This window comes from Schistocerca americana, chromosome 5 (genome assembly GCF_021461395.2).
Source record: "Schistocerca americana isolate TAMUIC-IGC-003095 chromosome 5, iqSchAmer2.1, whole genome shotgun sequence".
Lineage (NCBI taxonomy): Eukaryota > Metazoa > Arthropoda > Insecta > Orthoptera > Acrididae > Schistocerca > Schistocerca americana.
The window spans coordinates 64,913,842-64,985,930 of record NC_060123.1 but is presented as its reverse complement, the minus strand read 5'-3'; the positions used below and the strand labels follow the sequence as shown (position 1 = coordinate 64,985,930).

Here is a 72,089-nt window from a genome sequence, read left to right as displayed (position 1 = left end):
TCAGGAGTTGGGTTTGGGCCAGGTACCACAACAGGATCTCATACCATCGGCTGACACCGTCCACCATCGTCGACGATGTTGATGATGATGACCTACAGCAGATTCCTGTCTAAGGGACCCCATTCTCTGGAGCGAGCTCATGTGGAATGGTACCTGCTGTTGCACATGAGCAGCAGTAATTCCAATCATCTTGTAACATTCACACATTCACAAGCAGTTGCATTACTAACATTATGTGTTCTTGTCTGCTTGTAGGTTCCCTCGATAATGAGTCACAAGCGGATGTATTGATCCTTTTCTCCAGTATTAGCTCATGGGGCATGACGCCAGTCATCGACGAGCGAATAAGTGAGTAATAGTATTCCTCCTTCTTCTAGCACTGTTGCATGCACAGATTTACTAATATGACCTTATTTGCCCGTTTATAGATGCAGTCGATGTGCAGATCGAGCTAGATTAGGTTTTGCTGGAGTTTGTGGCCAATAAGATTTAATGACTCATTCAGAAGAGAATGATTCTGAACATTATTGGGAACGCTATCTATACCTACAATTACGTTCTTTTGTTATGCGTGGTACTTAATATTACTCCTCCTTCTGTCTGTGCAGGTGATATAGCGGGCCTAATATCTCACGAAATAAGCGTCAAACGAAAAAAACTACAACGAACGAAACTCATCTAGCTTGAGGGGGGAAACTAGATGGCGCTATGGTTGGCCCGCAAGATGGCGCTGCCATAGGTCAAACGAATATCAACTGCGTTTTTTTTTTTAATAGGAACCCCCATTTTTATTACATATTCGTGAGCCGGCCGGAATGGTCGAGCGGCTCTAGGCGCTACAGTCTGGAACCGCGCGATCGCTAAGGTCGCAGGTTCGAATCCTGCCTCGAGCATGGATGTGTGTGGTGTCCTTAGGTTAGTTAGGTTTAAGTAGTTCTAACTTCTAGGGGACTGTTGACCTCAGAAGTTAAGTCCCATAGCGCTTAGAGCCATTTTTGAACATATTCGTGTAGTATGTAAAGAAATATGAATGTTTTAGTTGGACCACTTTTCTCGCTTTGTGATGGTGCTGTAATAGTCACAAACATAGGGCTCACAATTTTAGACGAACAGCTGGTAACAGATAGATTTTTAAATTAAAATAGAGAACGTAGGTACATTTGAACATTTTATTTCGGTTGTTCCAATGTGATACATGTACCTTTGTGAACTTATCATTTCTGAGAACGCATGCTGATACAGCGTGATTACCTGTAAATACCACATTTATGCAATAAAAGCTCAAAATGATGTCCGTCAGCCTCAATGGATTTGGCAATACCTGTAACGACATTCCTCTCAACAGCGAGTAGTTCGCCATCCGTAATGTTTGCAGATGCATTGTCGGTGGATCACGATAGCAAATATCCTTCAACTTTCCCGAGAGAAAGAAATCCAGGGACGTCAGATCCGGTGAACGTGAGGGCCTTGGTATGCTTCGACGATCAATCCACCTGTCATGAAATATGCTTTCCAATACCACTTCAACCGCACGCGAGCTGTGTGCCGGACCTCCATCATGTTGGAAGTACATCGCCATTCTGTCATGCAGTGGCACATCTTGTAGTAACATCGGTAGAACATTAAGTAGAAAATCAGCATACATTGCACCATTTAGATTGCCATCGATAAAATGGGGGCCAATTATTCTTCCTCCCATAATGCTGCACCATACATTAAACCCGCCAAGGTCACTGATGTTCCACTAGTCGCAGCCATCGTGGATTTTCCGTTGCCCAATAGCGCATATCATGCCGGTTTACGTTACCGCTGTTGGTGAATGACGCTTCGTAGCTAAATAGAATGCGTGCAAAAAATCAGTCATCGTTCCGTAATTTCTCTTGTGCCCAGTGGCAGTACTGTACACGACGTTCAAATTCGTCGCCATGCAATTCCTGGTGCATAGAAATGTGGTACGGATGCAATCGATGTTGATGTAGCATTCTCAACACTGACGTTTTTGAGATTCCCGATTCTCGCGCAATTTGTCTGCTACTGATGTGCGGATTAGCCGCGACAGCAGCTAAAACACCTACTTGGGCATCATCATTTGTTGCGGGTCGTTGTTGACGTTTCACATGTGGCCGAACACTTCCTGTTTGCTTAAATAACGTAACTATCCGGCGAATGGTCCGGACGCTTGGATGATGTCGTCCAGGATACCGAGCAGCATACATAGCAGACGCCCGTTGTGCATTTTGATCACAATAGCCACACATCAACATGATATCGACCTTTTCCGCAATTGGTAAACGGTCCATTTTAACCGGGTAATGTATCACGAAGCAAATACCGTCCGGACTGGCAGCATGTTACGTGATACAACGTACTTATACGTTTGCGACTATTACGGCGCCATCTATCACAAAGAGAAAAAAGTGGTCCAACTAAAACATTCATATTTCTTTACGTACTACAAGAATATGTGATAAAAATGGGAGTTCCTATTTAAAAAAAGGCAGTTGATATCCGTTTGACCTATGGCAGCGCCATCTAGCGGGCCAACCATACCGCCATCTGGTTTCCTCCTTCAAGCTAGTCGAGTTTCGTACTGTGTAGGTTTTTCGCTTGACGCTTATTTCGTGAGATATTTGGCCCCAGTCACTGTCAATGGACCAGCCTGTAGAGGCGACGCTGGTTGGCAACCCTGTGCACCACCAGTGTTCCTGCAGCTGGCTCAGCCAATCGTGTTGCAGCTCTGCGCAGTATCCGCGTACCTGCAGCCTACTCGGCCGTCCACGATGATGCAGCCCAATCTGTTAACTCATTTTGAAAATAACATGCACGCAACTACATTTTGTTCCTGCTCCTGCCTATACAGGTGAGGTGATTCTGAGCAGCAGACTAGCGCCTCCAACAACAGACGAACCACCCATAATGTTCCCACTGCCGATGTACTTGCTGCAGCAGCAGGCAGCTAGCCCCACTGAAGTCTGCGCCAAAGTACCCACAGCAGCAGCAGCAGCCCAGTACATCAACATTTACGATGCAGTACAGACTGTCGAGATCTCAGGCCAGCCTGTGGCACAGCATTACAACTCTGGCCCATTTGCTGTGGGCTGGGCAGCACTCTACGTCTCCTGGCCCATCTCGTGAGTGCCGCATCAGGTCGCCATGACCCAGCATTGGGCGTAGCAGCAGCAGCAGCACCCCCACCCAATTTGTTAAAAATCATCATCTGAAGCCTACAACTGCATTTGGGAACCGAATTTCACTTGCACGAGTCGATAACTTGAATACAGGATACCGAGATCCCGCCACCTTTCTCAGTGCTTGTGAAGCTATTTTGGAAAGGGAGCTATCTGGATATGTCAGCGACCTGTGGTATCCCGCCATTAAGTCAAGGAAGTTTTATAATGTGAACTGACACACCTCCCGAAAGAGGACGGTGGAGTTGAGGAGAGGAGCATCGTCCAAATTTGGGGGAGTAGTGTGATATCCGGGGCAGGTCAATCGCTGAGTGGTTCGGAACTTTTAATGAGAGCCATATACTGGGCCATTTTTCCGAGATGCAGGAAAGAGGTCCGGTAAGGCTCTCAACTATATGCTCCACCTTGAAGTTTACTCTCATGTGCATTGCGATGCAAGCATTAATATCCAGAACCTTGAGGATAAATATTGCTTTACATGGTCGCTTCTGGCTAGCGATACGAATTACTCCAAGAATGTAGTTGATCCAAGAACATATCAAACTGCAGATGTCTGCAGGTATTATAATTTCCAAGGCATCCAATTCCCAATGAAACTCCAGGATTCTCCAAAAGTCGAGGGGCAAACCCCTATTGTTCAATTCGTGTACACACCCAGGCAGGTGATGAGCCAGAAGATGATGCTGACGCCCTTGAGCACACAGTGCAGAATAACAAAGAAGTCAAGCATAAAGTAGTCGGACACCTCGTGTTATCCAAGTTAGCCAGTAAACGTCCCAAACATGTAGATGTGTTGCTAGTCTCTGAGGGCGAGGTGCAACACTACCTTTGGATTAAAAACATATCCTGCCTACTTCCCTGCCAGTTGAGTAAAAAAGAACATAAACAACAGTTTTACTGTAGATGTCTCAGTTGTTTTACCCTGAGAGAGTACCTTGAAAGACTCCTAATTGACTGCTCAAACCAGGAACCAGTATCCGTGGAAATACCTTCAGACAATAAAAAATTCTTGAATTTTAAGAATGGCCACCACCAGGAGCGATATTCCCTCATCGTGTATGCACATTTCGATTGCCTCCTAGTTCCTGCAGCGAGTTGTGAAGGCGACCTCAATTCTTCCCATACCACCTTCACAGAACCACACATACTGTATACAACTGCCTATCAGGTCGCGTGCACATTTGATTCTAGTCAGACCAGATTTGCATCTTATGTCGAGGATGATGCTGAGAGATAGTTGTTCACTGAGCTTGAATAACTTGCGAGGGAAGTTGACTGAGTTTATCGTGACAGCACCCCTATGATCGACTCGAAGGAGGATGATTCACTGTAAAAGCAGGCAGTCGATTGTCATACTTGCGGGATACTGTTGGACAGAGATACGGAAACATCCTGTGGGACTATTGTCATGTAACAGGAAATTCTGTGGTTCAGCTCACAACACATGCAACTTGAAGTACCAACTACCACGGCACATACCCAACCTCTTCCACAATTTGAGCGGGTATGATGCCCACTTGGGCGATTTGGGGCTGAAGGATGATAAGGTCTGTGTCATTCCTGATACCATTGATAAGTACATCTCATTCTCAAAAAGAATCACGCCAAGGATAGCGCCCCATTTCCTGTATTCGCTTTGCTTCGTGTATGCATCTCTTCAGAAGCTTGCTGAGACAATGCGTCTAGAGGATATGCATATCGCCACAGACACGTATCCTGACGACACAAAGCTCCAGCTTGTGATGAAGAAGGGGCGGGGGTGGGGAAGGGGGAGGATTTTTGTATATGAATAACTGGATTCAGTGAAGAGATCCAACGAAACCACAATGCCTGACATATCAACATTTTCCGCTAAACTAGCAGGCACTGCCACAATGAATGTGAATTATGAACACATAACAGCAACTTAGACGAATATTCCAGATTACACACCTGAGCCTTCTATTTTACCATGTCCGGACTTTCGTGGAACACAGTGCTAAGGAAGATGTGTTGTCACCATTAAAATTTCGACCAGTGTTGACATGCTGCTCTTCTTCAAACACATCATTCATGAGTGAGTGAGGAGGAGTACAAGTCTTCCAATGATTTTTGTTACATCTTCTACTAAAACACCTCTATGGGCAAGCCATGTAACAAAGTCTATCATTTGGAGTGTTCCAATGGCTGTCCAAAAAGGAGCTCGATAGACTGAAGAAAGGTGACATCTTTAATACAGCTGAGGATGCTGGTGGGGGATATATTATGCAGGTACAGCTGAAATATCCCACCCATTTGCATGAGAGGACAGTAACTTGCCTCTACAGAGTAATTTTTCCACCGTGCACAAACTCTAGGGATTGATTGATGAGAGGATACGGAGCGAAAAAGGTCTAATGAACTTATGTCTCGAAATGCATGGTTTTCGTGGCACAGTTGATTTATTCAGCCATACATTGTTACAGAGATTACAGCCTGATACGAGCTGTACCATGCAGCCACAGTTACAGCATGCATGGTTTCTTCTTACAAGGGAACCTCCCCATCGCACCCCCCTCAGGTTTAGTTATAAGTTGGCACAGTGGATAGGCCTTGAAAAACTGAACACAGATCAATCGAAAAAACAGGAAGAAGGTGTGTGGAGCTATGAAAAAATAAGCAAAATATACAAACTGGGTCGTCCATGAGTAACATAGGCAATATTAAGGCAGTATGAGACGAGGAGCGCCGTGGTCCCGTGGTTAGTGTGTACAGCTGCGGACCGAGAGGTCTTTAGTTCAGATCTTTCCCCGACGGCTAATTTTAACTTTTTATTTTCAGTTTATGTGACAAACTCTTATGTTTTCATCACTTTTTTTGGAGTGATTATTACATCCACAAGAAAACCTAAATCGGGCAAGGTAGAAGAATCTTTTTACCCATTCGCCAAGTGTACAAGTTAGGTGGGTCGACAACATATTCCTGTCACGTGACGCACATGCTGTCACCAGTGTCGTATAGAATATATCAGACGTGTTTTCCTGTGGAGGAATCGGTTGACCTATAACCTTGCGATCAAATGTTTTCGGTTCCCATTGGAGAGGCACGTCCTTTCGTCAACTAATCGCACGGTTTTGCGGTGCAGTCGCAAAACACAGACACTAAACTTATTACAGTGAACAGAGACGTCAATGAACGAACGGACAGATCATAACTTTGCGAAAATAAAGAAAGCAAAATTTTCAGTCGAGGGCAGATTTGAACTAAAGACCTCTCGGTCCGCAGCTGTTCACGCTAACCACGAGACCACGGCACTCCTCGCCTCATATTGCCCTTAATATTGCCTATCTTACATATGGACGACCCAGTTCGTATATTTTGCTTATTGTTCCATAGTTCCACACAACTTCTTCCTGTTTTCTCGATTGATCTGTGTTCAGTTTTTCAAGGCCTATCCACTGTGCCAACTTATAACTAAATCTGAGGGGGGTGCGATGGGGATGTTCCCTTGTTAGAAGGTGGTACTGTTTCTCATATGTCATGTTCTAGCACCCTCTCCTGCCATAGTAAGTGGTAATGTTCTGTCCGATTTACTTCTATTGATGACTCACTTTGTAGTGGATGTGATACAGCATTCAACACAATGGTCCCATAATCGAACCAAGAGCTTACCGACATGGTGTTTACTTATAGAAAAGCAAAGGGCAACGGGCGGCGTGCAGCAAAGTTGTATCAGGTGACGTATCGATCAATCCCTAGAGTTTGTACGTGGTGGAAGAAAGTCACCCTGTGTATCTGGAGCGCCTAGTCCTACGAAACGGTTCCATCCCGAAGCTGCTGCCAACGCTTGGGTACGAACGTTGCTGTATTATCCACTATAGAAACCTCCAGCATTGTCTCAGGGTGAGGGTGAAACTTGTTAGTATCACCTGCAGAACCTCCTTAAAGTAGTGTCACTGGTCGAAGGAGTGCATTGATTTGAATACGAAACAGAGGGCTCTCGCGACCTATTATTTAGAAAATGACTTTTACGACTTGTTGAATAATTCAGTTTTCGAAAAAGCGTGGCGAACGTTAGAGAATACTGCGAAGTTCATTTAGTTTATCGGTGGGATTGGCGTTATGACGCAAGAGATTTCGTCGCCTGGCCAAATTTCAAGCGGGCCACCATATTTAATGAAGGACTAGTCACTGTGCAGATGAATAAGGTTTCACTGCAGTTCACGATACCTTTCTATACCAGTATGTGTGTTCTCGACCTCTGCAAACTCCACATGTACCGCTTTCTCTGTGGCTTCACTGAGCCAAAATTCTCCAATCTCAATTTACTTTATGTGGATATAGACAGTTTCATCTACTGGGTGGAAGGCTGTGCATTCATACAAAGTAATTATCTACACTCACAAAGATTTTGACATGTCCGATTACGTAGCCGAAATACTTTTTGGATGCCATCTCAGAACAAAAAGTTTATCAGCATGCTGAAAGACGAAACAAATGGTTCGTAGATTGTGGAGTTTATGGGGCTGAGATCCAAGATGTATGCCTACCCGATAAATGCATGGGCCACCTAAAGGCAACATGCTGCCTCAAAGGCTCTCATGATCGAAGATTACAAGAGGTGTCTTCTCGAAAGTGTTGGTTCGGCTCCCCATATGATGCACCACGTTATCTTCGTTTCACGTCATGCGGTCCATACTGCACAGCACACTGAAAATAGAACTCTCCCATCATGATGACAAGTGGTTCATTTATGGGGACGGGACTGGAACCCGCCCGTACTCACACTAGTCCCTGGAGTGCTTGAGTGTGTGGCTGTGCGAAAATAGTTGGTGTGTATATATGAAATAGTTTCATGAGCCGTTTGCCATAGTTTTGTATATATGAGACAAAGTATGAATGCTTCATTGCACACTGTACATGTATATATATACTGTCTGCACACTATGTGCGCTCATACAAAATCATGTATGTACTCGTGTGTGTGTGTGTGTGTGTGTGTGTGTGTGTGTGTGTGTGTGTGTGCCTGTGTGTATGGTTTTTTTCTTCACCTGCTGCTGATAGTCCCCATTCCCCATATATATAGATAAGAAACCACTGATATAAATTGAGAGAATTGCATGTATTGTAAATGAAACAATCAAGAAAGTGAAAATATTGTATAAAAGAGCATATAGAAAGAAACTGGGAAATGTAGTATTTACTTTATTGTACCTGCTAGTCATAAGTCCTCAGAAAAATATACTTTGTAACTGAACGTTCTTGCATATAAGAAAAAAATAGCTTTGTATAAGAAAACCCCACTGTATATATACTAAATAGGAAATAAATTGTTGAAAAAATTACTGTAATTTAAAAAATGCGCTGTGTGTATAACACATAGGTTTGAAAATAAATTTTTTTATAAGAAATGACTGTAAGGAAACAGTTGTAAATAAAAGATAAAATTGTTAACAAAAATTGTCAATAAACCACAAGTTACTTTTCTGTGTCATTGTTATTGTTTACAAACCCTTTCGCTACAGTTTACAACTGATCTGTATAGAGAAAATTATTGCTGTCGTTTATAACCTCACCCCATGAAGTTCAGATCTCGAATGAAGAGGCCCATGCACAGCTGAGCTAGTTATAAATGGCAATAAGGGGTAGGAAGAAGAGAGAGAATCGGTGCTCCAACCACTTTTATGTCACAAGACACAATTACCTGTGTGATTCCCCTGGGGGACCTTGATCAATTCCCAGTGGTATCCCAGGTGAGAGGGAGTGGGGGAAGAAAGGAGCCCAAGTGTGTAGCCCAACACTGGATGTGTAATATGACATTCAATCCTATAATATCGTTATTTTAGCCAAAACCGGCCCTGTATTCTTGCTATTGTATCTTCAGCGTTGCGTTATGAGGCTCAGTGGCCAATATGCAATAAAAGAAACCAGCTTCCAGCAGCGTCCCGTTACCTCAGGGGTTCCAGACATTTCCTGTAATGCAAGGGCGGTGTGAGTTCTCATTTCTAATCGCGGTATAGACCAGTACACTCCACGTTATTATTTTCCGTTTTATTTGACACAGCCGAAAATTGCTAAAAGAAATTCTTTAACAAAATCTCGAGAAGACCTTTACACATGAAGTCTTCTTACAAGCTCGACTCAGTAAGTTATGTTAATGGTCATAGATGTCTGCTTTATGAATGCCAAGCTCCTTCACTATGCAAACGTCTCTGAAGAACTTCAACTTGATCATGAACTACACGAATTTGCGTTTTACTTATCACGTAGGACCCATACATCAGGGGAATAGTCACGAAATGAATAAAGGTCTTCAGTACCAAATCTGTGAAATACCAATTAGGCATCCATGTAGACGTCTGCTGACACTGACATTAGTAACTTCCTTTCACTCTGGGTAGCTTCAAAAATGGGCAACTTTGTTCGTTTAACCTCCTCAGTCTGTGGGTCCACATGCGTGGACTTCGTGTTTTTTTTTCCCGTAAAGCTTATGAACACTTTCTGTCGACTAAATACCTCTAGTACACGTTTGTGGAAGCTTAGTAGTTTCACTCCATGTCACCAGATTGCACCACAATCTGCTTGCAGTGCCCTCTGTGATGTTTTGAAGATACGGGTCGGCGAAATGCCTACACACGGCATACGCTTAAACGTAATTCAAAGTAATACCTTATTCTATACGCTAACTTTACTTTATTTTTTACTTTACATATATAAAATAGTCACAAATGTGATTGATATTATGTTTTTTTTACAAATTATCTCTTATTATGAATACAGTGAACATTGAAAGTCGAATTACACGTATGTGTGCTTCAGGTCTCAACCTCAAAGTTTTCATGCTTACCTTATTCGTTGTGAAGTTTTAGTTGTTATCGTATTGTGTGAATATATCCTCATAATTATCCAATTGTTGTGGCAAAATGTGATATAATGTTTACGATCTCGATTATTTAAACATCAAAAATTAATTTATGGCATTATTTTCAGTAATCAACGATGAAGACGTACTTCGGATGCTGGTAGAGAGTGACTTCAGTTCACTTTCAGACGATGCGAGTCAACAGTTGTTGGATGAGGAGGCTGTTCCTCAATCTACAGTCACTTCTGAACAAGCAGGCATTGAAACAGAAGACCCTACGCCTGGTTCGTCGCAGGACAGTGGACGTAAACGTACATTAAAAGGAAAGTGCTCAAAAATGGAAAACAAGGAACCAGGTGAAGATAATTTCGAAGATATGACGGATGGTGTGTTAAGGGATCTTGCTGATTACTTTTTCGAATATTATGATAACAATTTTTGGAATGTTGTTGCAGAACAGACAAATCTATATCATGTGCAAAGTAATAGTAAGAATTTCAACACAAATATGAACGAAATTCTTTACTTTGTTGGGATTGAAATTCTAATGGGTATGCTCAAGCTAGCACAAGCCAAGATGTACTGGAGTAGGCTACTTGATCTGCCTCTCATCAGTGATACTCTGACTCGGGACAGATACTTCAAGTTACGCAATCATATACATTTTGTAAATAATTTACATGACCAAGATAGGAGTGACAAACTTTGAAAATTGAGGCCTGTGATTAATGTTTTCAGGAATAAGTGTCTCACTTTGCCACGATGTAAGCACCTATCAATTGATGAGCAGATGATTCCATTCTCTGGAAGATGTGCAATGAGAACTTATGTGCCATCGGAACCCAATCCTCTTGGGTTGAAAAACTTTATTTTGGCATCTTCAGATGGTTTAGTTCTTGACTTCATGATATATACTGGCAAAGGAACAGTGCCTGACACTGAATTAAAAGAAATAGGTTTAGGTACAAGTGTAATTAAGCTGTTGACTGTGACGGTTCCAAACAATGGGCAGCATGTGATATATAGTGACAGATTTTTTACAGGCATTAAGTCAATTGAGCTTCCCTTAAGCAACAACATATATCAAACAGGTACTGTAATGAAAATCAGAATTTCTGATGTGGCTTCAAAATTCAAAACTGATTGTGATCTAAACAGAGGTAAATGGGATGAATATGTGAGGGAAGACAAAAAGGTGTGTGCACTTAAATGGAAAGATAACAAGGCTGTCATTTAGGTATCATCTTGTGTTGGGAGTGAGCCGCAAGTTACTTGTAAGCGATGGCCAAAGGCGCAGAACAGAAGTATTGATGTACCACAACAAGCTATTGTGAAGAGTTACAATTGTAACATGGGTGGTATTGACCTATGTGGCAGATTCTTGGCCTACTAAAGGGCAAATACCAGAACAAGAAAATGGACAATCAGACTATTTATTGATTTAGCTATTATTAATTGCTGGATTATGTACAAAAGAACCTGTGCAAAAGAAGAAGTACCAAAGTGTAACAGACCATCCGTAATAAACTTCAGACTGAATGCGGTCACTGTACTGATAAAGGGTTCTCATATCAGAGGGTCCTCACAACTCTCCAAAGAAATAACCTTCGATGAACAGGAGATCACTGACAGCTCAGGAGAAGATGAAGACAATAAACCCAAAAGAAGAAAAGTTGTTTCCATGCCAAGGAAGCCAACTCGATATGACCGGATCGATCATCTTCCCCAATACGTAGAGGCAAAGAATGCTTCTAAATGTCATTTTGAAGATTGCAAATCCCACATAAGAACCTTGTGCAAGAATTGCAATGTTTATTCATGTGTGACTAAAAACAATTGTTTTGTAAAATTTCATCAACAAAAACTTTAATCTGTTTTTCAATGTATTATTTATTTACCAGTTAAAACCTGAAGTCCACATATGTGTATGTAAAATATTTTGGACTGTACAAAAAATAAAAATACAAATACAAATAATGTAATCCTGAATGTAATTATGTGTAAGACAAATAAAAATAACACTAAAAGCAATTTTCCTCACTTATTTTATCTTCGGGACTCAAGAGGTTAAATCTAACTGAATAACTTAAACGTCACTTCTGACTAGGGGTAAGTTCTCCATAGGTTCATATCTGGACCTCAAAATAAGCAGTGTGTCTGTATCGCTATAGAGCATGCACTGCATGATGTTCACATAGTTTATGGCATACATTTACTGCAAGAAGTCAAACAACAACAGTAAAACTTATTATGCCACAGTTACTGACATGCGAGTTTATGGTGAATAAATTGGACGAAGAATCGCTTCTAAAATGGAAAGAAACGATCTATATATATCACTACGAATAACATTAAACGACTTTGGAAGGTAGTCACACTGCATCATAAAATGTAAAATTAATTATGAGCCATATTCATGTGTCGCATATTAGTGTAATGTAATACTCATCATATGAAAACAGAACTCTGCCTCCATTGCTATGGAACGTGAAATGTAAATCGTAGACATTTTTATGGAGCATCACTCAACAACAGTGAAGCATTTCATACTCTCCAGAGTGATGGGCGGTAGCTGATGCTTTTGGCAAAGTACATGGCAGTGTAGCACTGCTGTGTAGCCACTGCAACAAGTGGGGTCCAAAGAGCTCTGATGCAAGTGGCATTCAGTATTACCATTACAGTAAGGGCTTCTGCATTCAGACGAAAGGCGCTATAGAAATTTAGGAAACGACAGGGTTTCTAACACTAGAGGTTACATTCAGACGATGCATCATTTACTGCTAGATCATAGGTGCAGATGCAGCATCATAATACCTGCAGCAGACAGACTTTCTACAGGAAATGCCACAGCCTACAGTGTTATCATATCCTGCAGACAATCAGACTTAGAGAACTACCAGCGTGGCCAATTTATTTGAGCCATGTTGCGATTGGCACGCACTTGACACTCTGTTAGGTTTGATATCAAAGAGTATACATATGTATGAGGTGGGCAGAATTATGCAAAAAGTTTAGTTGCAAGAAGCTGAACAAAGAGCGCTTGATATGTCAAGGAGCATGCTGACTGGTACCCCTAAGAATCTCCAGTGTGCCATTAGCTTGTAAATGGAAATTGACGAGACTGATATGTCAATGGGTGTGCGTGTCAGGCGCAGGGTATTCTCCACGAATGTGAATTTTTACGGATGTAGGCATACAGGATGTATGTAGAGGCAATGTCATCAGCCTGGTTGGGGTAGAGGTAACGGTAATAGGGATGGACAACGAAGAAGTAAGCTACCATTAAATGCAAGAGTGAACGCAAAGTTCACCAGAAGGCGTTTCTCTTAGACTTAGATGCAACGAGTATATAAACGGAGTTGGAATGTGAAATTGTAAGTGTTGTAAGGTGTATGAAGTCTGTTCTTTTTGGAGCCAGGCACACATGAGTCAGTAGCCAGTAGAGAACTATTTGGTTGTAGGCGATGGAGCCCACCAAGCTACATGTTGCATGATGTAGGAGACAATAATGTAAGGCCATTCGGATCAGTGGAGATACATTTTCAACTAGAGGCTGTTCTGTTTAAGCAGTGTGTAAAGATAGTGCTTCATTTAAGTGACGATTGCCATTAGATCCTGAGGTTGGGCATTCTGCATCAACATCTTCCCTCAGTTCGCCTTTGGTAATGTGTAACGGAATTTAGTTTGAAGACATTCCAGCTAGGGAAAGTCGTCGCCAGTGTAGGTCTGTCCCGTCTTCCACATTGTGCAATCTGATTAAACCACGTAAAAATACATGACTGTGTACCAGGTGTTATTGGAAAGTCACTTTGGGTGCATGTGAAGCCAGACTAATCTGTCAATTTGTTGCGTATAGTAGAGCCACTGGAAGGACACTATGTTTTGGATCCAACGAGATATTTTGCTAAAAGGAGCATTGTATGCACACTGCAAAAGATGACAGGAAGGTAGAAACCATGAGTTTAGATAACTTTGGCGCTGAAGAAGTGAAGTTGACCTAGGAGATGCTAATATCGAGTTTGTACATTCTGGAAGAGGAAAATTGATGCACAGAAAGTGTAAACCCTGTGCAACAGCAGGCTGCCACAAAGACTGTCCTATAGAAAAAGGAGCAGCATCTAAAGAGAGTCGAGCAAGTGCGCCAGGAGGAGTTGTTGCAGTTAGAGTTTGAAGATGTGTTTGTTCCTTGGGATCCATTGTCAGTGATGACCATTACACAATACTTAATTCTGACAGGAAATGCATTGGTGTACCAGAAAACTTATCGGGTATCCCAATATTTACAACTGATTCTGGAAAATACTGCTTCAGTTATAAGGCTTCTTTTTATTTTGCAATGCTTGAACCAGTACTGATTTAGGGCCATGACATGCTCAGCATTAGGTGTGATAACTTTGTGCTGTGACCCCAAGTGCCTTAATGGAGAATATAAGACATGGTGTACCACCAGATCACTGGTGGTAGACTGCATCCTATACTCTTCATTGTGGTATTTGGGGTCACAACACAAGGTTATCACAGCGGATGTTGGGCATAGAGTAGCCCAAAACCGGTGGTGGTTAAAGCATTGCAAAATAAAAAAATACTTTACAACTAAAATAGTATTTTCAATTCTTATTCAGTTATGAATATTCCTCTGGCAGGATTATTTGTGATTCTGCAGGAGCTCATCAACCAGCAATTCGCTGATGGGATAATAGAAGAAAGCAATAGTCCATGGGGAGCAGGAATTGTGCTTGTACCTAAGACTACAGCTGGTTCTAAGAAGTACAGGTTCTGCTGTGATTACTGCCATGTTAATAGTAAGTCAGAAACAGATGCTTACCCCATACCCAACACCACGGAGACTGTTGATAACTTCAGGCAGTGCCAGTACTTCTCTGCCACGGATTTGAGAAGTGTAAACCACAAGTTGGAAGTGGTTCTGGAGGACCAACCAAAGACAACTTTCTCATCGCCATGGAACCATTATCAGAGGATGCCATTCACGCTAAATAATGCTCCTGCAAAGTTTCACCAATTGTTGGACGGTGTACTGGGGGGGGGGGGGGGGGAGGCTGGACGATATAACTGTCTTCTTGAAGGACGTGGAGGAACATAGGTAATGGTTGACAAAAGTGTTTAAGAGGTTTCAAGCCACGTATCTTGTGTTAAGCACAGAAAAATTGTAAGCAGGCTGTTTTGGTTTTTATGTTGGTAATGCCACGTACTGCTCTGTATGAAAATCACTGACTGTGCTGTGTGCAGTCTGTGGCTGGTTGGCATTGTTGGAATATTCACTATTGTAGTGTTGGGCAGTTGGATGTGAACAGCGCGTAGCGTTGTGCAGTTGGAGGTGTTCGCCAGCAGTGGTGGATGTGGCGAGAGAGATAGCAGAGTTTTGAGAGCGGACGATCTGGACGTGTCTCTGTCAAAAAAAGAAAATTTGTAAGACTGGATGTCATGAACTGATATATATATATATGATCACTTTTGAACATTATTAAGGTAAATACATTATTTGTTCTCTATCAAAACCTTTCATTTGCTAACTATGCCTATCAGTAGTTAGTGCCTTCAGTAGTTATAATCTTTTATTTAGCTGGCAGTATTGGCGCTCGCTGTATTGCAGTAGTTCGAGTAACAAAGATTTTTGTGAGGTAAGTATTCATGAAAGGTATAGGTTATTGTTAGTCCAGGCCATTCTTTTGTGGGGATTATTGAAAGTCAGATTGCGTTGCGCTAAAAATTTTGTGTGTCAGTTTAGTGGTGATCAGAATAAGTAAAGAGAGAAATGTCTGAGTACGTTCAGTTTTGCTCAGCAGTTTGAATATCAAATAACGTAAGAGGTTTACTAGCACAGTCATTTATAATTTTTCTAAAGTGGATGTTTCAAAATGTCATTTTGTATTTGAGAAAGAAGGTTACTCAGGGAATGTTTTAGCTAAGATGGGGAGAACGGATCTAAAACTGGCATAGGTGGTATAACACTTAACAATTCGGAAATTATTATAGGAAACATGTGAGGAGATACATTGATATCATGTGACTATTCACACAGCTGCTGAAAAAAGGTGCGAAATTCATATGGATAGATGAATGTAAGGGGAAATTCGAAAATTAGAAAAGAATGTTAAAGTCGAGTCCAATTTTATTCCTTCTTGATTTTCTAAAGGAACTTATATTACTGTATACACATCTAACCATACTTTGGAATGTGACCTAAGTCAAGAGATCAATGGCGGGAAGCATCCTTTGGCTTTCACATCGAGGCAAAAGTGCAGAAAAAGTTATTCTACCACACAGAAAGAAATCCATAGTCTCATATATGGAGTCACATATTTTTGGTGTAACTTTTATGGGAAGAAATTTAAAGTGGTGATCGATCATTCCTCTCTGAAATGGTTGTTAGGGTTGAAAGTCCCATCCAGCAGAGAAACAAGATGGGCATTAAGACTCAGTGAGTTTGATTAGAAAGTGGTACACAAGCTAGGAAAGAAATATGGAAATGTAGATTCTTTGGGCATGAAGGTAGCGATAAAACAAGTACTGTGTCATGATCTTGCCAAATGGAAAGCATTATTGATTGCTGACAGTGACTGCAAGCTATACAAGGTGCAACAGCAGTTCAGGATTTGTGACAGTCTGTTGCATAAGATAAACTATGTTAAGGACAGAGTGATGGTGTCAGCTAAAATAAAGGAAGAAGTGCTGAGACAGGCGCATGATCAGGTCAAGAAGGGTGCAGAGCAACAAACTGAAGGGTGGCTGAGAGATATTAATGGAAAGGAAGTAAGGAAGATGTGGATCAGCATATGAAAAAGTGTGTGCAGCATGTGGACTCGAATTGTGAACATATACCATTACATAGACTACCAGAAGCGTCAAAGCCATGTGAAATTATTGGAATGGATGTGTTAGGACTATTTAACTGGACTCCAGCACGAAACCGTTTTGTGTTGACAATAACAGATCACTTTTCTTGGTATGTGGGGATGGTTGCTATGACGAACTAGCAAGCAGTTACAGTCACACAAGCAATAGTCAACAGTTGTATACTTAAGTTTGGGGCCCAGAGACGATGATTAAAGATCAAGGGACAAATTTTATGTCAGACTTCATAAAGGAATAATGTCGCTTGTTACATGTGAAGAAACTGAGAACTGGTCCAGTCCACCCATAGTCAAATTGTAGAATGGAACAGGTGTATCGTACTATCAGAAGAAGGTTGAAGGATGTCAAGCTACTATATGGGCTTTTTGTGGTGACCACTAATACAGGGTTGTCTCCATACCAGGTGGAATATGTTAGAAAAATATCGTAGCCATTTCATGATATTACGGCAAATAGAAGCAAGGGTGGAAGAGTGGGTCAGTGAATTCGTGAGAACAGTGAGAGAAATATGAAAGTGGGTGCAGAAAGCGCACACAAATGCACTGGAGAGACAGGAGGAAGCTATGAAACGCTCAAGTAGCTTACCACATTGTAGAGTAGAGCAGTGAGTGCTGTTATCCATCCTGTACACACCAAAGGGAAAGACTAAGAAATTCACCACAACGTATCAAAGAGCCTACAGAGTGACTGAAACAACGTCACCAGTCAATGTTAGGCTACAGTTGTCGATGACGTCGACAGTAGTGCTTGTCATATGCATGCAACCATTCAGAGGTGCTCCACAGTCGATCTGATGAATGGTATGAGTGGAGCTAGAGAAAGAAGCAAAAAAGGAAGCAGTGGATGGGTGGACCTGTTTGAGAGGCACTGTATGCATGAAGGTCAAGGAACTCACAAAGGTATTTTTATTGTGTTGTTGGTAATTATTTGGGTATCAGGTTGTAATGTACTGAGGGTAAACGAATGAATCTTGCCTTAGAGTAAGGGTTTTCTTTAGTTTCTTTGTTTCTGATGGCTGACTATTGACAATACCTTTCCGGGGGGGGGGGGGGGGAGAAGGGAGGATCATGGTGGTTTCTGCCTGTAACGCTGTACACTAGGGGTGAGAATGGGAAGGATGCAAGAGTCACTGTGACAAGGCTATTACACTCGCTGTATGAGATGCGAGAGTGGTAATGGCGAGATTACAGGAAGCTATTCATTACGCATTCTGCAGACAGTGCAGTTCCATCCTTTTTATAGCCAAAGCATTACTTGTTGGATTGTTGGAAAGTGCAGGGGGAGCACCTTCAGAGCTGAGGCTAATAGCAGGGTGCAGTTGGCAGAGTTTACCTTTTTACTAACATAAGGCATTGAGGTGAGTGGCTCACAAGTACAGTTGTATGTAATGTTTAGGATTCCAGTAGTGGGCAACTAACTTAAATTTACTCTATTCGCCATATCCAGTGAAATGGGGAGCTTAGCGAAGTTTGCGCAGGTGAGGACAGCCGGTGTGCTGATGATCTCTGAAAATGGGGACAAACACGTAGTGCTGACAGAGGAGGAATTGCACCATTGTTCGTGGGTGAAGATTACGGTGTGCTCCACTGCGGTGATTCAAACTGGTGCAGACGTATCTGCATTACAGCTATTTATAGGTAGAAAGGGGAACAAGATAGTTGGGGGATCTTTTGTAAGCCAGCAAGTGGGACTCCACTTGATGTATTGCGTGTGCAGCAGTGGGTAGTGGTGATGATTTGCTGCAAACAGGGGAGGCACACGGAAGAAAGACAATCACAGTTGAGAGGGAGTGAGTTGTTCATTAAAGGAACAGCACGTGACATAATAGGGCCAACCTTCCATCTGCTAGCCATGGTTACAGTAATTAGTCAAATGAATGTAATAAAGCCACAGCTGCACTGGCCAGATAAACCACTAGAGGTACTCCAAAAGCAGAATATAATCTTCCTGGACACTTTGTTGAGATTGGGCCTGATCCATTTCCTGAAGCAATTAATAGCTGCACGAGAGGGGCGAATTAAGGCAGCAATAATGAGAAGGGCAACGACGAGTAACCTGAGACTATGGGAACTGCAGTACCTAGCGCCTTGGTGGCTCTAGTTCTGCTGTGAATAGTTTTCATCTGTTTCAGGCAGAGAGCCGCCAAACAAACTGATCTTCCAGTAGTACATGTCCCAGTAGAGCTTGGAAGTGAGCAAATATGGAATACTGTATTGTGAATGTTGAAGAGAAACGCATTTCCTAGGGCTCAAAAGATATGAGCCCATGGAATAAACTATGAACATTTGCAAAGAGAATCACTAAGGGTACATGACTGACGGTACATTGAGAAGTGTGAAGGCAAGATGCAATGTCTGTTCCGCAGGAACTAACAGGCTGTTAAGTGGGGTAGTAGCAAGCAACTTAATAGCGTTAGAAGAAATCTAACTCATAAGGATTGTAAGTTACATGATGTCTTTGAATTTCATGGATTGAGCCACTGGACATTCACGTAGTAGAAGCTTGTGCTAACATTTGATATGCTGTGGTAGACAAGTCTTATGTGGGACCCAAGGAGTCAGGTCTTGGGGAGGGGAGGAGCATAGAGAGAGAATATGTGGTGGAATGCTGTATCAACTGCTGGCAAGACCAGGTTTTTGTCATTTCAGGTATACAACTAAGCTGTAGCATTATTGCAAGACAGGATCAGGCCTGCTCGGTGAAAACTGCCAAAGCAGTGGTACTGTGATTCTTGCAATCCTGGGAAGAGGATTACTCCACCAGTGGGTTTCAGTAGTATTCCCGATTATGTGACTAGAAGTGGCACATTGGCATAACACATGCACTGCTATCTTATACAAACAGCTATCAATTTTGTAGCAGATTCATTTGCAGCCCAGCAGTTCCAGGATACAGATACAATGCCAGATAAGGACACCACATGACACCAACACCAGCAGTCCCAAGTTTTGTCTCTGCTACAGTACCAATTTCCATCACTAAGTCCACTCTCCAAACTTAGTACATCGCAGGGAGCCTCCCTGGGCCACGCCAGCAGCATCGAGACTCCTGCCCTAGGTACAGCAGATTGCAGCCCATACGCACCAGCCACCTTCCATCACCATGATTGATGCACCTTCATGCTGCACATGTCAGCCGCCTGGGTGCACATATTCATTGTGGAGTTGAATACCCCTGTAAGATTCCTGGTTGCCTTCATGTGCCATGGATGCCATTTGTTTCCATCTCACAAAATAGAGTCGTGTGCTACATAGCAGGCACAGGTGTTAAGAAAGCTGGGTGTGTGCCTGTTGCAGCTAGCTGGTCAGTTGGTTGCTGTCATCCTGCCAGCCACCTCCCCTCTTTCCATGGAGTGGGGCATAGTTATCTTCCCAAATCAATGTAGTGCTCCTGTAACAGTACAAAAGAAATCAGTAACTTCGATGGCCACTTCTCTCTGGGCCTTCACAGGCCTGCTTCCCACCTCATACCTCCACTGTCTGTCATCCCAACATTGTAGCCACCCTCAGGTCGGCTATACAGCGAAAGACAGCCCTCAGCAGTGGTTACTGCCACTGGGAGTGGTAGCATACAGCAACAGTTTAACTGCTAAGTCACACATGGAACAGCAGCTGCTCCACCCCAGACACAAGCAACTGCCCTCTAGGGCTGTGGCTGAAGAGAGCCCAATTGGCCCTTCACCAAGTGTGAACTTAACACCAGAAGATGGCTTGTCATTGGTGAAGCCCAAGTGTCACAGTGGCAGCTTGCAGAACCGTCGCCTTGTTGCCTGGCATGGAACTCCCATGATAGCAGATGCTACCAGACTGTAAATACATCTACTGAAATTGATGGGTACTTTTACAGGTCTGGTGGCTACTTCTTCTGCTGAGGCATCACTTCTAACAACAAACATTAAAAAAAGGGCAGCAGCCAATAGGTGCAGGCAATGGACAGGTCGCTGCTGCGTTGTCAGAACTACAAATGATGGCCCCCAGCCCTCAACGTAGCAAATGGCTGGCGAAATTGCTGTGTCTGATACAATGGCGTTATAGTCTGCTCCACACCCAAAGTACATGGCCCAGTTCCTACAGCTGCAGTAGTGTGTGGTGTAACGTGGTGATTCTACAGAATAACATGTTCCAATTTTAACCTGCTGAAAGATGTCCGTGGCAACTGAAAATGTAATTTAGGTATCTGTTAAGAGTGGAAGAGCCTAATATGCGTGCCCTGATTTGATGTATGCCAACGCCCTTGCCACAGTGGTACTATCGGTTCCCATCAGATTACTGAAGTTAAGTGCTGTTGGGCTGGGCTAATACTTGGATGGGTGAGTATCTGGTTTGCCGAGTGCTGTTGGTAAGTGTTGGTGCACTCAGCCCTTGTGAGGCAAACTGGGGAGCTACCTGATTGAGAAAATAGCGGCTCCAGTCTTGGAAACTAACGTACAGCCAGGAGAGCAGTGTGGTGACCACATGCCCCTCCATACCCGCATGCAGTGACACCTATGGGCTGAGGATGACACTGCGGCCGGTCAATACCGTTGGGCATTCATGGCCTGTTCAGTAGGAGTTTAGTTTAGTTTTTTGACTTGATATATGTGTAGATGGATGGAAAAGGAAGTGAATCTGAATACATGTCTCCACTTGCGAAACAAATAAGAATTGCTTCTTTCACCTAATTTTTTGAACAGACTGACGGTGTCACCATGAGTAGTTCATTGTCGCCCTTGGAGGCCATATAGTTTTTGGAGTACTTTGCTAAAAATGTGCTGTAATCTCCTTAAATTAGATTTCAGTGGAAATCGAAAAGGAATCATTTGACCATTTCTGGGTGTTGTGCTTCATCGCAAAGATGATGGCACCTTGGAACATGCAGTTTGTCAGAAGCTGACTCATACAGACATATTTTTACAAGCAAATAGTTGCCATCATCCTTCCCAGACGATGTGTGTTCCTAGAACTTCAGTTCACACTCCACATAGCATTCCTGACAAGTCTACAGGATGAGCTTCAAGACTGTAAGGGAGTTTTTGAAGCAAATGGATATTCTCTACAACAGATATGTAAAGTGCTACAAATAAAACATAAGGTGGACATAAGGCAAGAGAAAGAAGACGTAGAGAATTTTCAATCCATGGGTTTCCTATCTTATGTAGGAAGCCTGTCGTCAAGACCAAGATCCTCCACAAGTGCGGCTTTTTGTACATTGGACCGATGACTTGTACAGTCAGTTAAAGATGCATGGAACACAGTAAGTACACTCGACTTTTACAGTCCATTAAATCGGCTGTGGCAGAGCACTGCATTGATACCGGTCCCTCTATGCGATATGAAAATGTCGAAATTATAGCACTGACTTCATCTTTTTGAGACTCGGTGCTGAAAGAAGCAGTGAAGAATTTAAAAAATAGAGATAGCGTTTTCTACATAGGTACTCCGCAAGCCACCGTATGGTGTGTGGCGGAGGGTACCCTGTATGACTAATAGTCATTTCTCCTCCTGTTCCACTCGCAAATAGAGCGAGGGGAAAACGAGTATCTATACACCTCCGTATGAGCCCTAATTTCTCGATTTCTCGTATCTTATCTTCGTGGTCCTTATGCGCAATGTATGTTGGCGGCAGTAGAATCGTTCGGCATACAGCTTCAAATGCCGGTTCTCTAAATTTTCTCGATAATGTTTTTCGAAAAGAACTTCGCCTTCCCTCCAGGGATTTCTATTTGAGTTCCCAAAGCATCTTCGTAACACTTACTTGTGGTTCGAACCCACCTGTAACAAATCCAGCAACTCGCCTCTGAGTGCTTTGTTGTCTTCCTTCAATCTGACCCTGTACAAATCCCAAATACTCGAACAGTATTCAAAAATAGGTCGCATCAGGTCCTATATGTGGTCTCCTTTACAAGCAAACAACTCTTTACTGAAATTCTCCCAATAAACCAAAGTCAACAATTCGCCTTCCCTACACCACAGTTCTCACATGCTCATTCCATCTCATATCGCTTTGAAACGTTACGCCCAGATATTTAAAACGACTTGAATGTTTCGAGCAGGACGCTAGTAATGCTGTTTCCGAACATTACAGGTTTTATCTTCTTACTCATCCGCATTAACTTACATTTTTCCACATTCAGGGCTAGCTCCCATTCATCACACCAACTGGAAATTTAGTCCAAGTCATCTTGCTTTTTCCTACAGTCACTCAACTTCAACAACTTACCGTACACCACAGCATCATCAGCAAACATCCGCAGACTGCTGCCCACCCTGTCTGCCAAATCATTTATGTATATAAAAAGCAACGGCGGTCCTATCACACTTCCCCGGGGCACTCCTGACGACACTGTTGTCTCTGAGGAACACTCGCCGTCGAGAGCAACATACTGGTTTCTTTATTTAAGAAGACTTCGAGCCACTCACACGTCTGTGAACTTATCCATATGCTCATGCTTTTGTTAACAGCCTGCAGTGGGACACTATGTCAAATGTTTTTCGGAAATCTATAAATATGGAACTGCCTGTTGCCCTTCATCCATACCACACAGTATATCACGTGAGAAAAGGGCAAGCGAGTTTCGCACAAGCGATGATTTCTAAAGCCATGCTGATTCGTGGACATAAGCTTCTCAGTCTCAAGGAAATTTATTATAAGAGAACTGAGAATATGTGCAAGGATTCTGCAGTAAATAGAAGTTAGGAACATTGGTTTGTAATTTTGCGTGTCCGTTCTTTTACCATTCTTATATACTGGAGTCACCTGTGCCTTTCCCATTCGCTTAGGACTTTGTGCTGGGCGAGAGGTTTACGATAAATGCAGGCTAGGTAAGGGATAGTTCTGTAGAGTACTCTTTGTAAAACCGAACTGGGGATCCATCTGGACCTGGTGATTTACTTATTTCCAATTTTTTCAGTTGTTACTGATTTGATCGATTTATTGTTTCCGATACTTGTACTGCGACCACACATGCATTTGATATGGGCAGACAAATTCTTTAGATAAACTATATTCCATACACCACCTTGTATCCTATAAATTGTTTAAATAAATAGTATTCCATACACTGCAGTCAATTTCCCGACAAATTCTATAACAATGTAAATAAACTAAATTCCAAAACCTCCATGTATTTCATAAATTATTTAAATAAACAATACTCTGCACAGTGTATAAATTGTTTAAATAACATTCCATACACTGCAACAGATTTCCCACCAAATTCTGTAAATAAATAAATATATATTATATTCCACACACTGCGTTGTATCCCATAAATTGTTTGAATAAACAATATTCTACACATTGTCTAAATTGTTTAAGCAATATTACACACCCTGCAATCGATTTCTCGCTAAATGACTAATAAACTGAGTTTTTTATCCCCCAGTTTCCAGGTAGAGCACGATTTGGGTTCCCTTGGGGGTTTCTCAGGGGGAGGGATCAATTAATTTATAGATTTAATTAATTAGTTAATCAAATGGGTATCAAAAGTGTTCTTGTATTGGCGAGGGGTGTTCTCAGAGAGGTGGTATAGTAGAAGGGGGTGGAGGAGGGGGAGGTGAAGGGCTTTCTTGGGGAACCACTTAACCAAACAATAGATTATGGACCTGTCAATCAAAAGGACAGATTATCACCAGGGAGTCATAATCCTAGTAGAACAATAAGTCAAGAGCCTGTCAATCAGAAGAGAACAATAACCAAACAATAGATTATGGACCTGTCAATCAAAAGGACAGATTATCACCAGGGAGTCAAAATCCTAGTAGAACAATAAGTCAAGAGCCTGTCAATCAGAAGAGAACAATAAGTTTGCCGCTGAATGTATACTTGCTCCTGATGTAGGCAACCCACAATGTGGGGTGATGCTTACTTTGTCCCTCTACTTGCACCATTTTAACACAGATTTTTCCACAAATTGTGCTTTTCATAACACTAAACAATGAACATGTGTTGTTTTATCATGAGCACCATTTTGTGTTGTGTTCAACTGGTCCCTAAACATGTCTGCTACTCTCACTCACTCAAGCATAATAAAACAGTGAAGAACTAGGGACTGAGCAAAGGGGAGATGTGCAAGTATGAACTTGTGACAGCAGCCGATCAGTCGATCAAGTTCACAGATTCCAGGATTTTCTGTGATTGGCAGCTCTCCTAATCATTAACAAGGTTGATTTCCATGTCATTCTTACGAATATTTTCTGGGCCTGTCTTACTTCGCCCATCTTATGTATGAGAACATCGAATGAATAATTCAATATGTAAAGAGAGATGACAATGTAATAATCATAGGTGACTGGAACGCTTCAGAAAGGGAAGGTATAGATGGCAGAGTTACTGGAGAATATGGGATCCATTTTAGAAGTGAGAGATGAGAAAGTCTCTTTGAATACTGCATCCTATTTCGTCTAGTAATACACTATTCCTAAATCACATGAGGAAGAGGTATACTTGGAAAAAGTAAGATATCAACTACATTACATCACAGTGAGACAGAGATTCTGGAATTCGATATTATACTGTAAGCCATACCCAGGAGCATATATAGACTCAAATCACTATTTAGTAATGATGAAGAGTAGACTGAAGATTAAGAGAGTCATCTAGAAGAATCAGTTTGGAAAGATGTGTTCAGTTGTAGAGGAACAGCATCTCTAAAAAGGGCAATCGCAGAAGCTGGTCTCTGGGTAACAGAAGCAATATTTCAGCTGATTGATGAAAGAAGGAAGAGCAGAAATGTTCAAGAAAAGACAGAAACACAACAGTACAAGTCACTTTTACTGCAGTGACTAAACAACAGAGCATATAACGTTGTGGTGGACAACATAAATGGCGATGAGGAACAGAACCACCTTCCGAGATCAGTATAGTTATTTATTTCAATCCATTGTGTGGATGATAATCTGTCTCTGGTTGGCTCCAGATCAACATACGCCAAGAATAACTATCTAAAGTAAGTCAGAATTCATCTGTGAATAGAATTAAAGAGAATTAAGAGGGAGAGTAAAGTACCTCAGTGACAAATTAAGAAATGATGACATTATTTCAAAATCATCGACAAAGTGATTACTAGGGTTGACAAAACAATAAATAAATGTGCACTGGCCAAATCAGAACCAGCCAAAGCTGTTTTATATTTCGAAGTATGCTGCTTAATCAATACAGCAGTCTCAGAAAATATCGTCGTTCATTCTTTTATATAACTGCTTCACACTGAACAACGAACTTTGTCTCTCATTTCATAGTATACACTTCGTTTGCATACGTAATTTATTTGCTGAAAATGTTCTTGTTGGGAATATGCCACTCTCAAGTAACTAGCTACCATATTCCGTGCACAAAACTACCCTGAAGATGTGCCTCCAACAAGAACTGCATTAGAATTTGAGAAGTCTGTTTTTATGCTTTTAAGTTTCCTAAATTTGTGAATCAGTTATTTCTTTAGTAGCGTGGTAGACTTCATAGGTTGAGAAAGTGTTCGTGCATGAGGAGTTTCATTCCGTGGAGGACGTGTATGTTTCCACGTACACATGTGTAGTTATCCGCTTGACACCAGTGCGTTCAGCTAAAGAGTGAGGATAGTGAATCTCCTACTAACTTTTCTATGGACTATAATCTTCAGTGAAACACATTCATGTTGCACCTACATATTTTTAATACCATCTACCCACTTTCTATTAGGTCGCCATTTCAGTCTTTTCTCAACTCTTACAATCCAGGGAAGTATTTCCTGGGTCCATTAACTACCAGTTTGCTTATCTTATATGTCTCTCCATCCCCAATTCATTTTCATTGCAATTGTATTCTTGTTTTGTGCTTCTGTCTGTTCACTGATTCATTTGTTTATTTTCCTGTGTATGGAAGCAAATCCTAGCATACCAATCGCTGGGCACCCTTTACTTTCTAGATGGTTTTCGCATTTAATCCATAACTCACTGCCACAAAGCAGAACCCATAATACACACTATAGTGACATGTACATTCGAGATGCGTCAAAAATGTCGTTTATCAGCCTAGCAATATTATGAAAAGGAAAGTTGCCACTCACCATATAGTGGAGATGCTGAGTGGCAGATAGGCACAATAAAGAGAATGTCACAAATAAGCTTTCGGCCAATATGGTCTTCGTCAAAACTAGACAACACACACACACACACACACACACACACACACACACACACACACACACACACATATATATATATATATATATATATATATATATATATATATATATATATATATATATATCTCAATGCAACTCATACATTCATGCCGGCAGTCTCTGGCAACAGAAGCCACAGATAACTACAGCCAGAGATTACAGTTGTGTTTGTGTGAGTTCCACTTGCGTGAGTGTTTTTGTGTACATGTGACTGTCTATTTTTGATTAAGGCCATATCGGCCGAAAGCTTATTTGTGTCAGTCTTTTCATTGCGCCTATCTGTGACTCAGCATCTCCACTATATGGTGAGTGGCAACTTTCTTTTCATAATATTGTTAAATTACTTCCTGGATTTTCCATTGTTTGGTTTATCAGACTAGTTAATTTAGCGAAAGGCGCTTTGTTTGTTTCCTTTTACTACCATCCAGTCAGTGCTTCACACTCACTTGTCCTCAAAATCTACAACTTCAATGTTAATTTGTAGAATTTTATTTTACATGTATTCATCTTGCATTATTTTAGCCTTCTTGTAATTTATTTCTATGCCAACATTCGAACATTCTCTAATTGTTACAATTTTTCTTTACAGGAGACAAACAGTTAATGTCCAAAAGAAAAGGAAGTGCTTAAAATCTTCACAGAAAAATATTCTTATTTTCAAATGTGAAGAAAATGGAAGAAAATTTCCTTCAATTCTTGACAGTGTGTCTTCTGATTCTAAAATTTCTTGGCATACAACGTTTTCATTGCCTTTTGTGTGATTACACTGAAATTTTATGCACATTATTCTTGAGGATTTGTTTTACACCAGCTAAGTTCCCATCTATATTGGCAACATATTTTTGTAACTGGTACGATATCATTGAAATTACCATTCTCAATATGTTTTGTTGACAGCTCTGTATAATGCTTTTTTGTATGTTATGGAAAATGCCAATATAATGAAACAATATGATAATTTTGACTTACAGTAAAATTGTAGCACCCGATGAGACACAGTTTTACAAGGAATATTTCATCACATTAATATGCTGTGCTTGTAAAAGAACATGGAATCACTAGCTAACGTCATTTGCAAACCATGAGGAGCATCACCAGCATAAAGAGTAAGTTTAGAATATTATTCTACTGAGCAACTGTTGGTTGTTCACGACCTTGCAGTATGATCAGATACGTTTGGCCAGTAACTGATGTCTGGCAGAGGAAGGAACAACAATGACAGACACCATAATAATGCACCACGCTGGTAATTTCCGACAGTTTTGAGACTTTTGAGTATAAAATGCGTAAATTCTCTCTCTTCATTTATGACAGTTGTGTGTATGAACACAAATCCATCAACGTCAAAACAGTCACATCTAACAACACTCTCTGAAAGAGTCCACAACGTTCATCATTCCAGCCAAAAGCTATTTCGTTGGTTTCAATACTGCATTCGGTTTCTGGAGGAAGCAGTTGTCAGAGATCGTATGACTTCCATTTCCTAAAGGAGTCTTTTTCAACATAGCTCTGCCTATGAGACTGTTATACCGCTCTTGTGAGATACTTGTATCAAAGATTTATATGAACTTCTGGGAAATTAATTATGGGTCCCATCATTGGTACATGTGTTCCACGTTTATAGCAATCTGATTTCCTCATGTAGGTGACAATCCAATTGTTGATCTGATAACTGTCAGAAATAGGTGATATAAAAATGAAAGAAACTGGCATATTTCGTTTACTGTCATACTATAATGCTATATGGGAACTTCCTGGGGCAACTCATCAAACAAAGCTAACGTTTTATAAGTGCAAATGTATGTAATGCGAATTATTTGTTGTGTGAACGCAAGAACATCATGCAGACAGCTCTTCAATGAACTAGGTACCAAATACTGCTTCTCAGTATATTTATTCCTTTATGAAATGTATAATAAATAATATATCTCTTTTTCAGACCAATAGTTCCCATCATGAAATCACTATTAGGAATGATAATAATCTACCTAATGATTAAAGCAAGTTAATTTGGTCCAGAAAAGTATCCCCTCAAGAGCACATATTTTAAATAACTTGCCAGTTGCCCTAAAACGTTTAACTACTAATAAAGTTTAACTACAAATTTTCGAGTGCCTATACCACTTATTGGTGTCTAACTCACTTTATTCTGTTGACGATCTTTTTAGTAGAACCCAATGATGTATGTATTATTAACAATGTCAAATAATGTGAGTAGTACACCTAAAATTTGCCTTAGTTCTGCATATTTTCAGTGCTTCAACGTGAACAATGTAGGCACTGTACTGCTGTCTGTCTGATGATGCATGGCTACAATAGCCTAATGATTCCCTTCTGTACTTCAGTGTACAGGCCTATACTTTTAAATGTTTGACACAAGTTTCTTATTACCTCTTTAATGAAAATAAGCATCAAATTTATCTGCATCTATGAGATCCATTTATTATAGCATCTGTGGCAGGAACATTAAAATATCTTTTTTCTTGTAAGTATATCATGTAGGCCCTTTCTTGTTTTATGATACGCTCTACATCCTTGAGACTGTCCTTACTATGGATACATGGACCGGAAAGTTTATCTAATCTAATCTAAACTACTATAATGCCTCGCACTGTGCATGCATCACCATGCAGATTGCCAACTTAATTGAGACTTGTGTTTGGGGTTCACACAGTCAACACGAACCGAATATCCGTTCCCGTACTGAGAACTTATTTCATTCAGAAATGCATAATTGTTCCGATTAATCTATTCGACACATTTCTTGATGCCATACGCTGCTTATCCTGGAATTTGCAGTTACAGGATCACAATCGTTATTCTCTTTCAGAAGGACTTAATTTCTACATCTACGGGCCTACTCTGTAAAGCATTGCGAACTTTATGACAGTCTTTATTTTTGTTTTACTTTCCTAATTTCTCGCCAATGAGGACAAGGCAGGATATCGCAGAACAGGAATCTTTATAACATAATCGCAGCAAACTAGGAGCAGAGCAAAACTGGTTGGGAATATTTATGAAAAGATTTCCAGCTCCGGCATTCGCTTGGTGACCGAGAGAAGCGTCCGGGAAACCTCGTTCGGAACTGACGATAGGACTATTTTTAAATCAATATCGTACATTGTGCGAGAGCCAAAGCGCTCTAAATAGCGGTCAAAGGATGAATAAATAAATAAATAAAGATTACAATTAAAATGTGTGTATGTGTTTTAATTCCATAATGACAAAATTATATTCTCATCAGTCAGCATACATCACGAGAACAGAAGCATGAATAATAAGTAACTCATTTATAGTCTTCTTATTATTTGACATTATTACAAGAAGGATATGATTGAAATTATTGCTCAGTAATGATCTGTGTTACTCGTATCTCGGCCTGTATAAAATGTTGTTATTTACCGGTGTAACTGTAAATATTGAAGCAATATTTACTTTGTTGGCAGTGACAAAGATTGGGAACATCTCTGTCTTCTGCGTATTTATTTCGTGACGTAGAGGCTGTGAGGGTGTTGAGGGTTTCGTTGTGTCAGAAGTATAAAGAAGTGAAGAAAATATGTCTTACGCGTATTTGTTTAAATATATTATTATAGGAGATACAGGTATGAATTTGTACGACGTATTACGAGAACAAAATCGTTAAATACTGAAGGTTTAATACGTTTTTGACTGTTGACATGTCATTTACTTGTAGTCGTATCTTTGTGTTTCACTACATAATGGAGTTGTTTTGCTCGAGAAATAGACGGAAGTGATCGTTTACATATAGTGAGCTGATTGGAATTATTTCTGTATACAGTTACCTCCTGTTATTTTTCATTTATGTTATTGATTTTTTTCGAAAACACCATGATCAAACGTTGTATTCAAGGTTTTAGATGACAGTTATTACTTACACGCGTCATCTAAAATGCGAGCGATACAGGGCAGATTTGGTTGTTATAAATTTTAAAATGTCACATCATAATGAACGAAACGGCTCCTTTTCCGAAGAATTCGACGGTAATACAATCAACGCTTATTTGCTTCCAAACAAGTCCGATGATTTTGACGATAACATTTGATACTTTTTCATTAGTCTCGTAGTCGATAAGTATTAGCGAATTTGTTGTAAATCTCCATATAATTGGCAATGGCTGTGAACTTTATGTAACATATTTTCCTTCTTTCTGTTCCAGGCGTTGGCAAATCGTGCCTGCTTCTGCAGTTTACTGATAAACGGTTTCAGCCTGTTCATGACCTGACTATTGGTATGTCAGTGCGAAGGAGATATACTTAAAAATAAACATAATATATGTATTCTCTCTTATGTGCATGCCAAAGGAATGGCTTTTTAGTGGAAACAATTATAGACTAACATTTTTAGATATAACTTTTATGAAACAAACTATTTGGAGGGTTCAAAATATTAATTTTTTGTGGAGTAGCAGGGTAATCTGTTGTCACAACTCTGTTGCCAGACTTGTGTGTTGATGCTATAAACCGGTGTAATTATACATTGGTAAAGGGGTAATGAGTTTACATGTTACATGTGAAGTGTGAGCCTATATTCAGTTGAGTTGTCGGAAATTTTCAGGCAAATTTTTGTTAAGTGTTAAAGTGTAATTACCATGATAAATGGTAATGAAGTTTTCAGTTAACACTTTAACCCCTAACCCCACTGGGTGCTGTTGGTTAATAATTGGCTTTTGTTATTGTTTCCTTGAGAGGTGGGAAAAACATGATACGAAATTTTGTGTTTGACTTAGTTTGCTGGAAATGTTCAAAAGGAGCAGAAGGTGGTAAAATAAATTAGTAGCTTATTATTGTATAAATAATTTAAAAGCCATTCATCACAGTATATTTAATTGTTTATTGTGCAGCACCTTCACGAATTTAATCTCTTCTAAACATAAATAGTTGATGTATTATGTTAACGGTAACGCATTATTAATTGGAATATTGTTTAAGTGTTTGGTGATGTTCAGACTGGCAGAAGAGTATGCAAAGTACCGCTTGTTATGAAATATAATATTGTTTAGAGTAAGAGTGTTTAAATATGTACATTTCAGATGAGTAATTGGGAGGATTGGCAGTGGGACAGCAAGAGGATTCTGGTAGAGCAAGATGATAAAGTGTTATAGAGCATGGAAATGAAACTGAAGTGGCGAAAAATGGAAACAGGAAACTTTGACGGTGTATGAAATGGAACCACTTTTGTTTTTAGGAAGGGACCTGGGTAGTGAGAGGGAGCATTGAAGAGGTGGAAAGAGAATATTAGGTAAAGGAAGTCGAATTGATGGATGAAACAGAAATAGAAAGGATGAGAAATATGAATATATGGCTGAGGGAATGGCTAGTAGGAAGAGGTCATTTGAATAAGTGACTCTAGAGTGATGTGCTCTTGAAAAGGTAGGTGTTCCTCACAGAGAACCACAGCATAATAATACTTTGTCACCAGATGGCTCTCTAGCAAAAAATGCTTCACCCATTTCCACTCTTGGCAACACTGGAACAATTTCAGCATGAGTATGCTGATTCTGGTACTCAGGCTCTCAGAATACTTTAAAACATGGAATACTACTGCCCTCTCTCGTTCAAGTAATATTTGTTGCTTAGTGAGTCCTGCAATGATAAAATGAGTGGCATCATTCATGCAGAAACTAGAAAAGGAATGCTAAATGTTTAACCCGCTTTCCCAAAGAACAGAGCAGCAGAATAGCATTATTACCTGGTGCTTCATTGGGTATACTGTCACTACAGTAAATTATCACACTGTCAGCCTTGTAATACACAAACCACTTCAGTATGTCAGTCCAGGAGGTTATACAACTGGCGTGCAGTGGAGGGAAGCTTCCTATCTGTGAAGTTCAGAGGTTCTGACATTGTGAGACCAAGTGAGGTGCATAGTCATCGAGATGCTGGATTTGTGTGCAGGATGACAGGGGTTGAAATTCTCATCCATCCATCCATTGAAGCTAAATCCTGAGATGGCTCCTTTGAAAACCATATGGCTAATTTTCTTCCATATCCTTCACCCATCCAAACTTGGATTCCACCTCTAATGACCTCTGTCTTTGAAGCCTTAAACATGGCCTAGTGCGGTCAAAACCTCAGGCTGCACTATATATTCCAAGAAATGCCAGAGGATAAGGAACAAACTCCAAGCAATATTGAAAGTCCTAATTTAATTCTCGTACCACTGCAAAGATAAATTAAATAGGCTGATTGAGGCTTTTTAAGTGCAGAGAATACAGTATGTTATCTTAGATGGAGAGCAAACAGTTGAAGTAACTTCAGGTGTTCCCCAGGGAATTGTGTTGGAACCCTTGCTGTTCAAGTTGAATAATAATGACTTTGCAGACAATAATAGTAATCTCAGAGTTTTCAAACACTAAAGTCAGGCGTATCTATAATGAACAGCTATCTGAAAAGAAAAGCTACACATATAGTCAGATCTTATGAAATTTTCAAAGTGGTGGAAAAATTGATAACTTGCTTTAAATGTTCAGGAATCTAAAAATTTGCAAATGAAATGAAAGCTTAGTACACTATGACTAGAATATCACTCAGTCACAGTTTGAATACAAATACCCGAGCGTAAAAATTTAGAGGTACGAAATGGAACAATGAAATACGCTCAGTTGTCAGTAAAAATGAAATATGCTCAGTTGTAGGTAAAGCAAGTGTCAAATTTCAGACCATTAGCAAAATATTAGGGAAATGCAATTACTTAACAAAAGCAGGTTGCTTCCAAAATACTCATGTATGTAGCAGGTCCAGTTGCTGCCAAGATTCTTTTGACTATGCTGCAGAAGTTTTGCGGGGAGGCCTTACACCTCCTCCGTGCATTCCTGATTTCCTCCTATGTCGTTTTAAAGTTTCAGGATCCATCAAGAATGAAATTCATAGTTATCGATTTTCTTCGGGCAAAGAGGTGAACGCTTGGGTACAATTGTGGTTCTTTAGGCACCTGCAAACATTTTTCCATGAAGACCTAGACCATCTTGTCTTACAGTGGTATATACATAATAAGTTATAGCAAATACTTTCAAAATGATAAACAGTTTACTTTTCTTCCCATACATCTCATTTTCATTTGATTGCCCCTTATATCTGTGTTTTTAACACTTAAGGGGTAACCTGTGGTACTGTTTCCTGTGATCAGACTCCTTTGTTGGTCATGATAGGTTGCATATATAGCATCATATTCTGCAAACACTTTGGCTCATGCTAAGAAAGCAGAGTATAAGATGCCACCACTGCTGATAGGCATGTAACTGATACTAGTCCAACAATACATAAATAAAATTAATCTGTTGAATGGCTCGGTGTGTGATATATGATGTGACTTACCAAACGAAAGCGCTGGCATGCTGATAGATACACAAACATACACACAAAATTCAAGCTTTCGCAACCAACGGTTGCTTCGTCAGGAAAGAGGGAAGGAGAGGGAAAGACGAAAGAATGTGGGTTTTAAGGGAGAGGGTAAGGAGTCATTCCAATCCCGGGAGCGGAAAGACTTACCTTAGGAGGAGAAAAGGACAGGTATACAATCTCTCTCTCTCTCTCTCTCTCTCTCTCTCTCTCTCTCTCTCTCTCTCTCTCTTCCCCCCCCCCCCCACCCACACACACACACACACACACACACACACACACACACACACACACACACCTGTGAGAGTGTGCGTGCGCGCGCGCGTATACCTGTCCATTTTTTCCCCTAAGGTAAGTCTTTCCGCTCCCGGGATTGAAAGCAATTGAATGGAACAGAAAATTTATGATTAGTGTTAAAAGTAAACCTAAACAAACAAATGATAATTCAAAACTGTGTCAAGAAAAGTATTACAAAAAAGTTTCTTTACAAAATAGATAAAAATAAACACACACTCTAGGCAGCAAGAGTTCACATGTTTTTTTTAGCTTCTCAAGCACAGGCATTAAAGTTCATTTGCATTGCAGCCTTCTCGTTTCCCGTTTTTGGTCTTCACTATTATCCTGCTGGTGTTTGTCCACACGTTTTGTAGCACTATCCTCAAGATTGCACAGTTCAAAATCTTTTGTCTCTCAGAAGTGAGATCCTCACGTATTGACAGACTTGAATTTGCGAGTTTCTTCTTCACTCTGAAGTTTTCAGATCTTTTCCTGTTCAACGCAAACTTCTGAATTACCAGTGTAGGTTTTACACCCCATTCTGTGGCTTTTGTCTATCATTCAGTGTCACCTGCGGGTCTAGGTTATCCGGGCAAGGCTGATCACTAATTCATTTGTATTCTCACTGTTGTTTTCAGGAATCCCAAACAGGCTGAGATTATTGTGTCTCTAGTATTGTTCAAGTTTGTCAAATTTTGAGATCAGCTTCTGTTCGAGTAGTCGCGCCCTATCCTCAGTTTCTTTCAAAGATGTGTTTAGAGCTCAGATCTCGCTCGCATTTATCTCCAGAGTTTATTGTTAAGTCATTTGCCACTTTACACACCATACAGATGTCTTGTTTAAATCATTTTAGTGATTTTACTATATGGTAAAAGACAGTATTATCTGTGTGTAATAAAAGAGGCCTGCCCAGATTGTCTTTTAAATCATTTATATAGATTAGGAAGAGCAGAGAGCTTATAATACTCCATGTTGTTGTTGTTGTGGTCTTCAGTCCTGAGACTGGTTTGATGCAGCTCTCCATGCTACTCTATCCTGTGCAAGCTTCTTCATCTCCCAGTACCTACTGCAACCTACATCCTTCTGAATCTGCTTAGTGTATTCATCTCTTGGTCTCCCCCTACGATTTTTACCCTCCACACTGCCCTCCAATACTAAATTGGTGATCCCTTGATGCCTCAGAACATGTCCTACCAACTGATCCCTTCTACTGGTCAAGTTGTACCACAAGCTTCTCTTCTCCCCAATCCTGTTCAATACTTCCTCATTAGTTATGTGATCTACCCACCTTATCTTCAGCATTCTTCTGTAGCACCACATTTCGCAAGCTTCTATTCTCTTCTTGTCCAAACTATTTACCGTCCATGTTTCACTTCCATACATGGCAACACTCCATACGAATACTTTCAGAAATGACTTCCTGACACTTAAATCAATACTGGATGTTAACAAATTTCTCTTCTTCAGAAACGCTTTCCTTGCCATTGCCAGTCTACATTTTATATCCTCTCTACTTCAACCATCATCAGTTATTTTGCTCCCCAAATAGCAAAACTCCTTTACTACTTTAAGTGTCTTATTTCCTAATCTAATATTCTCAACATCACCCGACTTAATTCGACTGCATTCCATTATACTCGTTTTGCTTTTGTTGATGTTCATCTTGTATCCTCCTTTCAAGACACTGTCCATTCCGTTCAACTGCTCTTCCAAGTCCTTTGCTGTCTCTGACAGAATTACAATGTCATCGGCGAACCTCAAAGTTTTTATTTCTTCTCCATGGATTTTAATACCTACTCCGAATTTTTCTTTTGTTTCCTTTACTGCTTGCTCAATATACAGATTGAACAACATAGGAGAGAGGCTACAACCCTGTCTCACTCCCTTCCCAACCACTGCTTCCCTTTCATGTCCCTCGACTCTTATAACTGCCATCTGGTTTCTGTACAAATTGTAAATAGCCTTTCGCTCCCTGTATTTTACCCCTGCCACCTTTAGAATTTGAAAGAGAGTATTCCAATCAACATTGTCAAAAGCTTTCTCTAAGTCTACAAATGCTAGAAACGTAGGTTTGCCTTTCCTTAATCTTTCTTCTAAGATAAGTCGTAAGGTCAGTATTGCCTCATGTGTTCCAGTATTTCTACGGAATCCAAACTGATCTTCCCCGAGGTCGGCTTCTACTAGTTTTTCCATTCGTCTGTAAAGAATGCGTGTTAGTATTTTGCAGCTGTGGCTTATTAAACTGATTGTTCGGTAATTTTCACATCTGTCAACACCTGCTTTCTTTGGGATTGGTATTATTATATTCTTCTTGAAGTCTGAGGGTACTTCACCTGTTTCATACATCTTGCTCACCAGATGGTAGAGTTTTGTCAGGACTGGCTCTCCCAAGACTGTCAGTAGTTCTAATGGAATGTTGTCTACTCCCGGGGCCTTGTTTCGACTCAGGTCTTTCAGTGCTCTGTCAAACTCTTCACGCAGTATCATATCTCCCATTTCATCTTCATCTACATCCTCTTCCATTTCCATAATATTGTCCTCAAGTACATCGCCCTTGTATAGACGCTCTATATACTCCTTCCACCTTTCTGCCTTCCCTTCTTTGCTTAGAACTGGGTTGCCATCTGAGCTCTTGATATTCATACAAGTGGTTCTCTTCTCTCCAAAGGTCTCTTCAATATTCCTGTAGGCAGTATCTATCTTACCCCTAGTGAGATAAGCCTCTACATCCTTACATTTGTCCTCTAGCCATCCCTGCTTAGCCATTTTGCACTTCCTGTTGATCTCGTTTTTGAGACGTTTGTATTCCTTTTTGCCTGCTTCATTTACTGCATTTTTATATTTTCTCCTTTCATCAATTAAATTCAATATTTCTTCTGTTACCCAAGGATTTCTACTAGCCCTCGTCTTTTTACCTACTTGATCCTCTGCTGCCTTCACTATTTCATCCCTCAAAGCTACCCATTCTTCTTCTATTCTATTTCTTTCCCCCGTTCCTGTCAATTGTTCCCTTATGCTCTCCCTGAAACTCTGTACAACCTCTGGTTCTTTCAGTTCATCCAGGTCCCATCTCCTTAAATTCCCACCTTTTTGCAGTTTCTTCAGTTTTGATCTACAGTTCATAACCAATAGATTGTGGTCAGAGTCCACATCTGCCCCTGGAAATGTCTTACAATTTAAAACCTGGTTCCTAAATCTCTGTCTTACCATTATATAATCTATCTGATACCTTTTAGTATCTCCAGGGTTCTTCCATGTATACAACCTTCTATCATGATTCTTAAACCAAGTGTTAGCTATGATTAAATTGTGCTCTGTGCAAAATTCTACCAGGCGGCTTCCTCTTTCATTTCTTAGCCCCAATCCATATTCACCTACTATGTTTCCTTCTCTCCCTTTTCCTACACTCGAATTCCAGTCACCCATGACTATTAAATTTTCGTCTCCCTTCACTACCTGAATAATTTCTTTTATCTCATCATACATTTCTTCAATTTCTTCGTCTTGTGCAGAGCTAGTTGGCGTATAAACTTGTACTACTGTAGTAGGTGTGGGCTTCGTATCTATCTTGGCCACAATAATGCGTTCACTATGCTGTTTGTAGTAGCTTACTCGCATTCCTATTTTCCTATTCATTATTAAACCTACTCCTGCATTACCCCTATTTGATTTTGTGTTTATAACCCTGTATGCACCCGACCAAAAGTCGTGTTCCTCCTGCCACCGAACTTCACTAATTCCCACTATATCTAACTTGAACCTATCCATTTCCCTTCTTAAATTTTCTAACCTACCTGCCTGATTAAGGGATCTGTCATTCCATCCGTAGAACGCCAGTTTTCTTTCTCCTGATAACAACGTCCTCTTGAGTAGTGCCCGCCCGGAGATCCGAATGGGGGACTATTTTTACCTCCGGAATATTTTACCCAAGAGGACGCCATCATCATTTAATCATGCAGTAGAGCTGCATGCCCTCGGGAAAAATTACGGCCGTAGTTTCCCCTTGCTTTCAGCTGTTCGCAGTACCAGCACAGCAAGGCCGTTTTGGTTAGTGTTACAAGGCCAGATCAGTCAATCATCCAGACTGTTGCCCTTGCAACTACTGAAAAGGCTGCTGCCCCTCTTCAGGAACCACATGTTTGTCTGGCCTCTCAACAGATACTCCATACTGATGTTGCGAAAGCTTGAATTTTGTGTGTATGTATGTGTCTGTTTGTGTTTCTATCGACCTGCCAGCGCTTTCGTATGGTAAGTCACATCATCTTTGAGAGAGAAGGGGACGGACAGACATCTACATTTATACTCTGCAAGCCACCCAACAGTGTGTGGCGGAGGGCACTTTACATGCCACTGTCATTACCTCCCTTTTCTGTTCCAGTCGCATATGGTTCGCGGGAAGAACGACTGCCGGAAAGCCTCCGTGCACGCTCAAATCTCTCTAATTTTACGTTTGTGATCTCATCGGGAGGTATAAGTAGGGGGTAAGCAATATATTCGATACCTCATCCAGAAACGCACCCTCTTGAAACCTGGACAGCAAGCTACACCGCGATGCAGAGCACCTCTCTTGCAGAGTCTGCCACTTGAGTGTGCTAAACATCTCCGTAACGCTATCACGCTTACCAAATAACCCTGTGACGAAACGCGCCACTCTTCTTTGGATCTTCTCTATCTCCTCCGTCAACCCGACCTGGTACGGATCCCACACTGATGAGCAATATTCAACTATAGGTCGAACGAGTGTTTTGTAAGCCACCTCCTTTGTTGGTGGACTACATTTTCTAAGGACGCTCCCAATGAATCTCAACCTGGCACCTGCCTTATCAACAATTAATTTTATATGATCATTCCCCTTCAAATCGTTCCGTACGCATACTCCGATATTTTACAGCAGTAACTGCTGCTTGTGTTTCTTCTGCTATCATATAATCGTACAATAAAGGATCCTTCTTTCTATGTACTCTCAACACATTACATTTGTCTATGTTAAGGGTCAGTTGCCACTCCCTGCACCAAGTGCCTATCTGCTGCAGCTCTTCCTGCATTTCGCTACAATTTTCTAATGCTGCAACTTCTCTGTATACTACAGCATCATCCGCGAAAAGCCGCATGGAACTTCTGACACTATCTACTACGTCATTTATATATATTGTGAAAAGAAATGGTCCTATAATGCTCCCCTCTGGCACGCCAGTGGTTACTTTAACATCTGTAGACGTCTCTCCATTGAGAATAACATGCTGTGTTCTGTTGGCTAAAAACTCTTCAAACCAGCCACACAGCTGGTCTGATATTCTGTAGGCTCTTAATGTGTTTATCGTGTGACAGTGTGGAACTGTATCAAACGCCTTCCGGAAGTCAAGGAAAATGGCACCTACCTGGGAGCGTGTATCTAATATTTTCTGGGTCTCGTGGACAAATAAAGCGAGTTGGGTCTCACACAATTGCTGTTTCCAGAATCCATGTTGATTCCTACAGAGTAGATTCTGGGTTTCCAGAAATGACATGATACTCAAGCAAAAAATGTGTTCTAAAATTCTACAAAAGATCGATGTCAGAGATACAGGCCTATAATTTTGCGCCTCTGCTCGATGACCTTCTTGAAAACTGGAACTACCTGTGCCCTTTTCCAATCGTTTGGAACCTTCCGTTCCTCTAGAGACTTGCGGTACATGGCTGTTAGAAGGTTGGCAAGTTCTTTTGCGTACTCTGTGTAGAATCGAATTTGTATCCCGTCAGGTCCGGTGGACTTTCTCTGTTGAGTGATTTCATTTGCTTTTCTATTCCTTGGACACTTATTTCGATGTCAGCCATGTTTTCGTTCGTGCAAGGATTTAGAAAAGGAACTGCAGTGCGGTCTTCCTCTGTGAAACAGCTTTGGAAAAAGGTGTTTAGTATTTCAGCTTTACGCGTGTCATCCTCTGTTTCAATCATCATCCCAGAGTGTCTGGATATGCTGTTTCGATCCACTTACTGATCTAACATAAGACCGGAACTTCCTAGGATTTTCTGTCAAGTCAGTACATAGAATTTTACCTTCGAATTAACTGAACGCTTCACACATAGCCCTCCTTACACTAGCTTTGACATCGTTTAGCTTCTATTTGTCAGAGAGGTTTTGGCTGCGTTTAAACTTGCAGTGAAGCTCTCTTTGCTTTCGCAGTAGTTTCCTAGCTTTGTTGTTGAACCATGGTGGGTTTTTCCCGTCCCTCACAGTTTTACTCGGCATGTACCTGTCTAAAACGCATTCTTCAATTGCCTTGAGCTTTTTCCATAAACACTCAACATTGTCAGTGTCGGAACAGAAATTTTCGTTTTGATCTGTTAGGTAGTCTGAAATCTGCCTTCTATTACTCTTGCTAAACAGATAAACCTTCCTCCCTTTTTTTATATTCCTATTAACTTCCATATTCAGGGATGCTGCAATGGCCTTACGATCACTGATTCCCTGTTCTGCACTTAGAGTCGAAAAGTTCGAGATCTGTTTGTTATCAGTAGATCCAAGATGTTATCTCCACGTGTCAGTTTTCTGTTTAATTGCTCGAGGTATTTTTCGGATAGTGCACTCAGTATAATGTCACTCGATGCTCTGCCCCTGCCACCCGTCCTAAACATCTGAGTGTCCCAGTCTATATCTGGTAAATTGAGATCTCCACCTAAGACTAAAACATGCTGAGGAAATTTATGTGAAATGTATTCCAGATTTTCTCTCAGTTGTTCTGCCACTAATGATGCTGAGTCGGGGGGTTGGTAAAAGGAGCCAATAATTAACCTACCTCGGTTGTTGAGTATAACCTCCATCCATAATAATTCACAAGAACTATCCACTTCTGTTTCACTACAGGATAAACTACTACTAACAGCGACAAACATGCCACCACCAGTTGCTTGCAATCTATCCTTTCTAAACACCGTCTGTGCCTTTGTAAAAATTTCAGCAGAATGTATCTCTGGCTTCAGCCAGCTTTCTGTACATATAACAATTTCAGCTTCGGTGCTTTCTATCAGCACTTGAAGTTCTGGTACTTTACCAATGCAGCTTTGACAGTTTACAATTACAATACTGATTGCTGCTTGGTCCCCGCATATCCTGACTTTGCCTCGCATCCTATGAGGCTGTTACCCTTTCTGTACTTGCCAGAGGCCATCTAACCTAAAAAACCGCCCAGTCCACGCCATACAACCCCTGCTACCCGTGTAGCCACCTGCTGTGTGTAGTGGACTCCTGACCTATCCAGCAGAACCCGAAACCCCACCACCCTATGGCACAAGTCGAGGAATCTGCAGCCCACACAGTCGCAGAACCATCTCAGCCTCTGATTCAGATCCTCCACTCGGCTTTGTACCAAAGGTCCGCAGTCAGTCCTGTCGACGATGCTGCAGATGGTGAGCTCTGCTTTCATCCCGCTAGCGAGACTGGCAGTCTTCACCAAATCTGATACCTGCCGGAAGCCAGAGAGGATTTCCTCCAATCCATAGTGACTCACATCATTGGTGCTGACATGAGCGACCACCTGCAGATGGGTGCATCCTGTACCCTTCATGGCATCTGGAAGGACCCTTTCCACATCTGGAATGACTCCCCCCCCCCTCCACCCGGTATGCACACGGAGTGCACATTGGTTTTCTTCCCCTCCCTTGCAGCCATATCCCTAAGGGTCTCCATTACGCGCCTGACATTGGAGCTCACAACTACCAGTAAGCCCACCCTCTGTGACCGCCCGGATCTTACAGACTGAGGGGCAACCTCTGGAACAGGACAAGCAGCCATGTCTGGGCGAAGATCAGTATCAGCTGGAGACAGAGCCTGAAACCGGTTCGTCAGAAAAACTGGAGAGGCCTTCCGTTCAGCCCTCCTGAATGTCTTTCGCCCCCTGCCACACCTCGAGACGACCTCCCACTCTACCACGGGTGAGGGGTCAGCTTCAATGTGGGCAGTATCCTGGGCAGACATAGCCGTAGTCTGATCGGGGGATGCATGGGACGAGCTGGCTGTCCCCCGACAAACCCCCGTCTGGACCCCCACAGTGAGGCCCATTGGCAACAGCCTCAAGCTGTGTGACCAAAGCCGACACTGCCTGAAGCTGGTAGCGAAGGGATGCAAACTCAGCCCGCATCCGAACACAGCAGTCGCAGTCCCTATCCATGCTAAATACTGTTGTGCAAAGAACGTCTGAACTAATCTACAGAGAGCACAAACAATTCAACACAAAATTTAAATGGGTATTAAAATACAAGATCGCCTAGTAAATGCAGTAATGCTGCTACTTGCGCACTGCTGACACACTGCTCGGCGGCAGCAGGCTAACTGTACTGTCAGTAATGTACAAAGACTATTTGAAAGAAATACATAAATGACAGACGACTACATGACTTTACACATCACAGATATTAAAATGCAAATCTGCCCCTGCTAAATACGAAACTACACAATGATTTGGCGGATTTAACTAAACAAGTACACTAAGAACACTCTAACATATTTTCAACTTGACTATTACACTTATATGAATGCTAAATAAGCCGCTTGCTGCTACTTGCGCACTGCAGAAGACTAACTGTGCTGGGAGGGGAGGAACAAAACTATTTCTCATCTAGTAATACAAACTGACACACGTTCCATACACTGACCAATATAATGGAGCTTTGGTTGTGTTGGTTGATGAAATACCTATTACCATGTAAACTGTGGTTTTCACAATGAACAGAAAACCTCACTTACTCATAATTTGCAGCAGTGGACTGGCTGTTAAAAATTGTCAGTTAATGTTTATTATGTTACATATTTTGCCATGTTTTTTGTGTGTCTAAATTTATAGTGTTCATTATTGTGTAATGCTGAATGTCTAATTACTAAAATTCTACATTTGAATTTGTACCATTACAGTATGTTATATTCAATATAGTGTAATTGAATAGTTAAAAAATCGACTCACCAAGTGGCGGCAGGACACACACACACACACACACACACACACACACACACACACACACACAAAAAAAAAAAAAGAAGGTCTTACTTACAGAATCTTTAGGAGTCAGTGGCTCCTTCTTCTGGCAGAGATCTGAAGGCCAAGAAAGAGAGATGAAGGAAAAGAACTGGAGAGGATTAGGAAAATGGATAGTTACGTTTTGACAGTTGCTATCCTTTCCAATGCAAATGTTCCCTTCCCATACAGCCTTTCAGAGGCAGATTTCCTGGGCCATCACACCCAATCCTGATACTGATGATCACTCCAGAAAACAACTTCAGAGCATATCAGTTATCACTCAGTCTTACATTTTTACAGTTTCCTTGTCTGACATTCTGTCCCATACAACCTTGACATTCGACTTGTTCGTATGCAGTCTCATTAAAGCAATACACCACCATTCCCACCTCAGCCTCCACTTCACGTAATTACCCCACCAACCCAGTTCAAAAGCAAATTTCCCAGGCCATCACATCCAATCAGGGTACTGCTGATCCCTCCAAAAAAAAAAACAACTTTCGAACGCATGACTTGTCACTTAGTCTAAAACTACCCCTTTTCCTACACCTTTCCAGGCCTTTTCCTTCACTTTTTCTTTCTCCTTCAATCCTTCTACCAGGAGGAGGAGCCACTGGCTCTGAAAGCTTGTGCAGGTAAAACCTTTTTTGTGTGTGTATTCTGCTGCTGCTTGGTGAGTAGATTTTTTTTTTTTGTCTATCCATCTATGTTATGTTGTCAAAAATTATTTTTGTTTTAGTATATCATTAATCTTTTCAATTGACCACACACAATATTTGAAGGCAACAATTGGAATTTCTTTGCCTATTTGTGAATTATTTAAAAGGGCAAAAATTGTGCTAAATTTTCTCTCTCAAATATCAAAACAAATGTGTACTTTTCAAATGTTTTAGGATTGACTGCTACAAAAGAACTATTGCAGTGATAGTCTCACAAAAGAGAAGTGTTTTGCTGATTCGTGTGGCCCTTAGTCATAGGTTCCACTTGATATTGCCAAACTTTCACCACCCTAACTATAATATTCATTTTAAATATAGCATTGTGGAACACTACCTCTTGCAAAATACCACAGTGGTACTTTCCTTGGTATAAGGTCTGCAAACACGGCCACTGCAAGAGCAGCAAAGCCAAGTTATGAAAACAATCTTTATTTAACAAATACAGAAGAAGGGGAAAGAATTAAAATTGTTCAGCCTTTCACAGCCACCTTTTGTAGAATTCACTGGATGTGTGATTCTCATTATAGCTGTGTGAGAAATGAGATGCTTCAGATTTTTCAACAAAATGGCTAACCACTTCTAATTTGCACTATGTTTCTGTTTCTGAGAACACACTTTCATGTACTGTTACTAGTCATAGCTGTAATTTTGTGTCTCTTATTTCTTTTAGTTATAGAATGTTATCTTAATTTATGTCATTGCAGATAGAAAAACTTAATGGTGTCCTGTTTATCTTTGTTAACAAGATGAGTGAAATAATTGTGCAGCTTTATCTTTAAGCAAAGCCATCATAACTGGAAACTCGAAGGGAGGAAAAAAGTCATAGATTGTTGAATTACTAGCATAGATCCATTTGAGGGTGCAATGTGTAGTGATATTTTCTGATCTGTGTAACTGAATTAATAGGATAGTAATACAGAGTACATTGTTTGAATGGTAGTGAAATAACATTATAAAACTTGGTTCCTATTTTACAGGGGTTGAATTTGGTGCACGTATGATTACAATAGATGGAAAACAAATCAAGCTTCAGATATGGGATACGGTAAGTGACCAGCATTTGGTGCACATTAATAGGAGCCATTATTTTTTCATTGTATTCATTGACTAAGCTTTCAGGCAGGGCAAGAGGCTTTCCGCTCCATCACGAGATCGTACTACCGTGGTGCTGCCGGTGCCCTGCTGGTGTATGACATTACCAGAAGAGAAACCTTCAACCATCTTACCACATGGCTGGAAGATGCTAGACAGCATTCAAACTCGAACATGGTTATCATGCTCATAGGAAACAAGAGGTAGGCACTCAGTAAATATCATCATTAGTACAACTTTGTTGCATTTGTAATGCATGTAGTGATAAAACCACTTAATGTGTAATAAATAACGTAATAAAGTAATTCGCACATAAGTGGGAATGCAGTTATTTTATATTCAGGTGCAAAAGTAAACAATTTTTTTAGCTGTTGATTTTTATGTTATTACATCAGTTGTGATTTAATGTAGATTTATTGCTACATAATGCTCAACAGGAAGTTACTGATTTGTTATTTTTCAGTCTAATAAGATGGTAGAATTTCAGCTCCAAAAGTTAAAATGGTTACTGATTTGAAAACTGTCAGTAACAGAGTTTTTAAACTCGTGTAACATTTCCAAGACTGTTAGTTATGAGCTACCATTGAGCCCTGTTTTGTAAAATATGACACCTTTGTTAGTCTGTGCGGCAGTTATAAACAGTAAAATGTTGGCATACTAAAATGATACTGTTTTTCATATTCTTTATGAATAGATGATTCTTAGACCTACCATCTGTTCTGGCAACAGTATCTTTCATTGGTAGTGTCTCATTAGCATAATATGTGCATTCTATTTCACTAACAGAGCAAGTGCTTTGTAGATGTCACCATTTTTCCCATCATATATTGTCCAGTTCTTATTTCATGTATGTAAACTCGATCTTGACAACAAAGTTGGAAAACCAACATTTTCTTTCCAATATTCTGCTTGGTAATAATATTTCAGCTGTTGCATTTTAGCCTATGTGGGCTTCAGTTCCTCCCTGAAAAAAAAAAACTGTGTATAAGAGTTCTGTATAGTGCATGGCCTTACCTTGATCATTATTCTCCTGAAGTTGAGAGGTACAATGTTTGAAGGATAATTGACTGCTAGATTGAAGGTTCAATGACTATACTCAGGCCCTTATTTTGTTGTGCATCAATCTTGTGTGGTGTGTTCTATTTTCCTTCAACAAAGATCAAAATATTGATGAAAGTGAAAGTGTAAAATTATGATGGTAACAGAAAACATTGAAACTATATTTGACGTATCAGCAATTTAGAGATTGAATGCAATATGGGACAATACTGATCTGTGGTATGAACTGTTGTTTGGAGATTGCCATCTACTCACTTCTTATTCAAGGCTACTGTAACAAACACTAATTAACAGCTTGGAAAGCTCCAGAAGCTCAAGATTATACATCTTTTCTGTCATTTGTGTTTGTCAGCTTACTTCCATTTTTAATTTTAGCAGTTAGTGAGAACACTGTTGCCCTCTGTGGTGCTGAAACACAAATAACCCTTAACCACATGCAGTAAAATGGCTTATGAAGTACAGATGTAGAACATAGCTTTTATATCGGCTTTTTTACTTTACAATTTGAATCAGGAATGAGATGTCAGTGTGGTATGAGACATTAAATATAACTGCTTATCATTTCAGCGATTTAGATTCTCGCCGGGAAGTTGTCAAAGAAGAAGGAGAAGCATTTGCAAGGGAACATGGGCTGATATTCATGGAGACTTCCGCCAAAACTGCAGCAAATGTTGAAGAAGCATTTATCAACACTGCCAAAGAAATTTATGAGAAGATCCAAGAGGGAGTGTTTGACATTAATAATGAAGTGAGTACAGTACACACAAACTTAGCAAGCTCATTGCTTTCAGGTTCATCCACAGGATACATTATTAAGATAGATGTCAGAAAATTGTCAACTTCATACAAGCACATAGTTTACCACAACTAGATGACCTCATTTTCTAAGGGCTAAATGGGCTAATGACCTCAGTTTCTAAGGGCTGTTGGAAATGAAACCGTCTTAGAATCCACCTTCGTCAGCAACTTTGAATAAAGTTGCTACCTTGTGATTGAAAAATGTTCTTCAAAACAATTCTTATCTATTTTTTCAGTCTCAGTTGCACATTTTTAATTACTTGACATGTTTGATCAATCTGGTTCAGGTCTAAAACAAAGTAAAACTAAATATGTACCCCCTATTATTTTACAATAAGTAGGAAAGAATTGTACATAAGTGTAGAATTTACCAAAGTAATTGCCCCAGCAGCCTGTCTTGTCTGTCCAGAACCTCATATTAAGAGTTCTGTGTTTTGCAGCTACAGTCTTGTTTTAAATAGGTGTCTGGAGGTGGTGGAGGGAGAAAGACGGGGGGAGTGGGTTGGGGGTGATGTGAAAAGAGGAAAGGAAGCAAGGACGGGGTCGTAGAGGGTCTTGCAAAAAATTATAATTATGTTTGGGTAAACATTCTTGTTAAAATATTAAATAGTGTGGAACTGTGGGTGTCTAAACTGTAAACAGCATGAAATAGTAAAATTATAAAATGGACTGAAGGTAATTGAGAGTAAAGAAAGGAGGGGGGGGGGGGGGGGGGGAGGACTAGTGTAGGGATTTTATTGGCTTAACACGAGAGGGTCTTATACTGAAATTGCAAAAAATCAATTACCTAAAAAAACTTTAATTGAAAGGTTAAAAGTGTAGATCAGTGGTTGTGTAAAACTGTAAAAAGGATAAAATAGTAGACTGCAAAGTAAAAATAAAGTAACAAAACTGAATTAGTGTCTTAAAATAAAAATGTAGAATGAATGAAAATATAAAAATCGTAAGCTATTTCTCAGATAGTATTAAAGAAACCTTGTTAAAGTATTAAAAGGATAGAAAAATGGACGTATAAATGACAAAAGGCATAAATATTATAAAGTTGCAGAAATGGAATTATGTACGGTACATAGAACTGAATTAAGCATAATTCCTGAAGCCCACATTTATAACTCGTTGGCATGTACATGAGTTTTTGTGTTACTGTTCACCTGTTAACAAACTACCATTGACATTTGTATAACATTTTTTCTACTTATTGTAAAAGTACATATTTAGTTTTACCTTGTTTTAGATCTGAAGATGATCAAAACATGTCACACAATTAAAAATGTGCAGCTGAGACTGAAGAATAAGTAAGAATGGTTTTAAATATCAATGACACTGTTGATTCTCTCAGGACAAACATGTCGGCTATATTGAAACATGTTTATTGTACTAATTGATACATAACAGTACTTCAGTTTAGACAAAGAAAATTATTTTGCTTATAGTTGATAATAATGTAATAATGTTTGTTTTTGTGTAAAATGGACATTGTAAACCTAGCTGTTAAACATTATTTTATTTAGTTTCCCTCTTATTGGGTAGTACTTTCCTACAGACAGAAAACAATAGTAAATATTTAGAAACAAGTGTTTAGGTGAACAGCTCCGATGTAGAAATAAACCTATGGACTTGGAAACAGTAGGAAGCTCAGAAGTATGTGAAGTGCTATGCACTCAAAATGTAGCTAACAAATGTATCCCTGGCTTGATATCAGTTAGGTATGTAACAGTTTGTAAGAGCCTGTCACTGAAGTCACAAGGCATTTAAACACCATATCCAACCCAGATGAAAGTTGTTGTGCTCAAGAAACAAAAACCAAGGAAATGATACAGTTGTCTACACTATATCTGATAAACCTTACACTGAAAGCATTTACGCATATTACATGCACACGCAAAATATTAAATATCTGGGAAGCTTATAATCTATAATCTGACACTGTTGAGCACACACGAGGATGGGGGAATCTGATTGGTTTGGAGAGGGGAACGAACAATAAATTCAAAATTAGAATGCCAGAGCCACACGTTGATAAACTTACTGTTCTTTTGTAGCCAGGAAGTTCAGCTTCTAGTACACTGTAACTACAGCTCTGTCATGACAAAGCAGAGCTTTGGTTTGTATGTCAGAGTTGCATTCTGAAGAATTGTGAATTGCAATGCCTGTCTGACCATTCTGATTTAGGTTTTTGTCTTTTCTTTAAATTGATTAAGTTTAAAACTGTATGGTGCCTTTGAAAAGGACACTGTCTATTTACTTCCCCTTCCTTGTGCTATCTAGTTTAATGGGACATTAAATGCATACCTCCCTTTTTATTTTCTTTGTAGACAGTGCTATAAAAATACCTTTAGCAATGTAAGAAGTAGCAATATAATAAAAAGGATAGTTGCTACCCGCCATAAAGCGAAGATGCTGAGTCATGTCTTTCTGCGACTTAGCATCTCTGGTTTATGGTGAGTAGCAACTATCCTTTTCTTTATATTGCTACATTCCATCCTGGATTTTCCATTGAATATATTGCAAAAGTATTATCCATGGCACAACTGATTGGTCATCCATAAAAAGTGTGCAGAGAACATAAGGAAACAACAAGAAAATTCGTGTGTGGCAGTCAAAATTGTACTTGATTGCTTTAATCCTCTGTTTAGGTCAGAATAATTTCATCCAGTGAGTAGGCTGCATTACTTAGTCTTCAAAACAAAATAGTGAGCCTCTCCTTGGAGTCAGTGTCAAATTTCTTTTTATGTGGATATAGGTGGAAAGCCACTGTACTCGATCCCGTGCATAGGGTGGTTGTTTGAACAATTTCTTCTTAAAATCCCTCAGTTTTCATATTTACGTTTTGTCTTGCAAAATAAATATTGAACAAACTTGTCCATGAACTGCCTTGTCCCCCCCTAACCCCCCAATTGATTATATCCTATTCCTAACACAGATTTCTCATTAATCACTGACAAGCAGTAAATCATGTGGGATAAGTGTCCTTAAAGGCTCATCTCTCTACAGCCAGTTGTGTTGTAATAAGATTTTTTTATCATTATCCAGACCTCATCTTTCCTCTTGAGCCACGCTTTTCATCTCGGACTAGCACTTTTATCCAGTGTCATCCATTTTTTATTATTGGATGTATCGCAACCTCTTGTTTTCCCCTGAAGTTTTTATTCTCCACAGCTCGCTATAGTATGATTGATGTCTTAACATGTCTTATTTGCATTATTCACCAGTTATTGTTTAACTTTTTATAAGGTGATGAATAATTTCTTTTGCTGCCAGCAGTTATGGTCCATCTGGTAGGTCAAATGGCTTTCACAGATGACAGTGGGTGGCCATCAGCTTCCACTCAGTGCTTCTAATATTTGACTGTTGTCTCATTTCTTATGTGAAGTGACAGGTTCATGTCTCAGCCAAAGTAGCAGATTGCTGCATAGAATTGATTGGATGATTTTTAGAACCGTCCAAACTTCGCTCAAAGATTAAATTTTGCATGTGCATTGGTCAGCAGTCAATAAATACAAATTGCCTATCTTCAAAGAGGCACAGATGTAAAATGTATCGTGTACTAATATAATCAAAATAATATTCAATCTATGCAGTGGTGCATACATATCGAGGGTGCGTGGCACTGCCCCCCCTCCCCCCCTGCCCCCTTGTGGGGACGCCTGCACTGCCCACGCCAGTCAGCCTGCGCACTATTCGTTTGTTTCTTTAGTCAGTTGACTCAATTGAATTCAGTTATTGAGTAGTTGTACTTTCCTGTGTAGCACGAGCATCCGCGTCATCGTATTTTATACGTTTCTGTCTGGCACGCAGATAGCTAACACATACCTCCGAGAAAAGTCATGGGCGTTCTAGTGATCTCAATATATTATTCTGCCTGGCATTTGTTCGAGAAAAGTCGCGAGTATTTTACTGTTTCCTTGTACAGAGAACTTTCGATATGTAGTGTTATAAATATGGATTATTTGCCAAATAGGAAGGTAGTATACATTTAGAAGCAGAAATATTAAGACTGAAGAATGAAAAAGTAAAAAATCCTAACTGTAGCAAGTGCAAGTGTGAAGATTAATTAAGAGTGAGAGTGATCAGTTTATTGTGAAGTATTAACAACAGTATTTCATAGCAATTTCTCAGTAAAATATTGTTATGAGACTCGAAACAATATTTTTACTAATAATGTAACAGTAGTTTCCCATACCTAAGTTGTAATATGAGTCAGGTATGAGAAACTATTGATGCGTATATCTCTGGTAATAGTGACTTTTGAGAAGATTCTTAAAAACGCATTGTTACTATATAGGTCCTCTAACGAATGCACTAGTAAGGAACGGAATCAACAATAAAAGTTCCACACACATAAATTGCCAGATGACATCATCATTGGAAACTCACCCTTATGTCATAAGGTACATATTGGCTTGTCACATTCACAGTAGGTGTTTGTTCACACTCCATAAAAGTTTGGAAGAGAACATTCTGGCAGTGAATGTTCTCGACACAACTGAGCCACATATATAAGGAAAGCAGAGTCGCTGCCAGGTAATCAGTTTGAAAGCAACAATCACTGCAATAACTTGGAAGTGTAAAAAAGTGAACAGCTGCGATTATTGGCAATTACCATGGACTTCATAAGTGTTGTGCTTAGTGATATTAGAAATATGTGGAGTGTGACCATTTGTGTTTCAGTGCTAAGTGTACTAGCTTTGCATTTTTCAGTGCGAATAAAGTGTTTATTTGAGAATAATTGGCATCTAATTTACCTACGTCATAACAATATAATAAAGGATAAGTTTGGGGAAGTGACAGTGCTGTCTCAGATGAGAAGTGGTGCAGTCTTGATTCAGACAGCATCCCCAGCCCAATCCCGGGCATCACTCGCTTGTGACTGGCTGGGTGATATTCCTATTTCCGTCACTCCCCAAAAAGCCTCAACATGGTCCAGGGGATTATTTTCCATTGCGACCTCTCTTGCAGTCTGACAACGAGCTCCATGCCAATCCAGAACGGCAGGGTGTTCATTTCATCCGGCACATTTACAGGGGACCCAAAGACAACAGGGTTGTTACCGGTGCCTTCTTGGTCTTTGAGGGTGATTCATTGCCTGAAAAGGTCAAGGTGATGGTTTACTGCTCTGATATTAAACTGTATGTCCCTCCCCCTATGCAGTGCTTTAAGTGCTGGAAATTCAGACACGTCTTCCCACTTAACTTCCAGCGCCACATATCAAGACTGCGGATGTCCATGCATCCAGATACTCCCTGTGCTCCTCCTCCCACTTGTATCAACTGCTCGTCAGACTGCACAGTACTCCAAAAGGAGCGGAAAATCATGGAGTAAAAGACCCTGGACCAATTGACTTACCAAGAGGCTAAACGTAAATTTGAACGATTACACCCCGTTCAATTGGTGTCCGCATATGCTGCAGCTACATTACCATCGCCATCACAAGTACGAGTTGTACCACAACCTGTGCCATGAACAGTGGGCCCTCCAGAATACGTCCGCCTGCTTGGTGGTAGGGGGAAAATCTCCTTCCATTGCTCCCAAAGCAACAGCCTCCTCTGGCCCCTCTCGTACGGAAGGGGTCCCTTGGGACCCTCTCTCTCAAGGTCTCCACTAATGCCACAGCGAACACTCACCAGTGGCTAAAGGAGCCAAAAACTGCTGGACAAAGAGCTTCATGGTCTTCCCCCGCACCTGAAGCTACTTCGGAGAAGTCCTTCCAGCAAGCCCCTAAAGAGAAGTGAGAGGGCAAGCAAACAAAGAAGTCTGCTAAGAAAAAGGACCCTCCAGTGGCCCCAACACCCCCCCACTCCCTATCAGTTCTGCACCTGCAGACGAGGTGGAGATCTCGGCGTCCCCTGAGGACCTGGATCTCACTGATGCCTCGTCAACAATAGGAATGGATACAAATATTCAGTTGCTGGCAGCAGGAGACCCTGAGACGTAACCTGCCTCCTTATATGCTTCATGCATTCCCAGCCTCATGATAGTCATTCTCCAGTGAAATTGCTGCAGTTTTTTCCACCCCCTGACTGAGCTAAGGCAACATTTAAGCATTACACCTGCTTTATGCATTGCCCTCTGCGTCTATAGGGGATATTACAAGAACTGTAGAGACTATAATAAAGTGTCAGGTGGCATTTGTGTCTATGTCCTGAACTCGGTATGCATTGAACCTGTGCCCCTTCAAATCCCTCTTGACGCTGTGGCTGTCAAGATAAGGACAACACAGAAAATAACTGTCTGCAATGTATATCTTCCTCCAGATGGTGCAGTACCCCTGAATGCTGCACTGATTGATCAACTCCCTAAACATTTCCTACTTTTGGGAGATTTTAACGCCCATAACCCCTTGTGGGGTGGTACCGTGCTTACTGGCCAAGGTAGAGATGTCAAAACATCCCTGTATCAAATCGACCTCTGCCTCTTGAACACTGGGGCCGCCACACATTTCAGTGTGGCTCATTGCACTTACTCGACCATTGATTTATCCCTCTGCAGCCCAGGACTTCTCCCATCTGTCCACTGGAGAGTCCACGATGACTTGTGTGGTAGTGACCACTTCCCATCTTCCTGTCACTCCCCCTGCACCATTCTTCTGGATGTTTACCAAGATGGGCTTTAAACAATGCAGACTGGGAAGCTTTCACCTCTGCTGTCACTGTTGAATCTCCTCCACAAGATGCGGTTGATGTGGTAGTTGAGGAGGTCACTAGAACGATCGTTTCTGCTGCGGAAAACATGATGCCCCCGGCGAAAGTCAATACCTTGGTGGTTGCCAGGAATTGCTGAGGCCATTAAAGAATATCGGCGAGCTCTCCAGTGACACAGGCGGCACCCTTCACTACAGCACCTAATAGCTTTTAAACGGCTCCATGCCTGCGTTCACCAGCTTATAAAAAGACGGAAACAGGAGTGTTGGAGAGGTTCATCTCGACCATTGGGTGCCATACATCACCTTCCCAATTCTGGACACCCCCCTGCGGGCCCGGGATTAGAATAGGCCAGAGGTATTCTGGCCTCTTGTAAGAGGCGACTAAAAGGAGTCACACCTTTCGGCCTTTGTGATGGTGCCCTGTAGCATTTGACCTCCGTTTTTCAAAATTTTCCCAAAGAGCGAGCCAATTGGGGAAGGGCGCCTTACATGGTGCATCGTGTCCATCGTGCATTGAGATCTTTAGCCCACTTTCTCGTCGTCGCATTACAGTCCGCTCATCCTCCATCTCTTGAGTGAGGGATGGCAGATTTTGTTTTGGGTTTTATTCATGCAGAGGGTTTTTATTGCTTGATCTAAGTGTTTGTCCTTTTTTTGTGTGTTGAGTCTGGCCTTTGGCCTACGATTTTAGACTGGGGTTTTAGTGCATTTCTTGGTGGTGGATATCAGTCCCCACTTCCGAGCAAGAGAAGCATAAGTTTTCTTCAGCTCCTCTTGCTAGGAAGGGGTCCCTTGGGTCACTCCCTTCCCAGGTTTCTGCTAATGGGAAAGATGACACCCACCAGTGGCTGAAGAGCCCAAAAGCAACTGGTCGGAGGGCTTCACGCTCATCCTCAGTCCTGGAGAGTGAATCAGTGAAGTCCTCCCAGCCAGGGAAACCAAAGGCACAGTGAGAGAAATCCAAAAAGAAGGTTCCCAAGACCAAGGGAATTGCGGTGGCACCCACACCACCGCTCCCTTAAAGCTCTGCGTCAGCGGATGAGGTGGGGATTCTGGCATCTGCTGAGAACCTAGATCTCACCGGACCCTCAGACAGAATGGATATAGACTGCTCAGGCAAAAAATCGATGGCAGCAGGTGACCCTGAGGCGTAAACTGCCTCATTGAATGTTCCGTGCCTTCCCAGTTTCACAATGATGTCATCCTCCAGTGGAGTTGCGGCAGTTTTTTCCCTCTGCCTGGCTGAGCTACAGCAGCTGTTAAGCTTTACACCTGCTTTCTGCATTGTCCTCCAGGAAACCTGGTTCTCAGCAATGCAGACCCTGCCCTCTGTGGCTATAAGGTATACTACGGGAACTGTAGTGACTACAATCAAGTGTCAGGTGGAGTTTGCGTTTATGTCCTAAACTCAGTCTGTAGTGAAACTGTGCCCCTTCAAACCCCTCTTGAAGCTGTGGCTGTCAGAATAAGGATAACACAGGAAATAACTGTCTGCAATCTATATCTTCCTCCAGATGGTGCAGTTTCCCTGAATGTATTAACTGCACTGATAGATCAACTCACTAAACCTTTCCTACTTTTGAGAGATTTTAATGCCCATAACCCCTTGTGAGGTGGCACCGTGCTTGCTGGCCGAGGCACAGATATCGAAACTTTACTGTCTCACTTCGACCTCTGCCTCTTAAATACTGGGGCCGCCACACATTTCAGTGTGGCCTGTGGTAGCTTCTCGGCCATTGATTTATCAATTTGCAGTGAAGGACTTCTCACATCTATCCACTGGAGAGCAGATGACGACCTGTATGGCAGTGACCACTTCCCCGTCTTCCTGTCACTGCCCCGGTGTCAGGCCCATGGGCGCCTGCCCAGGTGGGCTTTAAACAAGGCGGACTGGGAAACTTTCACCTCTGCTGTCACAGTTGAATCTCCCCCACACAGTAACATTGATGTGATGGTTGAGCAGGTGACTACAACAATAGTTTCTGCTCTTTAGGGTGCCCCCGGCGAAAGGCAGTCAGGTGGTTGCCGGAAGTCGTTGAAGCAATTAAGGAGTGTCGGCGAGCTCTACAGTGGCATAAGCGACACCCTTTCCTGGAGCACCTCATAGCCTTTAAATGGCTCCATGCCCGTGTTCGCCAACTTATCAAACAACGGAAGCAGGAGTGTTGTGAGAGATATGTCTCGACCATTGGGTGCCATATGTCACCTTCCCAAGTCTGGGCAAAGATCAAAAGTATTTTCGGGTAAATTGCAGTTTGTGTCCAATCCCTTCTTTCTGAACTGGAGTCCTTGCCTTTACCACCTATACTTGAGGTCCATTCACGTACAACTCCAAGGTGTACACCTAGGCTGCAGCTTCACCTGGACCTTTCACATGGCCCTAAGGACTCATTTAACCCCACAGCTCTCCGCTGCTACTGCCTCTCGATTCTTGACAAGTACTGAGGCCACAAAGTGGTTTACACCTACAGCTCAATGAGTGATACTCACGTCGGCTTCACATATACCCATGGAGGACATATTGAACATCACACCTTGCCCGATGGCTGAAGTGTTTTCACTGCCGATCTGGTGGCTATATCTCGTGCTCTTGAGCACATCCGTTCATGCTCTGGGAAGTCGTTTCTTGAGCAGCCTACAAGCTATTGCCCTGTGCTACCCCCCACCATCCTGTGGTAGAGACCATCCAGGAGTCCATCTATGCCCTGGAATGGTCCAGTCGTTGCGTGGTGTTTGTGTGGACCCAGGCCACGTCGGAATCCCCGGAAATGAACTTGCCGACAGGCCGGTGAAACAGGCTACAGGGAAACTGCTTTTGGAGATCGGCATCCCTGTAACTGACCTGCAGTCCTTATTCCACCACAAGGTTTTTCAGCTTTGGGAGACGGAATGGCATAATCTCAGTACACACAACAAACTGCATGCCATTAAGGAGACTATGAATGTGTGGAAGATCTCCTTGCGGGCCCTTCGCAGGGACTCTGTGGTTCTCTGCCAGCTCCGCATTGGCCATACACAGCTAACACGTGGCTATCTCCTCTGTCACGAGGACCCACCTCGGTGTCACTGTGGCTCACATATGACTGTCATTGACATCTTGCTGGACTGCCCAGTTTTAGCCGCTCTGCGGTGGACTTTCAACCTTAACCTTTCCGGCACCCTACCTTCAATGTTGGGTGACAATGCCTCTACAGCAGATGTAGTTTTGTTTTATTCGTGAGGGGAGGTTATATTTGTACCGTCTAAGGGTGGGCATTTAGCCTTCTCTGAGGTCGCCACCCCCCCTCCATTTTAACTCTGTCGCACTTTCTTTGCATTTGTCTGTCTTGGTGGTTGTCTTTTCCCTACCTTTTCTTTTTGGGATGGACATTTTAATGTGTTGCAGAGTGGCTGGCTCATCCTCTTTTATTATTGTGATCAGCCGGCCCAGACCATCTTCTCTATGGTTTTAATACCTTCTTCTACTTTTCCTTGTGGTGTATGTTTTCTCCAGTTTTTGTTCGTTCCATTCCTTTTAATTTTAGGTGTGGTGTTGGGTGCTTTCGTACTTTGAGCCTTGCATGCATCAGGAAAAAGGGACTGATGACCCTATAGTTTGGTCCCTTTATACCGTGAACCAACCAACCAAACCCCCAGGGTGCTCGCCTCTCTTTGGCAGGTTCATTCTTGGCCACCATGGGGCTGCAGTCTTTGCAACATCTTTTCTCTTCCATGCTGCTGCCAGGCACTTTATTGTGAATAGCAGAGTAATCACATATATGTAGAGGTATCCTCTTGCTGTTCTTTTTCCCTTTCCTTGGGGAACAGATGGGCTGTTTTTGGAAATTTATTCTGCATTTTCGATATCTATATTAGAGTACTGTCCACTGTTTTTTTTGTTCCTTTTTTTCTTTCTTCATTCACCTTCTCCCATCCTTCCTCCTCTTCAGCATTTGAGGTTCCTCTTTTTCTTTTTCCTCCCTGTCTGCTCCTGAACCCTGTCCCAAACGTCTTATGCATAACAGGTGACTGGGTAACACGTGATTCCCAGCTGTGGGTCAATGAATAGGGTTCGCACATACACCCTGGTACAGGCCACGCCCAGGGAGGGGTGATTGCCTGAGCTGCTACCTTCCCAAATAACTGATAGGTCCCCTGTCTGGTTTTTGAGAGGTGTGAATAGTCACCTAAGGTGAATGTGCCCCTTTCTGAAGGGCCCCCCCCAGTTGGAAGGAGCACGAAATCAGAGACGCTGGCAATCGTGGGGGATTTTCTCATAGTGGGCCACTCATCTTCATAGTCAACGGCTACAGAATGAGGCTAATGATTCAAAGACCCTCCCAGCTGCACCACAGTTCCTCATGGCTTCATGTGCTGAAGACGGTGAGTCCTTCACTTTGGTAAATCCATTTATTATTCGAAAAGGTGTTGATGCCATTGCTGGCTCTACGAAATCCTGCTCGCATTTACTCAGTGGAACTTTGCTTTTGGAGATTACGTCTGATTCTCAAGCACAACTGCTGCTTGCAGCTTCGCTTGTCCATAGCAAACTTGTTAGTGTCGAAGATCATCTGATTCTTAAGCACAAAAACTGCTTGCAGCTTTGCTCCTCCGTGGCTATCCTGTTCGTGTTGAGGATCATTGAACACTGAATTATTCCCTTGGTGTTATTTACACTAGGCTGCTTGATGGTCTTACCGAGGCAGAAATCCAAACATACCTCTCTGATCAGGGGTGTCATTGCTGTCCATTAGGTGATGAAGAAAGTAGATACCTCCTTAGTGCCTACGCGCACTGTCTTTCTCGCTTTTGATAGAGTGGTTCTTCTGTCAAAGATCAATGCAGGCTGTGAAGTTACCAAAGTACGACTGTGCATTCTGAAACCAATGCGCTGCCACCACTTGTCGTTTCAGCGACAATTGAGACTCCTGTCGACACCCAGACAAATGTGTAACCTGTGGTAGGGATGCTCATGAGGGTGTTTATCCACCTCCTCCTCCCCACTGCTTCAACTGCAGTGGTAACCATGTCGCCTCCTACTGCGATTGTCCTGTGCATCTTGATGAGTGGGCTGTCCAGGAGATCCAGGTGTAAAAAAAAGTGCCTTACTCTGTCTCTCGCAAGTTGTTAGTTAGTCACAAACCCTGCATTCTACCATACAGTACTGTTCTTCCTACATCTCGCTGCTTGAAGGACATGGCCATGCAGACATGCGACTTCAATTTTAGCACCGCCCTAGCGTTACGGTAGTGTCCCCGTCTCCTCCTCCAGCTGTGCAACATGCTACCAAACTTTTGCCTCACAGGACAAAGTCACCAGCTACACAACTGGCAGCCTGGATAGGACAGAAGGAATACTCTCGTGAAGACTTCCTACATCCCTCCAGCCAACCAACATCTGAGTCTTCCTCTGCCAACTGGAAAGGCTCCAAGGAGTTAAACAAAGGCAAACAGTCTTCTCCTTCACTGATGTGAAGATCCTATTTGACAATGTCGTCTCGTGATACTGTCACCTGGCTGACCTCCGTGTCGCCGGTGGGCACCGCCAACCGTTTTTCAGTGCTGGACTCCACAGGCCGACAGAAGGAGAATATTGACACTTCGGTAGACCTCATGGAGCAGGATAGTCCTGCCTCTGTGCCCTGTAGCAGCAAGTCTTCGAAGGCTGATCTCGGCAGCCGCCGAGGTGACACCCCTTCAGTTTTTTCCTCGTTATGACTTTCCTCCATTGGAATGATTGCGGTCTTTGATCCAACAACGAGGATTTGTGGCAGCTCTTAGAATTGAAGCGTCCACTTATTTCTCTACCTTCAGGAAATGAAATTGCATCCTCAGGACCACTTTGAATTCTCGTAACTCTTCCCAGTCCATTTTTACTTTCTCCCCGAGTACAGCATTCCATCTCATGGGAGAGTCATGCTGCTCATACGGGATGACATTCATAGTCAACCCATCTCCCTGACTACCCGTCATCATTTGATGTCAACAGGGCAGATTTCCTCCAGCTTATTCGGCAGCTACCTCACCCATTTCCGCTGCTCGGTGCCTTTAATGCGCACCATTCCTCTTGGGGTTTTCCCAGAACTCGTCCAAGAGGTGCCCTCTTGGCTGACCTCAACCAATTTAACCTCTTCTGTCTTAACATAGGAGCACTCAGGTTCCTTTCAGACTCCACGCACACCTGTTCCCATTTGAACATATCCTTCTGTACTGCCAAGCTTGCCCATCGTTTAGAGTGGTCCGTTCAGACGCGTACTCAAATGACCATTTCCTGTGTGCTGTCCATTTGCTGACTCCTACCCACCTATGCGCATACCCAAATGGCAGCTTACTAAAGCTGACGGGAGGTTTTACACCTCCCTGGTGACCTTCAATGAACAACATTTCCCCAGTTCCAATGACCAGGTAGAACATCTTCCAAACATTATCCTTGCTGCCGCAGAGCATTCCATTCCTCAAACTTCGTCTTTACGACACCGTGTCCCGGTCCCTTGGTGGACTGAGGTATGCTGTGATGCAATTCATGTGCGTAGACATCCTCTCCACGTTTTTGACCGTCGTCCTATGATGGCAAACTGCATGCATTATAAACAGTTGCGTGCACAGTGTTGTCGCATTTTTTGGGATGGCAAAACAGCTAGCTGGATTTTATTCACTAGTTCTTTCAATAGTTCCACACCCGCTTCCATCATGTGGGCCAACCTTCGACAGCTCTCTGGGACCAAGATCCATTTCCCAATTTCCGGCCTGACAGTAGCAGACAATGTCATAATGGACCCTATTGCTATCTCCAACACCTTGGGCCACCATTTTGCAGAGATTTCGAGCTCGTCCTGCTATCACCCTGTTTTCCTGCATGGGAAACAAGATGAGGCAGCTCGGGCAATGTCTTATTGGAATCGTGAGTGCTACAATGCCGCCTTTACTACGAGGGAGCTAGATCATGCTCTCAATTCATCTCGATCCTTTGCCCCAGGGCCAGACGATGTTCGCATTCAGATGTTGCAGCACCTTTCTCTTGCGGGCAAGCACTTTCTGCTTCGTATGTACAATTGTTTCTGGACAGAGGTCACAGTTCCCAGATGCTCACATAAAGCTACTGTCGTACCCATATCTAAGTCGGTAAGGACAAACACCTTCCTTCTACCCGCTGCCCCATTTCTCTCACCATCTGTGTTCACAAGGTGATTCATGCCCAGCTGGTATGATGACTAGTCTCTCAATTTACTAACCACTGCACAGTGTGGATTTCGAGTGCGTCATTCTGTAGTTGACCATCCCGTCACTTTGTGCACCCATGTCATGAATGGTTTTCTGTGGAAATCCCGGACTGTGGCTGTCTTTATCAATTTAGAGAAAGCGTACGACACCTGCTGGAGGACTGATATCCTCTGAACACTCTACATGTGGGGCTTCAGAGACTGTTGGACACCTGTATCCAGGAAAATTGTGTGCCTCAGGGTTCCATCCTGAGCATCATCCTCTTTGGTATCGCCATTAACCATATGATGGCCTGTCTCCCACCGGGCATCTCAGGCTCCCTTTTCATTGACTATTTTGTCATCTATTGAAGTTATACAAGGACCTGTCTCATTGGATGGTGTAAAACCGTTTATCTGGATTCTGGTGGCACAATTGGTTTCTTCCACCGTCCTTCCTTCTTGGGCCCATTGTTCTTTTTACTGAAACTTTCCTGTGGCTCTTGCTCGACAGGAAACTTTCTTGGTCCTCCGTGTCTTACTTGACAGCCCGCTGTACGCGGTCACTCAGTGTCCTGTGTGTCCTCAGTGGTATTTCTTGGGGAGCAGATCAAACCACCCTCCTCCATTTGTACCGGTCTCATGTCCTTTCAAAACTAGACTATGGGTGTTTAGTTAATGGATCTGCACGTCTGTCCCGCTTACGCTGTCTCAGTACTATCCACCATCGTGTCATCCGTTTGGCCAATCACCTTTTACACTAGCCCAGTTGAGTCTGTATGCAGAAGCTGCCGAACTACTGCTTTCCTACCACCATGACTTTCTCCTTAGCAGATATGGATGCAGTTTGTCTGCCACGTGTGGCCGCCCATCCTGTGCCTCCTCCTTCAGTGACTCCTTTGATCGCCAGTATGGGTTGCGTCCCTCTTCTCTGTTACCTCCTGGCATTTGCTTTCGGCTCTTGCTCTGTCAGCTTAACTGCATGCACCAGCAACTTTCCGAATGGATGTAAACCCTTCACCACCTTCATGCGGTGGCCCATGTTCACCTTGGCCTTCATTCACTCCCGAAGGTCACTACTCCAGCTGTGCTCTATTGCCTTCAGTTTCCCAACCTTTGCACAGAACTTCGTGATAGTACTTTTGTGTACACTGATGGCTCTCGGACTGACTGTGGTGTCCGGTGTGCCTTCATCATTGGCACCAACATTTTTTGGTATGGCTTTCGGAACACTGCTCAGTATTTACAGCAGAGTTATTCGTCCTGCATCAGGCCACATAGTACATTCGGCGACACAGGCTTTTCAATTGTGTCATCTGCTCTGACTCTGTCAGTGCTCTTCAAAGGCTCTGGTGCTGTACACCACCCATCCCTTAGTGCAGCGGGTCCAGGACAGCTGTCACTTGCTCACCCTTAATGGAGTCACTGTGATGTTTATGTGGGTTCCTGGCCACATTGGTCTGACAGGAAATGAGGCTGCTGACATGGCTACCAAGGCTGCAATCCTCGTATGTCAGCTCACTAGCTATTAAATTCCCTCCAATGCTCTCCATGTTGCTTTCTGTCATCAGGTGGTCACTTTGGCATCACCACTAGTTCTTGCTTAATGGGAACAGGCCCCGCGTTATTAAATCTCTCCCAGCGGCTTGGACGACCTCCTCTCGGCCATCTCGCTGTGAGATCATTTTAGCTAAGTTGTACATTGGGCACTGTCTTTTTAGCCATCACTATTTAAGTGGTGCTCTCACACCACTCTGCACTCTTCATGGTCAAAATTTGACTATCTGCCATGTCCTGACAGAATGCCCTTTTTTTTACCACTTACATTCTCATTTGTACTTGCCATCCGAGTTATCGGCCGTTTTAGTGAATGACGTGTGTGCTATTAAGTGCGTTTTACGTTTTATCTGTCATAGCAATAGGGCAAAAGCCATTTAATTATTAGTTCATGACCCCTGTTTCTCTATGGCATATTTTATAGACCTTTCGGCTCTTTGTCCTTGTGTTCTGCAGTTATTATGTGGGCACATACGGCCCTAGTTGTTTTTGCGCCCAAAAGCAAAATACACGAACAGATGTATGTGATGAACAGGATTTTAGTACTTTAAGGTGTTACCAATTCTAGAATTTGGTTTTGAGGAAGTTTATTACTTTCTTAATTTCTTTGGCAAGCAAGAAGTAATTGTGATTTACTTGACTGTTATTTGCTATTTGGTTGTTTTCCTCAATAACAAAGTCTATGCATTCCTCAATCCATTTCCCAGTTTCTTTTGCCATGTTTGATGTACCAGTATAAATTTAATTTTATTATCCGAGTTATTTATTCTTAATCAGTTCCCGCAAGATAGCGGTATTTTTTGTAATGTGAAATCGGTCCTACGTCCATTCGTTGGAAGCATCATTAATGCCTTCATAGTGCCATATTTTTCTTTCTTGGGAGAGCTGCTGTTAAAGATTGATAGAAATCTATCAAAAAATACATTAAATTTGGAACTTAGGTCTGCAACATTATACACATTCTTCTAGTCAGATGTCTGTGAGACAGCCTTGACACTTTGTTGTTTGTTCATTAATTACTCTGTTTTCGATTATATCACCTCATTGTGATCAGATGAGTTATTTATATGCATATTCAGTATGATTAATTGTATGTTGTGGTCAGAGAGTGCATTCACCTTGGGTAAACATTTATTTTATTCATAAGTGTTCATTTACAAAAAAAATTCCCTTAATGTACTGCTTTACCATCTACTTTTTGTGGGAAAAATTAATAACAAAACTCAGTTTATAAGTAACATTTTCAAATTGCTTCATTTACATGTATCTTTTGGGAAATTGATATTAAAATGTGTAAAAGCAGTTATTTGCTTTCTTTAGTGGCATAGTAATGATTCAAAGTTTTCTTATAATCAGAATGAGACTTTCACTCTGCAGCAGAGTGTGTGCTGATATGAAACTTCCTGGCAGATTAAAACTGTGTGCCGGACTGAGACTCGAACTCGGGACCTTTGCCTTTCGCGGGCAAGTGCTCTACCAACTGAGCTACCCGAGCACAACCCATGGTCCATCCTCCCAGCTCTACTTCTGCCAGTACCTCGTCTCCTACCTTCCAAACTTTACAGAAGCTCTCCTAGTTCTGCAAGGTTCGCAGGAGAGCTTCTTTAAATTTTGGAAGGTAGGAGACGAGGTACTGGCAGTAGTAGAGCTGTGAGGACGGGGTGTGAGTCGTGCTTGGGTAGCTCAGTTGGTAGAGCACTTGCCCGTGAAAGGCAAAGGTCCCGAGTTAGTCTCGGTCCGGCACACAGTTTTAATCTGCCAGAAAGTTTTCTAATAATATTTGAAAATTTCCCTGTGGGGTTCAATGCATTGTAGTAATTAAAAACAGAGCACTCTCTGCTGCAAAATGAAATAGTCATCGTGGATTCTGGAAATAATTAACGTTGTTGCTTTCTTTGCAGGCTAATGGTATCAAGATTGGACCCCAGCACTCTCCAAGTTCACCAAGCCTTCCAGCAGGCGGTCAGGGGGGCATGCAGGGCGGTGGGTGTTGTTAGGAGTTAGCCTGCCTCGCTGTCTGCTCCTCTTGCTCAGGGCTGTAAGTGCCCTCCTGGCCACAGTCAAAGCAGCAGTACATTGAGCCTAATGGCCGATGCCAGGCGCGTGCGTCTCCACTCTTTTTTTTCCCCCCCTCCCCTCCACACTCAATCTAGCATCAGTCATGATGGTTTCCTTGAAACATGCTACTTATGGTTCTCATTGACTGTCTGATCACTGTAACAAAACTGTAATCTCAAGAGTTTGAGGCAGAAGGCTATATATACATATATATATTCATATATACATATATAAAAACCAGCACTTGTGTAAATTTGTGAGTAATCTCTCTTTATATTGCCCACATGAATGATGTGATCCTGGATGTAGACAGGAATCTGAATCCGTAACATTAATTTGAAACACTGTGTATATTAGCATTGTAATTATTTATGTTGTAGATTTTTATTCCACAAATTGACATCAGAAATATCTACTTTTTGTCTAACTGAACAAATAAAGTGTGGTAGAGAATTGCTGTATTGTATTATTGTATTTGAACTGTGGAAATAATATTTTTTGTTAGTTAATTTCTTGAAATAATTGGGAACATAATTCCTAGTCAAGGAGAAACTGCTAGTCCTTAAAATTGTGTAATTTTCAAATGGTTTTGTAAGTCTGATATCTTTGCTGGTGTGATGCATAGCTTGGTGACAGCTCTGTTTGACACCCATGTTTTGTATACTTTTTAAACATTTCCCAGAGCAAAACTTATGGAATAACTTACTTTGAAGTTGATACATGTAGTTTCAAACATTTGTGGGTTGTAACTGATGTGTGTGTACTACCTAAGATGATCTCATTGTTTTTCTTTTTACTACCAGTGAAAGTGTACCTCTTGCTCATACAATTGCATACTTGCTGTATGTTTATTAACAAGCTTGTGCACAATTATAATTTTCAATGCTGTTTATAGATCATGTATTTATTAGTGCAGTGAAATTAATCTGAATACAGAACAATAACAGAGTTGCACACCAGCAAGAATTTGTCTTTTTAATTAGGCAGTAATTTTTTAAAACTTTCTTTCAGTCTTCAATTTCTACTGTTCTGGATACTGTTGAAGTGAATAAAGAAATATTCACTTATTTTTTTAATGAGGAGAACAGTTTCCTCAGAATTGATTGTTGTTTTTGAACAATACAGTTAGTCCATTCAGAATATTTTATGTGCATGTTTTTACAAACTTTTAATAATTGTAATTAATGTTTTCTCATAAATGCAGCCTTTTCTATATCAAAACATGTAAACATTCGTGTTTCATGTTTATCAATATGTATGGACTTTTTATTGTTGCACCAAATAAAACCCCCACATGGTGTGCACGAGGAATGCTTACAGTTACTGCTGGACAGAAATCATTTCTGTAATGTTTCATAATTTGTGCTGGGCTAGTCACATGTTAAAACTATTGCTTTCCACTAAAACTAACTCATTTGATTGCCAGACTAGGGTAGCATGAGGAAATTTTGTTTAGTCTGAAAAGATAATTTATCATGTGGTAGATATCATTTTTATCAGGGACCTGTGCTGATGTGTTTGATTATTCAAATACATACACTCAGCTTGGATGTAATAGTTTTTAGATAACTAATACACGTATATACTCTGTGAGAGCTGGAAAGGGAATTGATGGTTAGAGCTAATAGTTAAAACAGCGTACTGGAAGGGTAGGGATTCCTCCATAGTAGAATGTAGATTCAGCTGTGACTAAGGAAGCAGGTGGCTCTAATTTCAGCTATATTTTCAGTCTTGGGGTATGTGCCTGTCTACTACTGAACACCTATAGTTAGTGGTTACACCTTTGCTCCCTGCGTTATTTGTATTCCATCCAAAACTTCAAAGTAGTAGATTAGATATAGCTACATGTAACACATGGTCAGTTCCACAAGAAAATGTATGCCATTACCTGTTTGAAAGAAAAGACACCATATAAATGGTTTCATGAAAACACATGTTATTACTAATTGCACAATTATATAATAGTTAATACAGTTGCCACCAATATCAATTGTAGCTTGGCACCTTTTTGGCATGCTTTTCATTACTTTCTGTGTATTCTCTCGGTAATGATCTCCATGATTTTATATGACAGCTGCTTCAGAGTATGTATTGGCTTTCCTTTAAGCTTCACCTTAATATACGACCAAACATTTTTGATCAGATTTGCATTGAGAGACATTGCAGGCCAGTTCATCGTGGACACCCCACCGTCTTGTTTCCACACTGGAGAGATACGGCTATGATGTTTCGGATCATTATCCTGCTGAAGCACCCAGTTTGCCTCGTTTGAACCAAATAGCTTCTTAACGGCTCTCAGAAGACTTTGTGATAAATATTGCACATTTTTTCAGCATTTAAATTGGCTTTAAATAAATGCAAATAGCCAAAACTGCATTTACGGAAACATCCCCAAACATGCAGTTTTACTGGGTGTTGATGGTCTGTTGAAGCAACCTCTCACACTTTGTACACCACACTTTTGAAAGAGGTGACCAGTCCCAAAAAAAAAGATGATTTACAAGGAACACTGCCTCATGACACTTCAGGTATTTTTCACTTATTTTAAAATGTGGGACTTATGACCACAGCAGTTGAGTCCCATAGCGCTCAGAGCCATTTTAAAATGTAACCGACAAAACAAATCATTCGACTCACTCTGTTTATACACCGTGCAAAATCAACATTGATTACCTATTCGAGACAACTACCAGAGATGTCGCTGTGGACATTATATTTAAAATTATGGCGTACACTTTGTGGAACTATGTGCCATTTTACATAAGTGTCTAAACTACTTAGATACATTTTTTTTTCCAATTACAACATAATTTTTAACATGCCACTGGTTTGATGGGATACATTGAGCTCTCTTTTCCTGCACTTGAGTGTAGCAGTTGTCACCCCCTTATGTTACATCTGAGTCATTACTGTGCACTGCTCAAGATGTTGGTTTATCTCTGACTGTGATTTGAGAAGCTCACTACTCATCTGTACACTAGTCACGTATCTTGTCATACAGAAGAGGGTTTGAACTTAACTCAATTTGATGACAGTCTGTTGTTACTAGAGTTAATAATTGAGCGACATGATCTGTTATTTACAAAGTTGTGCAGAGTTATTGATGCTGCAAATTTATTTTTGTGAAGGTTCCAATACATCTTTGAAATGCTTGAATCACTTAAAAAGGTCGTATTTGCCTTAAACTAAGGCACATTTTATCATTAGGTGTTTATTCCATGTGGACCATGTACTCCTACAAAGACAACTATTTCAAGTTTTCCAGACAATGCAGTGAAGTGTACTTACTTACGCAGATGCCTTGACAGACTGCCATTAGAAACTTAACTGCTTTTGGTCATATATTATGGATGTAATTTTTTTTTTTATATAATGAGTGCTGATAACCTTGGAAACAAGACATTGCTCCCTTTGGCTTTCGTTTCCTAGCTTTTTATTTATTTTTATTATTATTATTATTTTTTTTATACCACTAGTTATAATCATGTAAATTACTCTGGCATGTGTGTTTCAAACAGCAGAGCAGTGCGATAGTTCATGTTAGACCTACAAAGGATTCAATATTCACAACAAATCAGACAACATTTTTCTTAGTTAACTTACTCAGAAGCTTCCTGCTGCTTAAGTGTATTGCAAATCAGTTTCATGTAAGAGACTAAAATATAAATTACTCGTAAACGTGAACCATTCTGAGGTTGCACAATAAAGCCTGAGTGTGCTGTAGGTATTTTTTTGAAAACCTCCAATTTAATTTTATTGCCAATGTAACCAAGAAAAAGTGCACATCCTTCACATTGAAGCAATATAAAGCTATGAAAACATTGCTGCCTTTCTGGGTTATCAACAAGATTTTTGCACAAACATGGTATCAACAATTCCTCAGTCCTTAAATATGAAGAACTGTAACACGATACATGTTCTATAACGGCTTTTGGCACAACAGTTAAATTAGAATCTATGATAGATTGCACAATTTTTGTGTTGGTACACTTCTCTATTATGTCATACTTTTTATGTACTTTGCTTTTTCCCATCAATTGCTTTCTGTTTTAGCATAATGTCTCATCATGAAGATCTTTCTGATATGTCTTGGAATACCTACTGCTGGAAGCAGTCCCTTTATATTTCTATAGCCATACATCTACTACATAATCATCATGATTTCCTTCCAGTGAGCCAGGTAGGAACATGGTGAACGATATGCCTCCATTGGTTTCTGTCCTGGTATAGCTTTTCCCTCTCCACTACATCCCATGTTACTCATCTCCTGGGGAGATCTTCCTTAACCTGGTCTGTCCATCTCTTTCTAGGCCACCCAGTTGGTCTTCTTTGTGGTACCTCTATCTCCAAATACTGGCATGGACTTTGAGTCAGGTGTATTCACTTCACATGACCGAACCACTTCAATCTCAGAGCACTCATCCTCTCCTCTCTGTAGTCAATGTCACCTGCAGGTCTCCTACAGCCAGACAGTGCACTTTAATATTTGCTGTACAGGTAATGAAATTCAAAAGTAGCCTGCCAGTTACATGAAGAAACAAATTATGCATTCAGAAGGCCTTTTATCCACATGAATAACATTGGTTATGGTTTCAAGACTACTATCTGGGTATATTTGGTACTTCTATCCTTGTCTTCACAAACCCTGTGGAAATCGCATCATCCTGCCTTATTAACTCCAAGCACTCATATTTCCATTTCCTACTGGTGCAGTTGCAATAATTATGGGGGCCATTCAAACCTTATTATGCAAATTAGGTAATATAAAAAAAAATATATAGGCCTATTGGAAAAAGTTTTTGTAGCCAAAATCGCATTCATAACTACTTTTTGTCTGGTTTCAACTGATACCTTCAGATCTTTAAAAACTTTTTGATTGTAAATGATGTTCCATTGTGTGTGCATTGTCTATGACCTGTTAACATTTTAGTGGAGAGTACATTGCACTTTCTTCGCACATTTTTCAAAAATTAAATTAAAAACGGGTTTGTCAAACATAAAAATATACAAAGCTAAAATGCACCTTGCGGAACTTGGCATGTCTACATATGTAGCATTCCTTTGATGCTCGTCAGTTGTTACGATGCACAATATATAGTAAAAGGTCACATTTATGCCAAAGTTTTACTGTATATTGTGGATTTTAGCAACTGACAAGCATCAAAGGAGTGATACATATTTAGACGTGCCAAGTTCCACAAGCCATATATATTTTTACTTGTGACAAAGCTATTTGTAATTTTATTTCTGACAAACCTGTGTGGAATGTGCAGTATACTCTCCACTAAAATCCTGACATGGCATGAATAATGAATGCACAATGGGACTGTACTTAAAACTAAATAAGCTTTTAAAGATCTGAAGGTGGTGGTGTTACCTGTCGAGGGTTTGAATGCAATCTTGGCTATAAAAAATTTCTTTTAAGCAGATGCAGATTGCTTCTTCTCATTATGAGAAACTTCAATCAGGAAAATTACAGAAACATTGTGTATCATGTCTCCATGACATATAACACATGCATTCCACTGCTTGAAGAAATGTGTGGATACTTTGTGATAGGAATTCTTTTGGTTGTGATTGCAGCCACTCTTGCGCCATGGCTGTCATCACTTCTGAAATACTTGCATCCCAGCACTTCTTTGAGTTGACCCGACACTTGAAAGTCATTTGGGGGTGAGGTATGGTGATTAAGTTGGATGTTTGAGTCATTCAGATTTCATGTACTTTGTTGGTGCTGCTGTTGATCGGACAGTATGTGGACGTGTTGCAACACAACACCTACAGTCAGTAACCCTTGTCACTTAGTCCTGATTGCAGGGTGAATGTGATTTTGTAACAGAATTGAATGTGAATTACTGGCCACGGAATAAGTCTTCCCTGTAATGCTTTAAATTTACCTCTTTGTGCATCCCAAAAGAGTGCACAGGATTCTTGCCAATGGTTGAGTGCAGCAAGTTTTTGATTTTGACGAAGTATGATGCCCCTTCTTGCTCAATCTTTTCATTTCAGACTGGTGATACTACACTCAGGTTTCATCTCCTATGACAGATCTGACCATAAATCCATTACCTCCAATATAGCAGTTATGCAAAAGATCAAAGATTGATGTGATGCTCTCGCTATTCAGCAGTCGACTGACAGTGCACCTATCTTCCAGACACTTTATTGAATTGTGGCAAATCATGAACAAGATCTTGTGTTGAATGAACAGTAATATCCAAAATTATGGTTATATTTGTTTATAGTAAAATATTTGTTTTCCTTCACAAGGTCTTCCAAGGAGAGAATGTTTTTTTTTCGTCACTATATGGTGCACCTGGCCTGGGAACAGAGCTCCTTCCTCAGAAGTTACGCCTCTTTTAAACTTTGTACACTACTCATACACATAAATGAATCACCATAATGTGTTTTCAGCCTATGATGCATTTCCACAAATTTAACAGCTTCAGTACTCAAAAAGACACAGCATAGATCGCTGCTCCAATGTGTTGCAAGTCAACAATGGGGCAGCCATCTTTTCACTGACACAGCTTCCTTTTGTTATGCAACAACAGGCCACCAGCTGTTGGACAGCTCTCAAAACACTAGAATAACTCCTGGTTATTGCCAAATTGATAGAACTACTTTTAAGAATTACTTTTGAGGTTTTCATTTGAAATGTAAGGTTATCAGCAGTTGCACAGATGTGGCCCCCAGGGCAAGCTGTGGATGGTTCAGTGTGGTTGAGTAACTGATTGGCTCCAAGCTCCAGGAGCACATTCCCTGCAAAAAAAAAAAAATAATAATCTGGTAGGTCTTTCCTCATTGTAAGAGGTGCTGTGACGATAAACAAAGCACCAAATACTGCTCTTCAACACATTTAAAGCAACATTTATAGTGACCCTGATGTTTCACCACCAGTCCACGGTATCGTGTGAGGCTCTGCTGTGGCTGCTGGTGGGCATGTGGTGTCAGTCATAGTGCTCTCTGCTTTGGGTGTCAGGAGCCTCGTCGTAGTCCATATGCACAGCGTGGGAAAGTAACAGATAATATTTTTATGTTTGGTTTTTCAAATTGTCTCTGCAGCCTGAGAAGGAAGTGCCAGAGAGAACACTGAGGGCACTATTTCAGCAGTGTTGTGTAAAGGTTGGCATCAACTATGACTGCAAAACAGCACTGAGACTGCTGCCACAGGGAAAAACAGTATAATGTTAGCAGTCTCACAACCAACCAAACCCAAGTTACATAGTGCTTTCCAAACCCACTGTATTTCTCATTCCATTCAGCAATGCTAAAAGGTTTAGTAACCAAAGAAAGGATAACGGTCTATGAGTTAGGGTGTGGAATGTCAAAAGCTTAAACG

General features: G+C 41.3%; 1 protein-coding gene across 1 annotated transcript; it reads left to right on the top strand.

Annotated features, from left to right (window-relative positions):
• Nucleotides 1-30,467: 30,467 nt before the first annotated feature.
• LOC124615383 (ras-related protein Rab-2) lies at nucleotides 30,468-66,058 on the top strand. Its single transcript, XM_047143207.1, has 6 exons — nucleotides 30,468-30,621; nucleotides 31,198-31,269; nucleotides 45,341-45,408; nucleotides 45,483-45,658; nucleotides 47,082-47,262; nucleotides 64,591-66,058. Exons 1-6 carry the CDS (start codon nucleotides 30,576-30,578, stop codon nucleotides 64,684-64,686), a joined length of 639 nt encoding a protein of 212 aa, XP_046999163.1. The 5' UTR covers nucleotides 30,468-30,575; the 3' UTR covers nucleotides 64,687-66,058.
• The last annotated feature ends 6,031 nt before the right edge of the window (nucleotides 66,059-72,089 follow it).

What these genes read in the sequence shown, in the direction of transcription:
- LOC124615383 (XM_047143207.1), top strand. Translation starts at nt 30,576, where the DNA reads ATGTCTTACGCGTATTTGTTTAAATATATTATTATAGGAGATACAG. An exon ending in TGTTCATGACCTGACTATTG is followed by an intron (nt 31,270 to 45,340) that starts GTATGTCAGTGC and finishes CCTATTTTACAG; the next exon opens with GGGTTGAATTTGGTGCACGT. An exon ending in AGCTTCAGATATGGGATACG is followed by an intron (nt 45,409 to 45,482) that starts GTAAGTGACCAG and finishes CTAAGCTTTCAG; the next exon opens with GCAGGGCAAGAGGCTTTCCG.